The sequence below is a fragment of the Dermacentor albipictus genome, chromosome 1 (genome assembly GCF_038994185.2).
Source record: "Dermacentor albipictus isolate Rhodes 1998 colony chromosome 1, USDA_Dalb.pri_finalv2, whole genome shotgun sequence".
NCBI lineage: Eukaryota > Metazoa > Arthropoda > Arachnida > Ixodida > Ixodidae > Dermacentor > Dermacentor albipictus.
In genome coordinates this window covers 429,955,612-430,013,502 of record NC_091821.1, presented here as the reverse complement: position 1 = coordinate 430,013,502, position 57,891 = coordinate 429,955,612, and the positions used below count along the sequence as shown (strand labels likewise).

Sequence of the window (57,891 nt, the reverse complement as noted above, 5' to 3'; positions counted from 1 at the left end):
GATACGAGAGGCAGTAGAGGCTACTACGAAGTTTCAATGGGTTGCAGTGTTTGCAACAAGACGCTTATAAAATGTGTCTTGGTACCATACAGTATTGTGGTTGGCAGCAAGATCGCCACTAAGTGTGTCTGCGGATGGTATTCATCAGGCTGCATAAGAAGGCTATCACTGACTCTAACAATCATCTTTGATGGTTTCTGCCTCAATTTTTATTACTAAGAGGGTCACGATGCGGTCGTTCAGCATTTCGCCTTATATCATTTTAACTGAGAACCGAGATTAAACGGAGGGCCAATATGGCTGCACACAAAATACGAAAGAATAAGATCTAGGGTCTCAGCGTGCATCCTACCTGGAAATTTTAATTTGAAGTCGCTGCCGCTACTGCCCCTCCCCCTCTGCACGTCTCCCACCATAAGCAACCCCCATTCTGGCTTGATTTATGTAACGTCAGGAACAGCAGGGCCACCGCTGTGTCGTCTGCTCCGAATCAGTCCGAAATCGGGTCTTGCTCCCCACACTTTGGCACCGAACGGCGCAGGAAGGGCATCGCCGTTGAATAGGGTCCGCACTTCTATCACTCGCGCGACAGAATCAGCACAGAAAGAAGGCCCGCAGAAGATGTAGCCGGCTAACCTTCGCAATGTGTATGCTAAATCTAGACGATGCATAGCTACCATGACGCATTTCATGCTCCTGCCATCACTTCCGGTGCGTGCAGTATATCAAAGAATGGCCTTCAAGATCAGCTTTCCTCACTGCAAGGGAGCGTTTTGGCATGCATTCATTGTTTCCTACAATTACTAGGTGAAACTCTCGCGCTGCCATCGTTCAGCCACAATGGGATTGATGGGCAGTACATATATGTACTGCCCATCAACACAAAAAGCGTCTGAACTCACGGACGCCATATATGGTGTTTGGGAGATCAGACGTTTTTGTGGCATCGTTTATTATGCTTTATCTCGGAGTAAATTGGCCTGAATTTCAAAGCAGTTTACATTTTTCTTAATGCAGAGGGTAATAAGACTCTGCAAGCACGCATTATCGCGGCTAATTCCAGTAGTTCCACTTGTCCGTGCGTCCGTGGCGCAATGGTCCAATATCGGGCACCTGTGCTTGAGAACTGTGGGCGAGACCTGCCGTCTCACTATTTTAATAATGTTTAATTATTTATTACGCAGTACCTTCTTAAAAATGGGCCCTTTGTAAAGTCACGATATCATTTAAAGCCAGAAGGAGAAAGGTAATTTGGGCAAACCCATGTGTTACCGACAATCCCCATGTTGGTTGAACTGCCCTTAAAGGGACACTAAAGGCAAATACAAAGTCAAGCTAAAGTGATAGACTATAGTGGTTGAGAATCTCTAAGGCGTCAATATTATAGCGAACAGAGCTTTAATAATCGAGAAAGCGAGGTAAATGCCGGACATGATATGAGACTTTCCCGGGACATTCAAGCACTTGCCCGATGACGAAAGCACACCTCAGTTAAATACTGTCACTAGTACTCAACTACTCGTTGCAAAAAAACATCCTCTTATTGTATTATAAGATGAAATAAAATGCTGCTTGTCCAGTTCCATTGCATGCTAAAAAAAATTGGAGGACGCTTAAGCTTCGCCTTCAAGAGTGGGACGCGACAGCGTTCCCGTCGACCCGCCAAGGGGTATAAGACAATGCGCTACGGCACAGCGATCACTTACGATGCGCCCCGCATCGGACTTAGCGCCCACCTATCACGCGGTGAGCGTCGAGCAACGCAGCGTTCGGCGCGGCAACGAAACGTGCGCCTGAGCGAACGAAACGAACCAAAGAACTCGGTGTCTCGGAGGGGAAACGATCTACGCCAGCCAAACGTCGTGATCGGCACGGGCAGAGAGATAGATAGTAATCTAAACCGGGAGCACGGCGAAGCGTCGTCAGGGGAGAGGGAGTCCCGCGACGCGCCTGGCAGCGGTCCCAATGCGCGCGCGGCGCGCCTCCTGTCGGGGCAGCGCCGTACATTGAGAGGAGGGGGTCTTCTGTGTTTGCCGCAAGATGGCTCTGCGTGTGCGGAAAGCGCAGAAGAAATGCAGCGGAAACGCACTTCGCAACTCGTGTAATTGGGACTTCTGTACGTTACATGTTCATAATTACCGATATACACCGCAGTATAACTTTCCACGGCTCGTTTCGAAGGCAACACCGCATTCACTAGAGGCGCGTTTGCACCGCTTGGAAGCATCGAACTCGTGGCTGAGTGGTAGCGTCTCCGTCTCACACTCCGGAGACCCTGGTTCGATTCCCACCGGGCCAATCTTGGAAGTTGCTTTTTATTTATCAAGCGCCTGCCGCGATTTATCGCTCACGGTCAACGCCGCCGACGCCGACACCCGACGCCGACGACACCGGCTTTTCTGCGACACGAGCTCCTTAACGCTATCGCGTTAAAAAAGAACTCATTGAAATTACCGTTGACAACGACGCGGGCGGTCGAAAGCTTTCGTTTTTGCTCGACTCTGCGCCGCCCACGCTTTCGCATTTCAGTACTTCCCTGATCGCGTAGTGCTGCGCTGGCTTTACTGGCTCGCGAAACTCGCACAAACTGCAAGCAGCACAAAATTAAACTTCCATGTGATGTCGCGGGATGCCCGAACGGTCTTCGCCAGTTGACTAAAAAGCAGCTGCACCGGCAACTCCACCGCTCTGTCTTGGCTCGGTGCCGCCGCCTGTCGGGGGCCGTTTTACTCACCGTCGGCAGCAAAGGGCGGTAATGGCGTATGCAACCTCATCACTCCCCCGGTTGGGTGGCGGGAGATCCGAATTTCGAAAAAGGTATTCGGACCCTTAACATACAATTTTGTCGTAAACTAAGTCTCTTCTTGGAACTAAACAAGCGTTTGGAGGTTTCTGGAATGGTATTTAAACAGTCTACGTCGACTTAGTATTTGCCTTTAGTGTCCCTTTAACACTAGCGCCACGTTTCCCTCTAGGAATTGTGTGAAACTCTATGAGTGCAATTTTATTTTGTCATCAGTTAGTGTTGCCAGACGGCTGTGTGGAACATTTGCTACACAGAACAATTCCAATGCAATTTTTATAATCCACCGAATGCGTTCAAATTTGGCCAGTTTTCTGTAAGGTGCGTATGCATTAGCATTTGATGCATATTGAAGATTCAAAAATCTGCTGTCATACGGCCGCTTTAAGCTCGTCTTTGGCTGAGGAAGACGTGTGTTTCCTTCAGAGGTCCGTGCCACAGTTAACGTTGCTGCCAGTTCCTGTCAGTGTCATTGAAACAAACCTGTTATCCACAGAGAAAGTAGACAAAAACATGAAATATAGCCGTAGTAATCGCGTTTTGAAACTATGAAATGACAAACATTATTGAAAGCAAGTAGTTGACACCGCTTTAAAGAAAGAGCTCTGCCGGAAAATCTCAAGGTATAAATTTCCACGTAACTATTCTACTCAGCGTGGTGTTAGAATTTCCAAACCTTTCAAATTTGTGCAGAATTTTTTTTTTCAGAACGCCGTCAATAACTTGCTCGCAAGGAATTATTGCGGCTTTGTAGTGGGCAAAAAAAATTGCCAAATCTTTGATTGATGCTTTCGGCGTCTACATTCCTTAAGGCAATTTAAAAACAAGTGCTTGCGAGATTGCAGACATTTAATAGCGGTAGTTACCGCGGTTTTCGAGTTACTATGTTCTCAATAGAGCTTATACTGCCGCGCTGTTGAGACTCGCGAGCGAGTGGCAAATGCTTTAGGAGCCTCTCCAAACATAATTTTACGGGAACGCCCTGAAATATCGGCCTTCTCTCTCTTTCGCCGTGTGTTTGCGCGTAAGAGGGTCGATGACAACAAAGTCGGTTTGTCAGTCTTGTTGAAATAGGCGACGTAAGGCGCGCGTTGTGTCACTGCCGGTTTTACCGAGTTCAACCATGCACTCGCTGCTGTTTGTGGTGAACCTCGTGTAACGTTCAGCTCGTGCGGCCACTTATCGTTGATGTGGGTCGGATGTGGAGCAGGCTTAATATGAGCTGCAGGCTCGCCTGGCAGCGACGGTGGTACTGCGGTGGTGTTATTCAGGCGCTGCTTTGGCATCCGCGATGTCCCACGGACGCCGGAACGTATGTCGGGAGCACTATGGAAAACCACTGTCTTGATCATCGCCTTCCTCGGTCGCGTGACGGGGTGGTAACGGCGGAAGGCCGGATCTCTGTAGCGCTTTTCGGACGCTCCGCTGATGTAAGCAACGCCTTCCTTCGTCCTCACCTCGTCTCTTCCTCTCGACGCGTTATTACTCGGAACCAGGGATGGCGAAGACCAGGTTCTCAATCGGCTCTCTTCAACTGGCACCCCTAGCACGAGCACGGCCTTCGTTTCGTTCATCGAGTCTATTGCAACGGTGGCGTCGGCTTCTCGGAGCGTGGACAGCTTGTACAGTACGAGTCTTGATGCCAGGACGCAGCAGACGACGGCCAGGACCGAGGTGCAGATCAGCTTGGCCGCCCGACCACCGGGCAGCACATCGCGCCGTCGCGTCGACTCACTGCTCACGTCGAAGTACGTCAGATACGCTTCCTCGTCCCGCTTGCGGCTGCTTTGAGCTGAACTGGTGCAGCTGCGATGCTCCGTCGAGGTTTCGGACAGCACGTGCGAGTTCGTCGGTAACGGCTGCGATGCGTGCGTGGAGTCGTAGAACGTGCTGTCGTCGACGTCGCTGAGATTGACCGAGCAGCTCGAAGACGGCGAGGACGCCAGATAAACCGTGCTCGTTGTTGCGTTGACAGCGGAAGAGAGCTGCGGTGCAGAGAAACTGTAATGTGCCGGGCGCGGCCCATCCATCACGACACCGTTGGCGCTCTTTCTTCTTTTTCTTTGACTGCTTGTTTGTTGTCGGTTTGCCAGTTTCTTTTTCTCTCACCTCGTGGCTGATACCCACCACAGAGAGTGGCCAGGAATCGGGTGCGCATAGCAGTATGACCATAAAAGCAATATACATCTTGCAAATTTGTGAGAAATGATGAATTTCGCGTTACAAATATAAGGTAATGAATCCATTGACAATAACTGCAATGTCTCGAATAAATAATTGACGATATAAAAATTTACCAAGGTAACCACATGCATTCAATAATGCAAGTGTGGGTTACGGCGCCACAGAGTTTCTCGCAATATTACCTATAGATGGAAATCTGGCGCCACCGTCTGTGGGAGCTTTCTAAAGAGCACTGCGCCCTTATGTTAATGATGGTATATGGGCATGCGAGGCTTGTGTTTGTTGGTGTTGTGCGAGACTTCGCCTGAAAAGTGGCTATGGCTACACAGATAATGCGTTCTTAAAATAAGATACTCATAAAAGGTCTTCATTCATCCACGTTACATCTTTCAACAAAGTTTATACTCACCTACTGTGTATAATCAAGTGAAGGCAAGCGAGAACAGACGACCAACTCTTAGAAAGCGAGGGCGAATGTTGTCGTCTGACCTCCAACTTTAGTGGCCTGCTGATAGTTTTTACAGCGAAGCTCTTTATGCCTATAGGTTCTGGCGATTCTCGTCTCCGTGGGGGTCCCCACGTGTAGGGTAGCAGACTGGACTCAGTCTGGTTAACCTCCCTGCATTTCCTTCTTCGTCTTCTTCTCCTTCTTCTTCTTCTTCTTCTTCTTCTTCTTCTTCTTCTTCTTCTTCTTCTTCTTCTCTCTCTCTCTATCGTCTCTGTGGGCATAAACGAACAATTTCTCATACGTGGGCCAATCTCGAAGATAGTGCAATGCAGGGGCCGACCCGCCGCGGAGGTAAAGCAGGCGTTAAATATAAACTCCGGTGATTTTTTCATGTCAACAGATGTCGACGAAATTCGCTCGGTACGTTATTCTGAACACTTCCGTGATGTCCTCAAAAAAGCAAGCTTGAGAGTTACGCAGATTTTTTTACAAATTAATTTAATCAATTGCCTCGAACACCCTACCTTGCCTCTTCCTCAGTTACATGCCACATTGTGCATGACGTCAGGAATCTTGCATGCAGAGCATGCCGGGATCATGCAAACGACAGTGACGAGAGCGTCGAGGAGTCGACGATCGTGAGCTAGTGCATGGCGTGAGAAGTTGCTGCCGCGAAAAGTTGCGTTCCCTGGAGATGTGCAAGAGATGGGAGGAAAGTGATGTTGCGCGGTTAGCTGCAAGACCTTCAGGCCTCGTCATCCGCACACACAGTTTGAGCCGATGCCGATCGCGTTCAGCCGAGGTTAAGCCTATATGTCGCAGTCGCGTAGTTCATGCGTCTGCTGCTGGCGGACCTGAGCTACTGACCTGAATCTAATTAAGCCATCAGGATGAAGGCAACTCGTTCTGTAGTTCAATTTTTACCATACGGATTTGAAATAAATCTTCAAACAACAAATGCATGTGCACTTTGCAATGATTTAGCGAGTTTACCTCACATGCTCTGGCGATGTCCCGCGTTACAGAGCGATAAAAACAACACTTCTTCACGTTGGGATGCGGTCCTACACAGCCCCAACCTCGAAGAACAGTTATGGGCTGTCCAACGGGCCCGCGACGCGGCGGAGAGACTCGGCCTCTCTGTCCCGACGTGGGAGCGGCCCGCTGCGCGCTAGTGCGCGCCCTAAAGGACCCTAATAAAGTTTTTCATCCATCCATCCATCCATTTCCTCGTTTCGTGCAGCGCACACACAAAAAGCGAGAAGCGACAACATGAAGCAGTATCGACATCGGTGCGTTGCCGTCTTCGATGGAAAGCTGCCCACCGCACTCACCGGCACTTCTTTAAATGCGACTACGAAGATGGTTTTATGTCCACTTATTGTCATGCCGACTAATTATTTAGCTTCCGAATCGCACTGCTTGCCTCGTATCCCAAATGGGCAGCAAGCGTAGGCCCCTTCGGTACAGCAGCGTAAACAACCGACTCGTTCAGCCGTCAGCGGTGTCTATATTGGCATCGGCGTTCTCTGCGCGTTTGGTTTGGTTTGTTTTGGTGCCTGTAGTTGTCCACTTTACGGAACATATTGTGTACATTAAGAAAATACGAAGAATGATAAGTAGAGGGCATAACGCTCCTATACTATATACAGTCTCCCGCTCGGTATTCAGAGTTCTGACAGGAGCCGCCTGTGCTCTTGTGAGCTATTGGGGTTTTGGCTAAGTGTCGGGTGGAGTTCGTCCAGTATTGTAGATACGAAACAGGGCTTTAAGATACATTTATATTGTCTGATACGGAGATAGTGCCACAAATGTCGAAAAATTCTCCAGGGGACGGCACGGGGCGATCTCCGCCTTGGTTGGCCTCGCTGCCACCTGATCAAATTCCTCTTGAAGCTTTCTTTCGTAGTGGGGTGAGCAGCATTCCTGTGGCGCTGGTGCCTTTGCATGGAGGAGCCATCCGGCTCAACAACCCGAAGGCAGTGCAGGTGGAACTTCAGGCGGCAACGCATCACTACTTGCACATCACTGATGTGCGACAGTTTGGCAGAGGTGGGATTGTTTGCCGTTCGCCAGACCAGGCGTGTGTGTACGACTTACTTAAGTGCTCATCATTTGGATCGATGCAAGTGAGTGCCTTCATTCCCCCGCATCTTGCCTGCACTAACGGAATAGTTCGTGGTGTAGACTCCTCTTTAACTCCGGCAGAGACCCTAGAAACGCTCTCCGCGGCTGGAGTAATTGCTGTTTACCGGTGCAACAGAATGGTGGACAATACACGTGTCCCTACTGAGTCAGTAATTGCCACGTTTGCAGGTACGACTTGCCCTACTGAGATAAAAGTCTGGCCTCTTAATATTCAGAGTGGACCCGCTTGCCTCGCGTCCATTACAATGTCGCATTTGTTGCCGCTATGGTGGCAGCATGGGTGGCTGCTAATCCAGCCTTCGTTGCTGCGTCTGCGGTGGGAGCCATTCCGCTTGTGATTGCTCGGCCGAGTCGGACTCTTGCTGCCTCTGTGCGGAGCCCGCAAAGCTGATTGCTCAAACTGCCCTGCTAGATGTCAAGAAGCCCAAATAATGAAAGTTATGGACAAAAGGCGCTGCTCACGCCAATAGGCAATAGCGGCAGTAAAAGAAAGAGCCCATGGTTATGCGAGTGTGACAGCACGACACCAAGTTGTCGTTGATGGAAGCTTATCAGAGGTAATCGCACAAACTATTGAAAAGTCTGTGGCTAAAATTATGGAGCGCATAGTATAAAGCGTCACGGAATGCTTTAATGGACTGGTATCCTCAAGATTAAAAAAATTATTACCGAGTGCTACTGCCCTGCCATCATGCTCTGACACGAATGCTTGTTGAACCCACTCTCAGGAAAATGGGGCAATTGCGGCCGCAACCCATAGAGAGCAAGTCAGGCCTGTTCCAGGTTCCTCAAACAAGGCAACGAATAGCCCAGACAACTCTGATTATCAAGATACCTCAAACATGGAAATTGACGTGAGGGCACATAAAAGAAGATGTTCTCCCCTTGAGGCTATCACTTCACACTCAGTTAGTAAATCCAAGAAAATCCTCCGTGAAGTCAACCCGAAAGGTAATATATTGGAGGAGGCTGTGGCCTCTGCGGTGCTCTCATCACTGGAAGGTAGATGAGGGTGTTGCAGTGGAACTGCAGATCAGTATTCGCTGCTTCTACTGATTTAAACGTTCTATCTTCTCAAATTTCTCCAAATGTAATTTTACTGCAAGAAACCTGGTTATCCCCTGAAAAACAATTTTCTCTGCGCAATTTTAGGTCCTTTCACCTAGATCGCCCATCTAGAGGTGGGGGACTGTTGATTATGGTCTCAAGCAAGTTTTGCCACAGGGCAAGTATATCATTCCAGCTGATGTCTCCAGAATGTGAAATTCTAGCCGTAGAAATTACTCTCCCTGGCAGTAGGCCTTTCTCGTTAGTCAATATATACTTTCGCTCGGGTGTGCAGGATACACACCCACTAGACTCGGTTATGGCAAAATGCGGTAAAGATATAGTTTTGGCAGGTGACTTCAACTCTCATCATGAATCATGGGGATCCAGGACAGACCTGTGCGGAAAGCGTCTATGGGACTGAGCAATCACACATAACTTTTCGTGTCAAAATTCGGGATCAGTTACGTTTCTTCGTGGATAGTTTAGATCTGTGCTGGATCTTACATTTTCAGGTCCAGGTCTTCCCACATCCGCATGGGAAACGGTGAATTTCGGGGCAACCAGCGATCATTTTCCTGTTGTGTTTGAAGTGGTAGGTCCGCAGTCCACCGTAGAGGCTCGAATCCACTCTTTTGTGGATTACCGTACATTTAAAAAATGCTTGCAGACCACTTTCAAATCAATGGAAAATTCTCCATTGAAAGCTGAGGATATTTGCTCAATCATTGATACTTCGCGCAAAAGATTAGAGTTCCAGTTAAAGGCACGCAAAAACACTGTTTCTACAAATTGGTGGAATGAAGATTGCTCGTGGGACTACAAGAGACGTAAGGCTGCATGGAAACAACTCATGCAGAACCATTCTCCGGCAGACATTGCCAGCTTTTTACTGGAAGTTTACCATTATCATTGAAAAGGAAGGTGTACAATCAGTGCATTTTACCCGTGCTGACATATGGGGCAGAGACTTGGAGACTGACAAAGAAGCTTGAGAACAAGCTAAGGACCGCGCAAAGAGCGATGGAACGAAGATTGCTAGCCATAACGTTAAGAGATAGAAAGATAGCGGTTTGGATCAGAGAGCAAACGGGTATAGACGATATCCTAATTGACATCAAGAGGAAAAAATGGAGCTGGGCAGGTCATGGTTAGATAACCGTTGCACCATTAGTGTTACAGAATTGCTACCAAGGAAAGAAAAACGCAACCGAGGACGACAAAAGACTAGGTGGAGTCATGAAATTAGGAAATTCGCGGGCGCTAGTTGGAATCGGTTGGCAAAGAACAGGGGTAATTGGAGATCGCAGGCCTTTGTCCTGCAGTGTACATAAAACAGGCTGAATATGATTATGATTATGCTGGTGGTGGTGGTGGTGGTGGTAATGATGATGATGATGATGATTATGATGATGATTACACCGGTGGTTGTGACCTTAACCAGAGTTAGCGCGGCTCGATGCTATCAGCCTCAATAAATGTCCGGGCAGGGCGAATGCTCGCAGCACACTGCCAAGCATGCATCCTTAAGACCACCACTGCCACCGATACAAGAGCCCCGGATTTATTTGGACCCCCTGCGATTCTTAATCACGTATCCCAACATATATATACGAGAGAAGATCATGCATTTGAGTCACAATGTAAAGTGACCACCCCTGGTACGAATTGATCACGCGGTCTCACTCTACGAATGGATGTGCAATGCTAAGAAACTGCCGCGGACTTGTTTAAGAGGAAGGTCTATCTCAGGGTCAACTCAGATTGAAAGAATTCAAACATACACGTAAAACGCAGAAATGCTCTCACGAGACAACCGCTTGGCCGATTTCAATAAAGTGCATTGGATTTGAAAGAAAAAGCCTTAACTTTTAGCATCTGTATGAATAATTTCGATTAAGGGACGTGTTACGATCGGCCAGCAGGGATAGGGATCTTGTAGCCTCTCCTGCGACGAATCGCTTCGTGAAGCCAACAATACGTCTTCCTCGGACAGACTACCGGCGCCAGTAAGGCGAGGCATTTTTGGCGGACCCAATATAGCTTGTTGGTTCACTGTCACATTTACGGACCAATGGGAGAAACTCCTGGAAAAGGATGTTCTAAGGCGTTCCCTGACGGACTCCGGTAATAGTCACGGTAGTTTCCCAGACGCTGCAGCTAACCGCGGGGTTATCCCAAGAACGACGACGCGCCAGCTTAAGTCATGCATGACAACTGCTGTCTACGAAGCCCCCTTCTGTGTGTTGTTACGAACGGCCTGCAAAGCTACCGACCTACAAAATTTTCGCAGCCAGCCGCAGCTGCGAGGGTGGCGAGCTTCCAAGAAGCGACCATGAAAGCCTTCCCCACCTGCCGCGGCGACTTTTTATATAGGGGCGACGGTGTGCCGCATGAACACGCCCTCGGCGCCGCTACGACTAAACGCGGTCGGCGGACTAAGTATTGTTCGTGGATTCGCCATGGCCGCCACGGGTTGTTTCAAGCGGTGGAAAGCAGGGGAGCCCGTGGAAGATATCTTGCGTGGCCGTCTCACGCAGCTTAGAAGTCATAGACAGATGCGGCGGCCATTGTCTGCGGAGTTAACACTGGGTGAAGAGGCGCCTGTTCGGGTTAAGCACCATGTCTGCGAGAACCCACTCACCTCAGCGTGGTCAGTGAAACCTGTGCGGAAGTGTGCGTGTAAACGCCCCCCCCCCCCCTTCAAAGGCGGGTCGGCTACGATGTCTTTGAACGCTCCGTATTGGTAGAAGGTTGAGCGGCCGTTTTTCTCTCATCTAGGGATCTAGGGAGGACAGAGTGTTTATAAGCAGCTGTAGTGCGGCTGCTGAGAGTGCCTTCCTCTTTCAGTCATGTTAGACTGATGAACTGTAACGTTCTCATGTAAATACTGTAAATAAACACATATTCCTCGTTCTCGATGAGAAACAGTCCTTTCCTTCAACAAAGTCCTCAGGGTGTATACGTTGGATGACGGCATGGGCCAGCTACCATCTATTTCATGCCCGACCTCAAATATCACAGTGTGCAGTGAAAAAAGGTGTGGGAGTGAGTTTCTGAACCCTCGCTCGCAACACGGGTCCTTCGGCGGCTGTCGACGCTCCGATTGGACGCAGGTGCGGCGGCAGATTTCCCTGGCCCTAGGAATCTAGGGAGGACAGAGGATGAGGAGGAGGTTTAAGCAGTCGTTTTCGGCTCCTGTGTGTGCTTTACTTGAGTCATGTTAGACTGATGAGATGTAACGCTCTCCACTTTTCATGTAGATATTGTAAATAAACCCAGCACTCCTCATTCTCGATAAGAACAAGCCCATCCCTTCAACAATGTCTTTAGCAAGGAAGAGTCGGACGACGGCATGGGCCAGCTACACCTTGTTACATGCCCGACCCCAACTCTTACATGGGGCACGGGGAGGGGTAGATCCTCGTGGTGGGTGGTGTCTTCAGTGTTGGGCCCCAGCGGCGGTGGCAGCACTTTCGACTCTGGCGATCAGCTTTTGCAGATCCTCCAATGCTGAGATGGTCAGCACCATCTCCCACTACTCGTGCGTTGCGTTTCGGTTGGAGGAGTTATTAGAAACTTTTTGGTAGGACCACGTTGTTTGGTAAAGGGTAGCTTGTTCTGTGCGGAAAAGACAAAGGGGAGGATTTAAATAATGTATCAACGTATCTTAAGATTCAAGTGCTAGGCATCGTATAGGATACCATAGGATACCAACCAACCAACCAACCGACCGTTTACCCGTTTGCCTGCCTGGGTGCTTGCCTTGTGCCTCTTATTTTAGTGTTTCTAACGTACTTTTTTAATCCGTCCAAATCACGGCATGCAATGCAAACGTCCCATCGCACTGAAGAGGTATGCTTTCTTCCCAAAGTTGTCTGTCAGCTGAACATGTTCTCGCTTTATGCACCTATGTACAAAGGTACTAGGCTGATCCAGTTACGCGCAATGAATAACAATACTTCGTGCAATGAATAGCACCATTACATCAACGCATTGCACCAGTGCGACGAGCTTAAGAGGTGGCATGAGTGAGAAGTGCTCAAATGAGGAGTTTTATGCGTCTTAGCAACCAAGGCGACGATTGTGTACACGCTGCAAATGCGCTCGTAAAACGACGCGTGGTGCCGCGCCCAGGCAGGCGCCATTTGACGTCTGGTGATTAAGGTGACGCAGGCAAGCCGCGTGTTTTCCGCCTATCTCTCTCTCTCTCTCTTTATGAAACTTTTCTTCCTTCTCTCCTTTTTCGTTTTCTAATGCATCTGTGAGGTCGCTCGCCTGCAAATATTTTATTGTCAAACTGCTTTCTGCAAAAGGCCACTCTATGCCCTCTCGGTCGCTGATGGCACGTGCAACCAAATAAAACTACAGCAAGGACAAGAACATTCAGAAAAACAGTGTGTATTTCTTTTCCTCTCCGAAACAGGAGGCAGGAATTTCCTCTTGAACTCTCTCTCTCTCTTTTTCTCTCTCTCTCTTTCTACGGGTTGCAAAGATGCTTTAAAGGTAATCGCCTTCTTCTCTAGCAAGCCATCATCACCGGTGGCAAAACACGCGTGCCTCATCGTGACTATCGCTGGGAGCGTCACAAGCATCTAGGCACGAGCAGGTGTTTCTACCGCCTTAAGTTTCCTCCATCAACCATACGCTCGTCACTCGCGGAAGTCTTACGTGCGACTGCAGAGACAGCAGCAACGGCTCCACTGAGGCTCCACGACGTGAGTTCCCGATATCTCCACCTACCATGGAATTCGGACGGTGCGCTAAGGGGGCTAACTGCGCACTGTATGCGTTTAATTTGGTAACGTCTCTTAGTGCTTCAACCGTGAAGCCACCATCTGCCTAATTCAGGGGTGTTCGCGAGCTAATCGTCGTGCCGAACGTCGCGTAGCGCACTTGCGACTGTAGCATGGTGGAGACAATCGAAACTGTTTTCGTTGACGGAGCGGCGAATTGAGAGGACCTGCTTTCTGTGGATTGCAACTTACCCGTTGGCGAGAATCGTTCATTGCACGCACGCGGTACGTGCATCAACAAGTCTTCCGCGCAGGCAGGTCTTTTTGTAGCGCACGCACATCCGTTCACTACGTACGGTAATCCGGAGTGCGCAGTCACTACTTTTCATCCGCAAGAGATCATCCTTACGCAGCGATTTTTTAGACAGAGTGATTATTTTGCTTCTACTGTCCACCTGAAGCAGATAGTGATGTCGTAAATCAAAGCTATGGGCTTCCTGCGGTTTTCCTGACATTGCCTTTGAAGCTGCAGTTGTGCTTTCGTCATTTTACACTGCATGTTTTCTGCATGCATGTTTGCCCTTACCGAAGAGTTCTTTTTTTTATCATCTCGCCGGAACAAATCCTCACTGGAACGCGCTTTCCCCATCTTGTTTTTATAACTGTGTGGCAAAATTTTATCGTCTCTCGAGTCGAGTACCAAGAAGAAAGAACACAAATTCACTCTGCAGACTCGAGGAGAAGCTCTTGCTTTGCGCAGTTTTTCACTGCTCTGTGCAGCCTGAGCAAAGAAAGGCAAAATCAATTTGGTCGAATATTGCAGTCGGCAAGAGAGGGGTAAAAAAGGAAGACGGGGAGGTTAGCCAGTGTGAGTACCTGCAGGCTATCCTGCAGGGCTGAGGAAAGGGATAAAGTGAATAAAAATTGGTAGCCACCAAATACAAACATCGTAAGCCATTGCGACTAGAAGGGAAGCGGAATTACAAATTTCCAAGGAGTAAAATGTATGCTAACATCAGCATAAAGTGACGAAGTGCAAGACAGGCAGAAAAAATGTTTTCACTTCCTATTTACACATGCCAAATGAACGTGCAGCTTAAATCCCAAATCCAGCAGCCCCCCCCCCCCAAAAAAAAAATACAATTCCCGCAAAATCTCATTAGTGTAGTGAGAACCCTCTCAGGGCATGGCATTCCGCTAGCTGGAAAGCTAGCACGTCCTGTTCTCTCGCCTCCCGTCCCTCCCCAAACATACTATTTTTTTGGTGCTCACTTCATAGTGCCCTGCAGAAGTGTAGAAATCGTTAAATCTGTTTTCCGATCCCGAACAGCGGCTGAGGATACCACCATACTGAGACTGAGCAGTTTGCGAGCAAGAATGACTGTCGCTGCATTCACTATGATGATAGCCGCTAGCGGGCTCCTGGCGACTGCTTCTGGTGAATACGACCAGTCCTGCTGCGACGCGCCGCTCGCTGTTTTCAACCTGAAACAGGTACTGCTTGATGTAATTCCTTCTTATTTCTCTCTCTCTCTCTCTCTCTCTCTCTCTCTCTGTTTACATTTATTGTATGTATAAGCTTCGCAGAGTACGATTTACAATGCTTTGATTTTTCTATACAGTCATAGGTAAGTATCGTCAAGAGCAGAGCCAGATCGATGGAGAGGTCGGTGGCCGCGCGTGCCTAGGTGCTCTACATTTCTCCTCGGGAATGACAGACTAACGCTACTTCCATTCCATTCCGCGCACTGGTAACATAAAAGCTTTTCCAGAAACCATAGACGATGATAGTCAACTTAGGTGAAAAGCCGACCGCTTGTAGAACGCTACTCGCTTCACTAAAAGGAATGACGCGTTCGCAGGCGTATATGTGGCGGGGATGAAATTTCGGTAGCTCTGCTGTTTCATTGCGTATATCCGTATTGAACAGTGCCATGGCTATGCATATAAGCCGATCACTCATACGTGTGTTGTGTCCCAGCGGCGCGAGCGTCAGCGTTGAAGGCGAACATGGGCATCCTTCTCTCCCGCAGCCGCCACATGTGGTAGAGGACGTCGGGATAAATGAAGGAACGTCTTTCCTATAGTGTATTAGCATATACTTCTTTCCACGTCTTTCCCAAGTGCTCCACGACAGCACGTAGACCGTCAGACGTACCTAGAGTTCCTCGTTGTCCGCCTCGCCCACCGCTCCGCACAGGGTGGAGACAACCGCGGCGTACGCCACGGCGTTGGGCACACGAACTCGTGTGTATCCACCAGCAACACGTCCCTACGGCGTCCGCCATTCGCGTGCCCAACGCCGTAGTAGACGCCGCGGTTGTCTCCACTCTGCACGGAGCGACGGGCGAGGAGGGCATCGAGGCGATCTAGATATGCCAAAGACATAGCACTACTGAACCTGCGCGTCTCAAAGAGCTATAATTGTTGCAACGCGCCCCCCAGCTCGGTTGCGTGAGAGCGCGCGCCCTGTGCATCAGCGCCTTATAACGCGATGACGTCAAGGGCCCCACGTCCAGCGTCGACCGTCTTTTCGGAACGGATCATTCCGAACCACGCATACCCAACGGCACAGGCCCTATGTGCAGCGCATTGTCACTGAACTGAACCTCTAAAGTGCGTCAGAAAAATCGTAAAGTACTACTTACACACAACCTACAGACATGGTAGCGTTGGATTCTAATTTGAATGTACGCGAAAACTGAATTCTATTACGCGGAAACGCAAACACAAAACCCTTTTCCAGCGTTTCTACAATTCATACAGTGGCGTGCCCGGTTCCTTGCAACGCCTCCATGACGCTTTTCGCTAGATGACGCTTTTCGCCCACGCTAGAGGTCGCGCCTCTACCAGAAAGCCCGCCTTCGTGCATAGCGTTCGCCGCCCGCGTTTCCCGGTAAAAATAGCGGTTACATAAGCAGCAGTTGCCGGGAAGCGTGAAAAGCAGTCGGGGATCTTTGAATGCTATCGCGTTATGCTCTTAAAGGCGAAGCTTAAGTGTCCTCAAAATCTTGCATTGGCGTTAAAAGGGACTTGATAACAATGAAAGCAGTCTTTCTGTGGCCAGGTCATAGTCTACAAGCGAAGAGCAAAATAACTGTTTCGCAGCCCTCAGTTTTTCTACGTTTGTTCACGTTCGCCGCCTTTGGTGGTGTCTGTAGTTCACACACAACGTAGCATTCTTAACGCATGTGGAGGCTGAAAAAAATGAGCCACAGAACCAACTGCCTGCTCAATGACAGGAATCGACCGTGGTGAAAAAAGTGTGGCCCCGTGGGACGATTCGTGATTTCCCGGCGCCCTAGGTATTTGATATGGCGTAGCTTCCGGCATCCCAGGGCTTTTTATGTCTAAACGTAGATCACCGCACCTCAGCGTGATAAGAATTCGTAGGTTTTGCCTACGGTTTCGAGTTTGAAGCAAAAATTATGCCGATTCAGCCCTCATGCTGGACTCTGAGAAGTGAAGCTTTCGTGAAGCAGGTATATAAATTGTCAGGCAGCTAAATATATTCTACACAGCGCGTTTAGTACCATAGCGATTACCTGCCTGCCAATGAATACGGCAAGTCGCGGAGACACTGTGATGAGAAAGTTCGTTTATGAGATCAAATAAACGCATCCGACGTGCGTGTTGCGCCTCAGTGTTTCCAGTAAAAGAGGAGGCTGGCTGCAAAGCACAGGCAACAACAACTTTATGAACAAAAAATGACATGCACACTTAGAAACCCAGACTAGAAATTATTTTAATTATGGGGTTTTATGTGCCAAAACCACTTTCTGATTATGAGGCACGCCGTAGTGGAGGACTCCGGAAATTTTGACCACCTGGGGTTCTTTAACGTGCACTTAAATCTACGCACACGGGCGTTTTCGCATTTCGCCTCCATCGAAATGCGGCCGCCGTAGCCGGGACTCGGTCCCGCGACCTCGTGCTCAGCAGCCCAACACCAAAGCCACTGAGCAACCACGGCGAGTGACTAGAAATTACAACGACCCACAAAATTTGGAGCACACTTAGGCGTTTTTTTTTATTTACACAGTAGCACAGAAGCACATGAAAGTATTCCGCGAGAGCATATATATATATATATATATATATATATATATATATATATATATATATATATATATATATATATATATATATATATATATATATATATATATATATATCACCAATCAGATGGAAAGAACGAAGACACAGACAAATCAGCCTAGCAAGTTCAACTGACATAGGCTGCAAAAAGAAAATTTCTTTCTCCAATAAGGAGATTGACGGGAAATAACACAATGCATCTTCCTAATCTCTGCAGCTTCTGCTGTTTATCTAGTGAGCTGGTCAGGGTTTCTGGCCAGCGAGAGCGCGATTAAAGAAGTGCGCGGCAAGGTGGCCTGATAAGACTAGCTTTCCAACGTGACCTGTGTTTGCGTAATCGCTTGTTGATACACGTGCCCGTCTGCCCCATGTACTCTTTGCCCCAGTCAAACAGGGTGCAGTAAACCACGCCTTCAACACAAGAAACAAACGGTTTGCGGTACGTCTTCTCGCAACCACGAGGCTTGCGCGTATCCGCGTTTACCCTCGCGCACAAACTAGACAACTTCAAAGCGGTAGAGAAAACACGATATCAACGCCGACACGTTTCCCGATATTTTTCAGGTTGTGACTTATCTTGTGCAGTTAGGGCAAGACAATTACTTTCTTGCGTCACCTGGTCAGTGGCATTGCAAATTTCGTTATTTTTCTTTATATTGCTGCCTGCCACAGCGGACAGTACATGCACCAAGTAACCGGCGTCTAACAGACGTGAGACTTATTACTGAAAACTTCTGTGAACTATGTGTGAGCAAGACTTAAAAAGGGCGTTTTTGAAGCAGAAATTGATGACACCTCGCTTGACACGCTTCGTCTGTTTTCTTTCGTTGTCCATGAGCTTCTGAGCTACTGTGTGAATAACGTCATACCAACTAGCCCACCAGTCTGTCCTTTGAGCTAAAGCTTCTCCTTAAGGCGAAGCTTTAGGACACGCTTCCGGGCAACTGCAACTTATGTAACCATGATGTTTACCGGGAAACGCTGGTGGCGAAATCTATGCACGAAGAGAGCTTTCTAGTATAAACGTGGCCTTATGCGTAGGCCGATTCGCTGTTATTGTTTCGCACTTCTCATATTTCAGTCCGAGAAGAAGGTGTTTTGTTTCATGACACTTGTTTGTGGACTGCCATTCTCAAAATTTCGAGGAATAATTTTGTAGATAACGTAAGACAAAGTATGAGCAACTTTAGTGCCCTATAGAATATGCGTGATATGGAATAATTTTCGCGAGAAGCTGGTCGACGCTAGACGCCGACGCAGGATTTTATGTGACACAGGGCACTTTACGCTATCGCTTTAAAAAGTCGCAACGATCGTTACGCCATGGGACGCAGTACCAAGCCGCTGAGTCAATAGGGAGTTCAATAAGTTGTCAAGGAATAACAAAAGTCTTAGGCCTGCGCGGCGCATCCAGCACAGTGACAGCAACCACTGGAGGAGCGGCTCGATAGGAGCTCCGTTTTAGGGAGCACGCACTAGAAGCTCTTCGCAGCGACGTCTCTTGGCGTCGTTTTCACGAGAACGATGTGAACTGCCCGCCCAGCGTCGACGGCGAGCTACGGCTTGTGCTGCTCTCTGCAGAGCGACCTGCTGAGGCTTTGTAGACGTTCTGTGGCAAAATCACGTCATACTTTTGAAGAACAGTACGTAACGCTTGGGGAATAGTTTTTACTGGCTTTCTGCGAAAGCGAAAGCTTCCTTGGGAGACGTGTGTTTCCATTTCTGCGCGAAATTTTCTGTATTTCTCAAAACGGGTGGGACGTAAACCTGTGGAAATATTTTCGCGAACTATACGTGCTGCATCTCGATGCATAAAGTATGATGCCACTGCGCACAGTAAATTGAAGTTATGGGTTTTGTCACATCTTAAAATGTTAAATACGATACAAAGCGAACACAAGTGCATTAGAAATTTTTTTTCTTGACCACTACAGCCTATGTATATATGGCTGCAGCAAATAATAATTTTTCAGTGAATAAGGCTTGATAAGTAAATAGTTTTTCCAACCCGACATTTGCAGAGCACGACATACTTTTGAACCTGCATTACACGTGACCCAGGAAAGCATACACGATTGCCTTTGAGGATCTTCTATACTGTCCCTACACATGGGCAAGCCAAAATAGCGGATGTAAACGTGACAGCGGAATTTATTTATTTATTTATTTATTTATTTATTTATTTATTTTTTTATTTATTTATTTATTTATTTCAACACAGCCTATAGTTTCTGATGACACTGAAAGAATGGGCGACCGAAATGTTTCAATAACAGCTAATGCGTACCACAGTAGATAAGTGAGTGAGTGAGTGAGTGAGTGAGTGAGTGAGTGAGTGAGTGAGTGAGTGAGTGAGTGAGTGAGTGAGTGAGTGAGTGAGTGAGTGAGTGAGTGAGTGAGTGAGTGAGTGAGTGAGTGAGTGAGTGAGTGAGTGAGTGAGTGAGTGAGTGAGTGAGTGAGTGAGTGAGTGAGTGAGTGAGTGAGTGAGTGAGTGAGTGAGTGAGTGAGTGAGTGAGTGAGTGAGTGAGTGAGTGAGTGAGTGAGTGAGTGAGTGAGTGAGTGAGTGAGTGAGTGAGTGAGTGAGTGAGTGAGTGAGTGAGTGAGTGAGTGAGTGAGTGAGTGAGTGAGTGAGTGAGTGAGTGGGTTGGTGGGTGGGCGGGCGGGCGGGCGAGCGAGCGAGCGAGCGAGTGAGTGAGTGAGTGAGTGAGTGAGTGAGTGAGTGAGTGAGTGAGTGAGATAACGTTATTAGGTCCAGAGAAGACACAGGGAAGACCCCGCGCCACCCGGCTAGCCCCACGTAGGGACCGCCAAGCCGAGCTTGACGGCCCAATCGCGGGCACTCTGAACTGCCAGGGTTTGGTCGTTGAGTCCGGGGCTGCCCAAGAGCGCAGCCCACCTATCCTCGCTGAAGGAGGAGCCGATGACTTCACACTCCCACAACACATGATTCAATGTTGCCCTTAGTCCACAGGCAGGGCAGTCCGCACTGGGATATCTTTCAGGGTATAGTGCACCAAGAACCGCAAGGTTAGGATACGTATGGGTTTGTAAACGTCGAAGGCTCACTGCCCGCGCCCTGAATAAGGCAGGGTGCGGTAGGGGGAATACCAGTCTTGACAGATAGTAGTGTTTGGTGATCTCATTGAACGTGAGCAAGGGTTCCCCGCGGGGCAGGGGGACTGCGTAGGCGGCGTGGTCAGTGAGTCCTCGCGCGGTCTCGTGCGCGGCCTCGTTAGTGTTAGAGGGAAAGCCTTCAGTCGACCTCAAGTGAGCGGGAAACCAAGTGAGAGAATGCCGAGAGATATTTTGGGCGCTTTGTAGAAGGCGGTGGCCTGAGGGGAGACCATCCCGGTTTGGTAGGCTTTGATGGCTGCCTTTGAGTCGCTATATGTTGCCTCTCTGCGACCATCGAGCACAGCCAGCGCGATTGCAACCTGTTCGGCTACCACGGGCCTCAAAGTGCGTACCATAGCGCAGCGAGTGAGCCTGCAATCGGAGTCGACAATGGAGATGGCGAATGGCTCTTGTTGGACATATGCCGCGGCATCCACGAAGCTTGCCTCAATGTGATTGTTGCGGACATGCTCGAGTGGAGCTGTACCCCTGGTCCGATCGACGTCTGCCGTCGTTGTTTGCGGGGTGCATATTGCTGGGAATGGGCGCGATGTGCAGTTGTGACCTGATGTCGCTGGGAATCCGCACTGCGTCGGGGCACTGGTCGACAGGGTTGAGGCCCATCTCGTCGAGTACGTTGGGGCCCGCCGGGGCGCCAGATAGCCTGAGCAGCTGTGAGCGCTCTTACAGCATATCAGTCGCATGTTTGCAAACAAAGGGGAGTGGCTGCACAAGAAAAACAAAAGGCAAGTGAACGACGTTTGCACTTGCGCATTCTTCTTCGCTAATTGTCGCAGTGAACACAGAAACTCTCACATATATTTGAACACTCATCTCAAGTATGTGTCCGAAAAAAATTCCGGCTTCTATATAGTTTGCCAACATCTTCATTGTCTATACGGTAAGAGTGAAGGCAGCGTCAGCCCATCTTCTATGACATAAAGCTACACGCCTTTGTGGAAAGGGAGTGCTACCAATGAGAGTACAAGCAAAATTCTCTGTGTATGGGCACACAAAGCAGGGACGTCCAACAGCATTCCGTTCTTCGTAATGTAACGCTTTAGTTTTTTTTTTTTTGCACATAAGTGTTTATACATGCGCGTACTTTTCTAACGCCCACGCTGGAGGCAAGTCGAAGTGAGTGCCTGATGCTAAGATTTCATTTGACATATGGACCCCTAAAATAATGACATCACCGTTCTCGGGAAGTATGGGAGTCCTTCATGTGACGTTAGCTATTCAGGCTTGCCTCTGGCATTTGAACCGCTAGTTCTGGTTTTCGTTTCTCGACACCCTAATTCCAAGTGCGAACTTCATACGTACACAGCGGAACATTTGTATGTTAGTATGCCAACCGAATTCAGTTTACACGGACAATTCGGTCTTGGAAATTTCGGTGGGCGCCATTGTTATAGCAACTCGATCGGTTGTCAACAAGTTTAGGACTTCAATCTTCACGATATCTACAGCTTCCGAATTGGCCGCTCTTCACATAGCTGTGGAGTACACTGGAAAAGAGACACCTAGCAAATGGTCAATATGTTGCGACTCGAAAGAAGCCCTCCAAAGTGCGCCAAGTTTATGACGTTGAAATTATTCGCCCAACTTGTGTCTGAAAGCAACGAAATTTGTCGTTGCGCTTCTGAACGAGGACATGCTGTAATCTTTCTGTGGTTGCCGGGACATGGTGATATCGTTGGTTATCACTTCGCCGATGACGCTGCCGGACGTGCACAGGCAGGAGCACCGACATTCCTTATACCTTTATCGAGAGTAGACGCAGCAAGAGAGCTTCGCAATCTATAGGTCTTACCTGGCGCGTACCTTCATGTTGAGTTTCTGGCATACTCCGCCGATCTATAACTATCGATTATACAGCCTCGATCTATCACTGAAACTGCAATTACCTACAAACCTTTTGACGACGTGAGGCAACACTGCTGTGCCGGTTGTGGGTATGAGTAGCATTCTCTAACTCTGCCAACTATCGTATGGGAATGGCAGACTCACCCGTGTGCTCTAAGTGCATATCTGAAGAGACCATAGATCATCTTCAGTGCCCCTGTTCTCGCTTCAACAAACAACGCCATACTCCCCAGTGTGCCTTAAATATACTGGACGATAGGCCATTTACAGAAGCGAATATCTTGGTAGCCTCGCCTCACAGCCCATAAGCCCACACAGCGATTCGAGCTCTTCTACAGTAGCTGAAGGCGACAGACTTGAGTATCCGACTTTAGATCCGCTGCACGTGGCTTAGTGCAGCGGATCTACCGTTTTCTACCGTTTGCTACCGTTTTCATGTGAAAATGTGACCAAGACTAATGTATTATCTCTCTCTCTCTTTTGTTCACTTCCCCATCCCCTACCTCACGATGTACGGTAGCAAACTGGACAAAGTCTGGTTAACCTCCCTGCCTTTCGTTCCTCCCTTCTTTTCTCTCTCTCTCTCTCTGTTTCTCTCTCTCTCTTCGTACATACTGCGTTCCTTAGTGGGCCACTGTCCACAACCTGCAGCTTAAATATTGAACGTGGTTAATTAACCTCTCAAAATCTCTACCTTTGTCCCTGAAACACAATCCGTACTCTCCTGACAATGCCAAAGCTAAATTATTCGTCGCCTTCCGATTCTCTGGAGTGCTCGCGACGCGGTATAGCATTACTGCGCGGCTCCGAACCAGCGTCAGCCACACGTTGGTTCCGAGCGTGCAGACGGCGGACTCACACCAAATACGGCACAGTAGCAGTGAATGAAAAGCCATAATTCAAGAGTGAGGTAAACCATGCCTTGTGAAGTCAAACCATGCCTTGTGAAGTTCACTTTGCTTAATTTGTATAACAGCTGTGGCACGTTTGGCTGCGCGCTGTTTTTTCCAAACATGCAGACCCTGGACTGCGGCTTCAATGCTGTCGCTTGGACCCTGTGGATCCCTCCTTCTGGGCCGGTTTACTGTAACCGCGACAGCTTCGACAAGTCCGACAGAAATGACTTTGTCTGCTACTCAGAGAACTCGACGCGTCGCTGCGGCACGAAACAGTGAGTGCCTCCCTGATGATTTGGACCTTCTTGACCATCTTGCTGCTGTCCTATACGCTGTGCTCTAGAAAACGTATCCCAGTTCCGGACGTCGCGGTCCGTATTCAAAAAGCAATTTGTAAGCTGCGTGTTTTCATTAGAACCAGCGCAAATACCAGCGCTGAACAAGCATAAATACAGAAAACATAATATCAACTCATATGACCAGCCAGTCACAAGCAACTCTCACGCCAGAAAGACGTAACGAAACAACTAAAATTTGGAGTCTGATGCACTGTCTTATGCAAATGCTCGTTACTCTCTGATGTTCGCCGCGACCCGGGCCTCATGTCACAAGCAATGGGCTGCTGTGCGCTATCACAGCTTCGTCTGCGCGCCGCGCGCCAATTTTAGGACGTGGAGTGATGACCGCCGCGGAGTGGCCTCCCGCATTTATTGACCTTTAACTTCTTTTTAACGCGATTAGCATTCTTTGCCTACTTCAGCCGTTTTAAGCCCACCCGACCGCCCTTCCGTCCATCCGTCCGTCTGCCCATGCACCCATCCATCCATCCATCCATCCATCCATCCATCCATCCATCCATCCATCCATCCATCCATCCATCCATCTCCCATCCATCCACCTATCCATTCATCTACGCATCCATCCATCCATCTCCCATCCATCCATCTCCCATCCATCCATCCATGCATCCATGCATCCATCCATCCATCTTCATACATTCATCTCAATCTATCCATCTCAATCCATCCATCCATCCTCTTACGCCGGCCCAACGACCCAAGTTGCCTACCAGTTTTGGCCACTAAGCATACGCTTGTGATCAAAATGCCGTCGTGTTCGTTCCATCGTCGTCATTCCAGCAACGTGATTTGACCCTCGACATGCCGTCATCGTCACGCCTTTTACCCCGACCCAGCAGCCCAAGTTATCTAATAGTTACCGGCGTCGTTACACAGACGTCCTCGCTGCGTTGGCATCTTGCAGTTATCGTCGTGCCAACGTACTTATGGGCCGCCTTCGTAAGTGAGCGCCGTACCAAACTAGGACGATACCAAAGTAGGCTGGCCACCCAGATTTTAATTAAACGTGACTTCATGAATACGGTGTGACTACATGGCTCTAATGCTAATCGCATTGCCATTGACACTGATCGTGCGATGATTTCCGCCGTAATTCTTTTTATGCGAAGCATATTACGAGGGCTCAACCCAGCTCCTCAGGCGCGGCGGTGTCGCCTTGAATACCACGTGACACCGTGACGTCACGACAGAGGAGAAGTGGCTTTCGCTCAACTCTTGCAAGATGGGCTGGGTGGGAATCGAACCAGGGTCTCCGGAGTGTGAGACGGAGACGCTACCACTGAGCCACGAGTACCTTTTTTTTTCTTTATTGTACTGAGCCACGAGTACGATGCTTCAAAGCGGTACAAAAGCGCCTCTAGTGAATGCGGTGTTGCCTTAGAAACGAGCTGTTTCTAAGGCTCAGGCGTGCGTCGCTTGCTCAGGCGCACATTTCGTTGCCGCGCCGAACGCTGCGTTGCTCGACGCTCATCGCGTCCAATGCGGGGCGTCCAAGGCGAAGCAGAGTAACGCATGAGTTGTTTCTTCGTCTAGCCGAACCAAATATAGCCAAGCAACAGCAGTTCACCAAGCTAAACAGTGGTTCAACAACTAAAATAAAGGCTAGTATGCTTCGCATCCTGGGCTTAACCTTACCTAAGCCACAGCCATTTTTTTTTCTTTTGCATGCATCTCCATATGTGCGAGGCTTCAATAAAAAAAAAACAAAACTCGCGTAGAATCCTAAAATACGCGTTATGAGTACATGCTTGCATGTTATCGGCGCATCACACGAACGTAAAGACGCACCACTAATATCCGGTTAGCGCGATGCGAACTAATGTGCCTTGGTATGTGAATCTCTTGCATAGAACTGCGGCTGCTTTAAGAAACATTTGGAGGAAGGAGAGAGGGAGAGAAGAGGGAAGGGTGATGTGTGCAAACACTGAAGACGATGACGTTTACTCTGGACATATTCCATCCCGTTAAAACCGCTATCACTGCACAACAAATAATAATAATAAATAAATAAACGTAAATTACCGACTTGTTTGGCAGCACCTTCACTGTGTAGTGTAGTGAAATCATGCTTCGACGTGAGATATCTCTATATAAGTGTTTGTACCTCCACATATCGTGCTATACTATAATAACTTCAAGCGTCAACACTGCAATGAATGAATATTTAATTTTATACAGGGTGGCTTTAGTGGGGAGAAGGTCTAAACAAACGTCAATGAGTCGGAATATGTAGATAATATTTGCTAAATGTAAAGCACCTTAAATTATCTGGTTTTACGTGCCAAAACCACTTTCTGATTATGAGGCGCGGCGTAGTGGGGGACCCCGGAAATTTGGACCACCTGGGGTTCTTTAACGTGCACCTAAATCTAAGTACACGGGTATTTTCGAATTTCGTCCCCATCGAAATGCAGCCGCCGTTGCCAGGATTTGATCCCGCAACCTCGTGCATAGCAGCCCAACACCACAGCCACTAAGTAGCCACGGCGGGTAATGTAAAGCACCTTGCACGTTTGCACGTGAATGTTGTCCTTGGGCAATACGTTAACCTGGCACACCGACGTTTATGAAGAACAGCTAAAACTGAGGATTAATATGTTAACACTTAACAGCACTTAAGACCTTAGAGGGCCCCTAAACCACCTCCGATGTTCTTTAAAGGGACGCTAAAGCAAATATAAAGTCAAGCTAAAGTGATAGATTAGTGCTCGAGAATCTCTAAGGCGTCAATATTATCGCGAACAGAGCCTTAATAATCGAGAAATTGAGGTAAATGCAGGCCGTGGTTAGAGACTTCCCCGGAACATTCATGTACTTGCCCGACGACGAAAGCACTCCTTAGTTAAATTCTGTCTCTAGTACTCAACCACTCGTTTAAAAAAACATCCCGGTATCGCATTATAAGACGAAATGAAATGCTACTTGTCCAGTTCTATCTCATTTTTGGCAAAAAGAACTCATTGAAATTACCCTTGACAACGGCGCGAGCGGTCGAAAGGCTTCATTTTCGCTCGACTCCGCGCCGCCCGCGCTTTCGCGTTCCGCTAGTTTCGTTGTCGCGTATATAGTGCTACGCTGGTTTTGCCGACTCGCGAAACTCGTAAAAACTGCAAGTAGCAGAGAACTCAACTTCAATGTGATGTCGCGGGATGTCCGAACGGTGTACGCCATTTGACAAAAAAGCGGCGACGCAGTCGTGCTTAGCGTTCTGACTAGCTGCGCGAACAGAGTCCGACAGTGTTTTGCGAAGAAGGCATCCTCGTGCGGTGCTTGGCTGCAAGAGCGCTGACTGAGAAAAAAAAAACGAAACGACGCGACACCGGTTTGCTCATGATGACGCCCTGCGCCATGCCTGGCTCGAGCGTATTAAAGTTCCGGCAGACTCAAAGCGCAACAGCGATTTACGTGCTTGCTGGCGCCATTTCCCTACCCCGCGCGCACCTGCATTGATGATGTCATTAGCGCGGAACAGCCTGTGGGCGGAAACAGCAGAACGTACCAAGCCAGATAGTCGCCACAATTTGGGCAAGGCTGCCGCGGCGGCGGTTCATCTCCATCGGAGGTGCTTCGGCACGGCGTGTCACCGTACGGATCCATCATACTGGCGAGCCTTTCTCGAAGCGCGCGCAACACGGGGCCCATAGCGGCACGCACGCTTCGCAGGAACACGGGCCGGCACGGCAGCAACAGCGGGTAGCCTAGAAGCGCGGAGTATCGGTAACCGGAAGTTAGCAGTGTTTTGAAAAGCGCGTTGGCGATGACGTATGTCACGTGACACTTGGAGGAGCACTCGGTGAGGAGCAGGCCAGCCAACGGACGGAGAGTAGCGAAGAGTGAAACGAGTGAAGGCCGCGTGTGTAACTCCGCTATTACGCACCATTTCGAAAAATTATGGCGGCTGCGTGTTCATTCCTGACTCGAGCACAACTGCGACACCAGAGGTAAATTTTGACCTCTGGGTGGTTTAGGGGCCCTTTAAGAGTCAGATCTCGAGAAAGTAATAATTACTGCAGATAAGGAGAGCATATATAGCTCTAGTGGAAGTACAGAACTGAAATATACGAGACATAATGATAACCCATTGTTTGCGTTCGTGATAAAGTCAATAGCTGACTACAGAAATAGTTACGCAGAAGCCATCGGAGATGATTATCGAAGTAAGCGAAGCTTCTCGTGGCCCAACTTCCTCAGCCGCTTCTCGTAGCCTTCGACCTTCTCTTTCTTTCTTTTTCTCTTGGCTGAAGCAGCTTTACGTGATGCGTCGCCCTTCACTGATCGAAGGGTCGATTCATTTGGCGTCATCTCTGCAGTGTTACACAGCGCAAAAACCAAGGCCTCGATTTTGTAGCGATGCCTTTTCCGATGCTATTCCCTATCGTGCTTTTCGCGCTTCGTCAACAGCCGGAACGACGCTCCGCCCGCGTTATCAACGTGATCAGCCGGCCGTGTATGGTAAATGTGGCATAGAATCGAGCGTAAGGCATCGCTACACAATCGCGGCCCAGAACGCCGACACGCCGTTGCAACAAACGCCACTGAGGAGCGTCGTCCTGTGACCGAGCACAGGTGTAAGTTCGGCCGCAGCGAGGACGACTTCATCACTGACGCAACCAATCAATCGGTTCCGCGCCCTGCAGAATACAGACGCCATCCTCGTATCCACCTTACGCCTGTCGCAACATCCTCTCCCCAGATGTCTTGCTCTACGCCAGGCACGTACCCAGGGGGGGGGCATGCCCCCCCCCCCTCCTGAAATTAAACGGCATACTCTTCACCCCTCCCCGCTCACGCCACTACTCCTCATGGATGGATGGATGGATAGATGGATGGATGGATGGATGGATGGATGGATGGATGGATGGATGGATGGATGGATGGATGGATGGATGGATGGATGGATGGATGGATGGATGGATGGATGGATGGATGGATGGATGGATGGATGGATGGATGGATGGATGGATGGATGGATGGATGGATGTTATGAGCGTCCCCTTTGGAACCCCTTTGGCTGGGTTGCGCCACCATGCTCTTGGTATTTTATTGCCTAATGTCATACTTAATTTAAAGAAATCAAAGTTTCTGAACCCCAATTGTGAATTTTGCTTTTCTACCACCTCCATTGTTTCTCGTTTCCCCAATTTTCTTCCACCAATCTTCCAAGTGCCTCTTACTAATCTCAACTGCGGACATGTTTACTTTCCCCCCTTCTCTCACTGAAACCAAGTGCTTCAAGGAGGCCAGTGATCCCTAAACCGCCCGCAGAGCAGATATCTTCACATTCTTATAAAACATGCTCCATCGCTTCCCTTGCTTTACCGCAGCCAGGACATGCTTCTTGTTCCTTCTTATATCTCGCTTTATAGGTGCACGTTCTAAGGCATCCTGATCTCGCTTCGAAAATTAATGAGCTTCCCCTTGAGTTATCATAAATTCTTTCTTACCAGATTGCGTTTTTTTCTCTTAGGTAGTTACTCATGGCATGTTCATTTTCCATTGCCGCCACCCATGAGATTATCTCAGCCTCTCTGACTTTCCGCTTGACGTTCTTCGTTGCTTTGCTGATCACCATACAGGCCACATACTTTCTGGTAAGCTTCCTGGTTATTTTCCTCCACTGTGAATCAATGTTATTACTGTTATTACTATTATTACGCGACCAGTCCTCACACACATTCCTAAAGCACCACTGAATCAATCTTGAGACTCGACAGCTATTCGGCCGTCAACATTTTCCTGCCTTTTTGATTCCTTTTGGATAGCGGTAGTTAAAGGCATCTCCTCGGGTGTGAAGGCCAGTTTTCTTATCGATTCGATGCCCGCGCAATTAATTCGAGATGCGTTCAGTTGTCACCATCTATTCAACGGTCACGCGCGTCGCTGTTGCTTCGTTAGTTCAACCTTCTTTGTTTAGACTGATTCAGGGACCGGGAAAGCGATTCGGTTCGTAGTCAGCTGGTATGTATGCTCGTGGAACGAGTTGCAGCCGGTGAAAGCTCCAGTTGCGTTTAACTTTTCCTTTCGCTTCATTATTTCCTCGAGTGACGGCTCGGCGCGACGCTGGCAGATCATCGGAACCCTATACCCACGATATGGGTCAGATAAGGTGGAAAATAAAATAATGCGAAACAGCGTCCATCATGAAACCCTGCAATAATCTTAAATCCATAAGCAATATGACTCACCCGTTAGCTCGTCGTGTTTTTCCCTAATTGTACAGCAATTTTCGTGCACAATTGGCTACTGAAAACAACTGTCGCAAGGAGTTGAGAAATTAAGTGATCTACTTAGGGAGAGAGCCAAGGCGACAGCCAAACAGGAAGGAAAAGCGAAAATTAACAAATTTAGCCGTTGTTTGTGAAGATAGTTATGAATCAACATCTTTTTATTTCAAAAGGAAATAGAGAAAACGCCGCTAGAAGTGGAGAACACTTCCGTGTGTTTTGAATGACGCTTCTACAGTGATCAGTCGAGCCGCCTAACGTAGCCACTGCTCTGCTGTGCTTATGTGGGTGTTTTTCTAACCTTCCGCGGTGGGTGCAGTACGCCTACAGAACCGCAGCGTCCTGCGCTCTACACGGTTGTACGGGACCAGCGGCCACGCGTCGTTACTTCCGAACTTAAAATACGAGTCGGTTTTCGCACTTAACTTGGTAGAGCAGTAAACGAGGGATCCAAAAGAACCTGTGATTGTTCCGCAATTGTTTTTTTTTTTCTTCAATTACTCCAAAGCTAAAAAAAACCTAGTGCAGCGGTGGCGTAGAGGTAGAACACCCGCCTCGCGTGCAAGAGGTCCGTGGTTCGAATCCCGGTGCCGGCAATTTTCCACCGGATTAAAAAAAAAAAATCCGCGTGTTGATAAAACTGCACAAACAGGCCTGGAGTGTGGCCTGATCCCGGTGACCAGAACCGGCAACGCACTCCCTCACCAGAGCAGGATTGGCCACCCTGGTGCAGTACTTGGCCACAGCCTCCTATATGAACACAACAATCAAACCCCGGCCCTCAGTCCCCAACAGCTGCGAAGCAACTGACCACGGCGGCGGTCAGACCTGCGACGCAGCAGAGGGTGCTAAGAATCACTGGCTCCGGACAGGCCGCCATTGGAATATGAACCCGGCAACGTTTAACGCTAGAACGTTATCTAGTGAGGCGAGTCTAGCAGTGCTATTGGAGGAATTAGAGGGCAGTAAATGAGATATAATAGGGCTTAGTGAAGTTAGGACGCCAAAAGAAGCACATACAGTGCTAAAAAGCGGGCACGTCCTGTGCTACCGGGGCTTAGCGGAGAGAAGAGAAATAGGAGTCGGATTCCTGAATAATAAGAATATAGCTGGTAACATACAGGAACTCTATAGCATTAACGAGAGGGTGGCAGGTCGTGTTGTGAAACTTAAGAAGAGGTACAAAATGAAGATTGTGCAGGTCTACGCGCCTACATCCAGTCATGATGACCAGGAAGTCGAAAGCTTCTATGAAGACGTGGAATCGGCGATGGGTAGAGTGAAAATTAAATACACTATATTAATGGGTGACTTTAATGCCAAGGCAGGCAAGAAGCAGGCTGGAGACAAGGCAGTGGGGGAATATGGCATAGGCACTAGGAATAGCAGGGGAGAGTTATTAGTAGAGTTTGCGGAACAGAATAATATGAGGATAATGAATACCTTCTTCTGCAAGCGGGATCGCCGGAAGTGGAGCCCAAGCGGCGAGACTAGAAATGAAATAGACCTCATACTCTGCGCTAACCCCGGCATCATACAATATGCGGACGTGCTCGGCAAGGTGCGCTGCAGTGACCACAGGATGGTAAGAACTCGAATTAGCCTAGACCTGAGGAGGGAACGGAAGAAACTGGTACATAAGAAGCCGATTAATGAGTTAGCGGTAAGAGGGAAAATAGAGGAATTCCAGATCAAGCTACAGAACAGGTATTCAGCTTTAACTCAGGAAGAGGACCGTAGTGTTGAAGCAATGAACGACAATATTGTGGCCATCATTAAGGAGTGTGCAATGGAAGTCGGTGGTAACTCCGTTAGGCAGGATACCAGCAAACTATCGCAGGAGACGAAAGATTTGATCAAGAAACGCCAATGTATGAAAGCCTCTAACCCTACAGCTAGAATAGAACTGGCAGAATTTTCGAAGTTAATCAACAAGCGTAAGACAGCTGACATAAGGAAGTATAATATGGATAGAATTGAACATGCTCTCAGGAACGGAGGAAGCCTAAAAACAGTCAAGAAGAAACTAGGAATTGGCAAGAACCAGTCGTATGCGTTAAGAGACAAAGCCGGCAATATCACTACTAATATGGATGAGATAGTTCAAGTGGCTCAGGAGTTCTATAGAAATTTATACAGTACCAGTGGCACCCACGACGATAATGGAAGAGAAAATAGTCTAGAGGAATTCGAAATCCCACAAGTAGCTCCGGAAGAAGTAAATAAAGCCGTGGGAGCTATGCAAAGGGGGAAGGCAGCTGGGGAGGATCAGGCAACAGCAGATTTGTTGAAGGATGGCGGACAGATTGTTCTAGAGAAACTGGCCACCCTGTATACGCAATGCCTCATGACCTCGAGCGTACCGGAATCTTGGAAGAACGCTAACATAATCCTAATCCATAAGAAAGGGGACGCCTAAGACTTGAAAAATTATAGACCTATCAGCTTACTGTCCGTTGCCTACAAAGTATTTACTAAGGTAATTGCTAATAGAATCAGGAACACCTTAGACTTCTGTCAACCAAAGGACCAGGCAGGATTCCGTAAAGGCTACTCAACAATAGACCATATTCACACTATCAATCAAGTGATAGAGAAATGTGCAGAATATAACCAACCCTTATATATAGCTTTCATTGATGACGAGAAAGCGTTTGATTCAGTCGAAACCTCAGCAGTCATGGAGGCATTACGGAATCAGGGTGTAGACGAGCCGTATGTAAAAATACTGAAAGATATCTATAGCGCCTCCACAGCCACCGTAGTCCTCCATAAAGCAAGCAACAAAATCCCAATAAAGAAAGGCGTCAGGGAGGGAGATACGATTTCTACAATGCTATTCACAGCGTGTTTACAGGAGGTATTCAGAGACCTGGATTGGGAAGAATTGGGGATAAAAGTTAATGGAGAATACCTCAGTAACTTGCGATTCGCTGATGATATCGCCTTGCTTAGTAACTCAGGGGACCAATTGCAATGCATGCTCACTGACCTGAAGAGGCAAAGCAGAAGAGTGGGTCTAAAAATTAATCTGCAGAAACCTAAAGTAATGTTTAACAGCCTCGGAAGAGGGCAGCAATTTACAATAGGCAGCGAGGCACTGGAAGTCATAAGGGGCATCTACTTAGGGCAGGTAGTGACGGCGGATCCGGATCATGAGACTGAAATAACCAGAAGAATAAGAATGGGCTGGGGTGCGTTTGGCAGGCATTCTCAGATCATGAACAGCAGGTTGCCATTATCCCTCAAGAGAAAAGTGTATAATAGCTGTGTCTTACCAGTACTCACCTACGGGGCAGAAACCTGGAGGCTTACAAAAAGGGTTCTACTCAAATTGAGGACGACGCAACGAGCTATGGAAAGAAGAATGATAGGTGTAACGTTAAGGGATAAGAAAAGCGCAGATTGGGTGAGGGAACAAACGCGGGTAAATGACATCTTAGTTGAAATCAAGAAAAAGAAATGGGCATGGGCCGGACATGTAATGAGGAGGGAAGATAACCGATGGTCACTAAGGGTTACGAACTGGATTCCAAGGGAAGGGAAGCGTAGCAGGGGGCGGCAGAAAGTTAGGTGGGCGGATGACATTAAGACGTTTGCAGGGACAACATGGCCACAATTAGTACACGACCGGGGTAGTTGGAGAAGCATGGGAGAGGCCTTTGCCCTGCATTGGGCGTAACCAGGCTGATGATGATGATGATGATGATGATGATGATGATGATGATGATGAGTTCAAAAAAGCGCTACTACAAATCTTTATTTTACACTTTCGCTTGTCCACTTGATCTTGGCAGTGTTCTTCCCGGGCTTCTTTCCTGCGCGAGGCCATTTCATGTGGCTTCTTGTTTCCCAAGTAAAGGAAAGCTGTATCTCACAGGTACGCCTGTGAGATACATTTCATTTCTCTTTTGCGTGTTTACGCGTCTTTACGGCGAATGGTGAGAGTTAATTACATGTGTACCAGTGGGCGTACCCCCCCCCCCTCATTTGCATAGAAAAGTTACTTAAGGTTGCCCCCCCCCCGCCGAAAAAAAATTCTGGGGACGTGCCTGCTCTACACCATACCTCATCTCCGCATTTCCTCCGCCTCTTCACAGTTGAACCACCACAGCGTCAAAAACCGCCCGGCTCCGCAAAGAAAAACAGAAGAAAAAATTGTGCAGAAATCATAGACAATGATTGTCAATGTAAGCTCATAGAACGAACGAACGAACGAACGAACGAACGAACGAACGAACGAACGAACGAACGAACGAACGAACGAACGAACGAACCAACGAACCAACGAACGAACGAACGAACGAACGAACCAACGAACGAACCAACGAACGAACGAACCAACGAACGAACGAGCGAACGAGCGAGCGAACGAACGAACGAACGAACGAGCGAGAGAGCGAGCGAACGAACGAACGAACGAACGAACGAACGAACGAACGAACGAACGAACGAACGAACGAACGAACGAACGAACGAACGTTTTACTTTTCGAGCCCGACCACCGACCATCGACCGACCACTACAACGGCTGAAAGAGTCAAAGAAAACGATTTGCTTCAACGAAAAAAAAGAAAGAAAAGAAAGACGCACCGCTGACGTCTAGTTAACATGCCTGCACAACACCCGCATTACACGGATGATGTACCGCCATTTACGTTACTGCTTTGCTGTAGCATTTACATTCTCATAAACATTAAAAAGAATTACATCAGATTTAGCATCATTTTTCAATAGCGCACTGCTGTGCATTCCTTGTTTGAATTTCCACATCTGTCAGCGCAACAACTAGAGAAAGAAGAAAATTAGGAGATGGCGACAGGCGATGTCTATCAGCTGAAGCTTTAATGCAAACACATGGGCAATATATCTATGTATACAACGCGGATTGCACCAGAGCGGGAAAGACAAAAAACTAAAGCTGACACTTCGTACAACAGCACCACACATATCACGTGTGGTTAAATCTGATTTAAAAAGTTAAATTCAACCTTTGTTAGAGTGAAGAAGGGCTCACTTGGTGAATTATACTTTTATGCGTTGCATATTGCAATCACTCAGTTCAGCCCTTGGGCGCGGCCGGGCAGCCACCACTGAGGGTATGAGCCATTGTTCATTGCTGCGCGTCTCATATGTGGGTCTATTCTCTTTTAAGTTTGCTATGTTTGTTATTAAGTTGCTTCTATTTTTATGCGTTGCATATTGCAATCATTCAGTTCTACCCTTGGGCGCGGCCGGGCAGCCACCATTGACCTTGAGCGCAACCACGTGACATGACGTCACGACAGCCGGAGGAAAAGCTGGGCCACAACTCGCGCAATATGCAACGCATTCTTGGCTTAACCAAGCTAAGCCTGGCCATTCTTTAAATTAGGCTTAATCGCACGTGATGTCGAATAGTTGTAAATTGGGCGTGCTGGCAAACGTTCATGGTTGAAAAGCGCTGCGAAAACGTAGACTAGGGAAGAACCCAGAACAAAGAGCTACTCATGAAGAACACAAGACAAAGCGCTTCTTCGTAAGTGGCGCTTTGTCTTGTGTTCTTCATGAGTAGCGGTTTGTCCTGTGTTCCTCCTAAGAAGTGCTTTGTCCTGTGTTCTTTCTAAGAAGCGGTTTGTCCTGTGTTTTTCCTAAGTCTCAGTTTTTGGAGCGCTTTTCCATCACACATGTGATATATGAGGCGCAGTTGTACAAGGTTTCGGTTCTAGATCTTTCTTTCTTTTCTTCTTCCACTTTGGTGCAATCCGCATAGCATATCTTGGCTATGTATTTGCACTAAAGCCTCAATTTATATACAACGTCTGAGACCATACCTTCACCTGTTGACGTAGCTCTGAAAACATACTTTCATATCCTTGAGAAAAGCCTTGAACCAAGGAATTCAATAGAGCGTGAGAACCATCCTGAATATTTGCGCATAATGTGTCTGAAGTCCGCACTCTTCAAAAAACTTTGCACCCTTTTGGGGCTTAATTATCTCGTCCCACAACAGTAACGGTCATCTACCTTGCTCGCGTTTCCTTTCTTGAAAACTCTACGCTCGCTACTTTGCTGTCAAGAATGCTATGTCACGCTGATTACCCGCCTGTCATTCGTGACCTGGAAGTACCGGCCGCGCAGCGTTAAAGGAAATACAGGCGCGCAAGATGGATGACCCTCATTGTTGTGGGACACGATGAGCCGCAGAGAGCGCTGACTCTTCTTACATAGAGTGCAGCCTTGGGAACGACGAGTTGTTCACAGGCCTACAGCGTGGGGATTAAGACAAATTGGTTGTAAAAGTAACTTCGATTTAGTGCGTTGCGGAGTGCGTGGGTCAGCCATCTCAGAGATCCATGTCATAGCAGCCGTCGCAGTTTTTCTCCTGCTTTGTTCGTGGCAGCTTTTTCCGAAACATATATATTTGACGTATGAGTTATTGAGTACATCTGCATGACAAAAACCATACCGCGGAGCAGAAAAGAACTTCTGAGTCAGACATTTTTCGCAGTATTTCGGAGACACGCAAAATACAAAGGCGGGGCAAGTTTCTTGAACGGCACTTGTTTTTATCTATTAGTAGCGTTTCACAGAGAGTTTTGGTGTGATAGCATACTAGAATGTGCTCAATTGAAATACGTCAATTGCACATACAAGGTTGCTTCAACCAATCATCACTGAAATTCATTTTTACTATAGCCAATGTTGCCATGCAAACGCAACACAACTCTCGTTTTTTTTTTATGAAGGAAGCTGTATTTCGAACTTAGTCTCAATAGTAAGTTATTATTATTAGCAAGAATGACAATAATTTTGCGTGAACTGCACTCGCTTGCGCACGTTCATGTCAACGTTTACTTAAGCTCAGGGAGACTGCTTTAATCTCGTAGCTTTAAACGCAGTGTCTTGCGTTTAAAAAAAATAATTTTTGAGGTCACAGAAACCATCGTGTGATCAAGGAACAAACAGCAATGAGTTGATAAAATGCCAAGGACTGGCGCAGAACAAAACGTGTTCGCTACATAAGGTTGTCCATTTTCGAGGACAACATCCGTACTATAGCGGTAAAAACGTCACGCGTGCTCGGTAGTTCCCCGTAGTTCTTTATGTTCGTTTATCTTTTTCCTTGCGCTATATTTATGCAGACATGCTTTTTATCAACTTCCTTACCAAACTGTCTGTATGCTTTTTTTTGCAGGTACTTATATGTCGCTGTAAACGGAGAAAATTACCTGGAGAGGGACCTCGGCCACGGCGGTAGGAAACATTTGGCCATTATTAAGCAGCTTTTCTTTTTTTAAGAACTGCTCAGTTACAATATAACGAAGATTTCTCAGCTGACGTACCTTTATCGCGTCATCGTGCACGTTCTTCTCTTCCAGTCAAATCGAGGTCCCTGATCTTGGACACGGACAACTGCAAGTACCTCCTTCAGAGAGAGTGCTACGATGACGGCTCCGGTACGAACTGTCCGAAATTCACTTTCGACTATGCCCACCGCGGTGGCTTACATGCCCGAGTTCATGCTGCAAAAAACAGCAAGAAAACTTCGTTGTCGCAACCTGCGTAAAGATAAAGCGATTTCATGCTGTACGCTTCAATGATTAAGCGATCTTAGGGCGCCATAATGTAATCAATCCTTTGCTTGGATTCTGTCGTCGTAAACCACTGACGGCGCACTGATGATGACCCAAAAGACGCGCAGCTCAGTTCAGTGACAAAACGCGAGAATGAAAATAATCAAAGACAGTGTTTACTTGTCCCGGCCTTGATTTGTATTACGAACGACTACGCCTCTGCATTTCGTTGGCTCTGTCTTTAACCAAGCTATAGGCTTATGAAGAAAAACTTTTTACGGAAGTTTGAAGAAGAAGAATTATGGGGTTTTACGTGCCAAAACCACTTTCTGATTATGAGCCACGCCGTAGTGGAGGACTCCGGAGATTTCGACCACCTGGGGTTCTTTAACGTGTTACGGAAGTTTGAGGGCCAGTAATCAATGAATCCTTTCATAGCACTCTACTGCAGTACAATTAACCAATTGCTGTTCGCACTGAGAGCAACAGGATCCTCATTCAAAACATTAAGCCTCTGTTCATTTTACAGCCATCCTGCAAAATCGCTCAGCGAATTTTCACGGCATATCGCTGAAACGAGCAGCGAAAGAAACCGGGCAAAGCAAGGACATGAACAAATTCAAGTTCCCGAAATCAAGTTAATGCGTCTCGACCATGTCGTCGCTCTCTGTTGATGGCATCAGTTAGTGTAAAACAACGACATTAACGCTCCCAACCTCAGTTATTATTATTACGGTAAAATGCCGCACTCATCCTCGATAGAAAAAGCTAGGGCATCTGAGTAAGCTTTTCCATCGTGGCGACGTGTCGCACTACGCAAAAAGCAGTTTATGAGCGCCACGATTCTTACCAATTATTACTTGAATTCGTTCGTTATTATGCTATTCTCCAGACATGTAATCGCCCTTTAAACCAGTTAATATTTATTTATTTTTTTTTATCCACAGCACCTACAGTGGCATTCATTTGGAGGTGAAGACTTGATTCATGAACACAAGCGGATCGAAAGCAATCAAAACAATTTGACAAACAACAAACAGTCGCAAAACACAAAGCAACATCACAGTGATAACACGAATGGCTCGTTAAGCATAATAGGTATAACTTCTATAGGCAATCGGTTTCCCTCATTCCTAGATCTAGAAAAGAAGAAAAGGACTCGTGAATGAAGCTCTTGCGACAAGAATACGATTAAACTACTTGTATCAGTTCGGCATGCGCCTTACTTTACATCCGGGAGGAATATTTGGTGCAATTGCTTCCGAGTTAATTTTGAAGAAAGATCGAAGGTATGGTCATTATAATCTTGCAGGGGTATGGCAAGGTTGTAGTCGCTTTTTTTTCTCGTGCCAAGTAATAACACCTTCTCTCTCCTTTTTCTTTCTGTTTACAATTTTTTAACTAGAGGGGAGCAAATATAATCCTTCATGAAATACAATTCGAACGCGAATAGCAAGTATCGAATATCGAACAGACAAGCGCTGGCGCACGTATGTGCCACAGGAATACGCATTTCGGTATAATTAGGTACCACACTTTTGCTGAATACTGTGACAAAGACCCACTAGCAGAGACAAATTATCAGCTTGAAGCTCATGACCACCAATTATCATTAATACAAAAAAATGAAAAAATGAATGAATAGCCTTTCAAAAACTTTAGAGCTTGGTTGCAAACAAACTCTACAACAAAAAAGGTCTTATGCATGACTAGCCCACCAAAAACGCGAATAAATGGCTGCCAAAAGAGATGGCAAGTTCCGAGGAGAAAAGACTGCTGAACTTGCCTAGCCATAGGCACACGAAAGAAAGCCCGTTCCATGGAAAACACCACTGGCTGTCGCGTAAAAAGAAAAAAAAAAGAAGTCGCAATCTCGCTCGACATGCGAAGCATCGATTGCGACAGCAAATAATAGACAGCTGTACGAAGTAAGGGTAGTAGCTTTATCGGCCGTACAAACTTGGAAGCAATCGTTTACTAACTGAATTAACGAGCATGGTGTTAGCGCGCACGAGCAAACATGAGCACATCACACTCGATAAGCGCGGAGACTTGCTGTCAGAACGCTGACGTAAGCAAGCGCGGCAGCAGCAGCGAGCGAAGTGACCTTTGTCTATAGCTCCAACGCAAGAGTGGTGACAACGCACTGCGCACAAAGGTATCAGCCGTCTGCAGATCCCTTTCATGATACTGCGCACGCGGCCATGCAAAGTGCGCACTTGTTAGCAGATTCGAAGCCAACCCCCCCCCCCCCCAGCCCCTTCCTTCTGCGCTGTACCTCCGCGCGCGATGTTTAGCCGCTATCGTCAGTTCCCCTTGCGTCCGGTCGCGAAATACGCACTTGCTACCAGAGCACTACGCTGCTCCCCCCTCCCTCCCATCCCTCTACGGCCTTTCGCGCGACGGAAGACGGCGCGTTTGCACTCCGCCTTCCTCTCTCGAGTGCGCCAGGTTGAGCTGCGATCATCGGCTAACCTCGCGTGCTTTCCTTCGCACATACAGCGTACGGAGTGCGGTGACGGTGCTATCGCCTTTGGACTTTATACGCAGCCTCACGACGACGGCGTCGCGATGGCAGAAACGCGCCTGGAGTGTCCATACAATTGCTATCGTGACAATGAAACTGCTACAATCTAGACTGCCAGGAGCCCTAAATGACAGAGTACAAGCAAAAATCACAGGTTGGCGGCGCCAAGGAAAACAATGCTTATACTTCCCATTCGAATCCTCCATCGCTTCGGAAACTTTTGTTGTTATCTAAACAGTCGATTAGTGCAAAATATTTGCCTATTTTTTATTATTCCAATAATTCACAGTAACTATTCGCATTCATATTCGAAACGTCAAATATTCGCCCACCCCTAATTTTAAAGACGATCTCTTGATTCTTCTGGCAGAACGTATGATAGCCTCAGTGAAGAAATTTCTTTTTGTAGATTTCAAAGGAGCGGTAGATAGGGCATATAAGGAATGATTAAACACCTGTCATATCACTCAGTGGCGGAGCCAGAAATTTCGTTCGGGAGGGGGGCGGGGCGGGGGCTCACGCTCGAGCTCGGCCTGCTCTTTACAGAATTTGTCGAGGGATCAAATACGTGAATAATAACTGCATTGCCATTACCAAACATGCTGCAAACGAATTCTTGGACGCTACGCACTGTCAAGACAAGTAAAACGTGTATTTTTTCAGTAAGCAATATATTCATATGTCCCAAAAATAGTGTCATTAACTGATATCAATGCTTTCATGTTCTTTATCTACTTAATAAGTGAATAAAACATTACATGAACTTTAGAACTACATCAATTTGAAATCAGTAAAGCAGTGCATGCCACTGATATGATAAATGTAAGGGCCGTGAAATCAACGAGTTGAGGACAAATATTTTGATGAAACTTTGTCATTCAAGTACTTTGTTTACATTTTTGTACATATGCAATGGCCAGAGAAAAATCTAAATGACGCTGTCCTTCGTTTCAATATATTGCGCAGAAGCAGCTGTCACCAGTCGTGCATTGTAATTGCGCCGAAATTATAGTCGCAACAGAGATCAACTATGAAAAGCAGAAGTTCTGCAATATATACATTCGAAATGCGAAGATACAATGGAATACACAAATGCGAAGATAGAGCTTGATAAAGGGTAAAAAAAGTGTCACTGAAAACAAAGTTCACTGCATGTGTCCACAAAACCTCGCAACAAGATATTTAAATATAGGTGTAAGTCTTCAATACATCTACGTACCTAAGCAAAAGTCAACTGTGCACAGGGTGTGTCAGCTAATTTTACCCAGAGTTTAAAAAATATGGCGATGCACTCTAAGACGACGCGACCAAATGCACGTTGCTCGCTTTTGTATGTAGTGTGTCACGGTATATTTTTTTTGCTCAATTGCATTTTTAGTCAAGAATTATTATCCGATTTCTGAAGCAATGAAGCTATGAAAAAAATTATAATTAGCAAGTTGCACAGCGGTTTGCGAAACGTCCGAATAAACAGTTTCTCTCTTTCTATCCGTTAAGGGTTAGTGTATTTCAGCTTACTGATGATGCCCGCGAAATACAGAACACCCCGTGACATGCCCGCTTGCACGTCGTGATTGCACTGCTCCCAAACGTTCCGCGCACGAACAGCAGTAGGCGTGCTGCTGCTCGAAAGGCGACAGGGAAGCGACGTAGTCGTTGGCTGTGCCATTTGTGCTTCCCCGGCGACATTTCGTTTATGTTGAAAAGTTTATGTGCTCTCTATACCCATAAAGTTTCAGAATCGAAATCTATTCTCCCCCTGGATTCCACTGCATCCGCGAGATGCCGCGACGAGCCCGCTCACCATCAAAACGCCCTTGAAACTATGTGCTCGTATGAGGCTCTTTGGGCGTTATGTGACTCCACATGCATGGGCGTTGCCACGAAATCCAGCCCGAGTTCCCGATCATCGCACCGAAATGTCTTTTCGAGCGTGAAAAATACATTCTAGATAGAATCCACAATGATTTCCGGCGCCGGAAGTTGTTTTGGTCGGCGATTCATGACAGCACAAAAAAAAATTTCGGGGGGGGGGGGGGAGGCTGAAGCCCCATAAGACCCCCTCATCACCTGACTACGCCCCTGAGTCACTTTTGGCAACAACATATTCGACAAGGTGCGACAGTTTCCATAAATAATCGGCACTGAGCTGCCCAAGTTGTTTCGTCTTGCCGTTATGAAATACAATCTAGTCGTCGATCTTTATTCGAGAACGGCCCTTCACACCTCACTCGCCGCCTGTTTCTCTCTGCTTGCAGTGTGGCACTACATGACGTACAAGGAGACGTGGACGCAACCCGAAATCGAGAGCTTCAAGAGAAGGGTCCAGATCGAACCAGCGCTTAGCTTTCTTAGACCGTACTCATTTTTGTGCCCACTAGGAATACCGTAGATTGCGCCTCGTATTTTAGTGCAGCGGCAGCGGTATCATCTTTTAGACATCCGTAGCGCTTAGAAGCTCTACGGATATATATATATATATATATATATATATATATATATATATATATATATATATATATATATATATATATATATATATATATATATATGATGAGAGCTCCTTTCAACATACAATAAGACGATTTGCTACCCATTCTTGAAACCGGTGTTGTTGCATCTTGAGCTATCAATTTCTGGAACATTTCTCGTTTTGCTTAAGCAGTTACCTTCGGATACGGTGCGTCATGCGCGACTGAAATAAAATCATTGTTTCTTGCAAACTGCATCACGGTTGCTTCTACTTGTTGAGTTCTTCAACACGTTTACTATCACCTCAAGAGTTCTACGCTTTGACTAATATGAAAAGCTATGTCACTCTGTCGGGCGGGACCCAGCCGAAGTTACTCTCATTACTGCCCTAGAGCAAATACAAAACTGAGTCGCCAGATTCGTCTTGGGGCGGTACGGAAGGAGAAAGAGTTGCACGGCATCACAAAGGTGAGCTCTGTATGAAGTCACTTAACTCACGGCTGAGACTGAGAACTGCAACTAAAGCTTCCACATTTAAGATACCACAAAAAAACTAATTAAACAAAGAACCTACCTAAACGTACATCGCTCTATTTCAAAGCGCAGTGATCGCGACTGCAAAACTCTAGAGTACCAAACCAATACGAAAATCAATGCTAACTTCCGTTCCATCCAAACGGTAAAGCAGAGCAGGTTGACTTAGGAGCCAGTGCATCATGTAAATGGAGCCGTATCCTATTCGTTTCTGTAACCTCTCTGCTGTAAAGCCTTTGGTCACTGCGGGGTATCCTCTGTATAAAGAATAAAGAACACCGAAACTTGCTTGCAAGACGTCGTAGCGGCTAAACGCACGTGCCTTGCGTAAAAGTGGCCAATCAGACTAAACGTTCAACGCGAGATGGACTTGTTACGTATAAGGTTGTGAGGTTTAGATTCGCGCATCGAGAATACTTGTTCAAAAACGAATTTTACCTTCCAGCTCGTACTACTCAGGGATGTACGCATTCCCGAAGTCATGGTTTTTCAAGTACAGCTCGAAAACAGCAGGCACCGGGCAACAAAGATACCAAATGTATACTTGCCGAAGAGGCAGGAGAATGGCAGATACTTGTTGCTGCAAATAAATATATAATGACGGCTACATACGTAAGTGTTGCGTGTATAAATTACATCTAGTGGGTGCACATTAGTTAGCTTAATGTGCACCAGAGCTACGGAGTGGGGACCTCCATTCCCTTCCGATTCCATCCCGGGGAGTCGAGACCCTTAGCAATTTCGCTCCTTTCAACCCCTAGGAATGGTGAAAGGTGGACCATTCCCACTCAAGGTGTCGCTGAGCTTGCCCATTTTATTCCTCCAAACCTAGCAAAGGAAACGCTTGCTCTATAACAGTTCACTGCTTGCCCCCTTGCGTGCCTCATTACAAACAAAAAAAACATGTTTTTGTTTTTTTAACAACGCGACAGATAATATTACGTACTTTTTTTGGCGCAAGAAACATGTTTTGTGGCATGTTATTTCTGCTGCGCGCTACTGCCTTCAACCGCTCTAATATCTATTGTTTTAAACTGAAGCCCTTCAAGAATTTCGGTGTCGCCTAAAATCTGTCTGACTATATGTGCTTTGAAAACGATCATTATGCCACGAAAGAAACATTCCGCGAACCCGCCGTGGTTGCTCAGTGGCTATGGTGTTAGGCTGCTGAGCACGAAATCGCGGGATCGAATCCCGGCCACGGTGGCCGCATTTTGATGGGGGCGAAATGCGAAAACACCCGTGTACATATATTTAGGCCAACGTTTAAGAACTCCAGGTGATCGAAATTTCCGGAGTCCTTCACTTCATACGGCGTGCCTCGTAATCAGAAAGTGGTTTTGGCACGTAAAACCTCATAATTAAATTAAAAGCATTCCGCAAACACTCGGACGATAGCTAGCGCACGTGCCTGACCAGTATTATTGCTTTATTAAGCAGATTATTATTTCACAAGCACATATACAAGCTGAATACTCAAGATAATTACACGTGTGATTTGACTAGAAAAAGAAATGCATGAAACATTATTGCATAAATTTTCTTGCTTTGGTTGTAAAATAACGCCAACAAGAGACAGCAAAGGCTCCCTCTGTAGGCTTCTTCAAGTACATATTTTTAAAAAAACGGAGATGCGAATTCCATGCACTGTGGGGATCGATGTAAGCGAAGCTTTCTGCGCTGTTTGATTTTATTGGTGATAATTAGGGGCGATGTTCATGTCGAACGTTCAATTTCTTCAACGTTGGTTCACCACTCCCGTTTCTTCATCGAGAGCGGTGAGCTCATGTTAAACGTTACCTTTCGGGCACCACTGCCGTTTCTCTGCGTAGTACACAGAACACACTTGGACACGGGCTTCTTCGAGGCGTTGTTGTTCGCCATTGTTCATAACCTATACAAGGTATACCAGTTAACTTGGACCAAGATTTTTTTTTTTAATTCAAGGGCTCCAGAGAAATCGTACCAACTGCATACTACTTACAGTACTTGTACTTACACCAATGTACTAACGTGCTTATGTACTTGTGTACTTACAGCCAATATCTTTTTCATCACGAAGTACTAATTGCTTTTAATTAGTGAACTTCTCAATTATTGCTTGAATTGCAAACATGCCAATTACAAAGTTGTAAGGCGCCTTAAATAACATCCGAATCAAGCATTCTTTTTGTGCTGAAGTGTGCCTAATTGTTTTTCCCAAGAAAAAACAAAAGCCCGCGAAATACGCTAAGTAAAAATAGGTGCGCGCTCGCGAAGGGCTACTCAAGCGCCTTCAAGCAACCTTTGAAAGATACACGACTCTATTCGTTCATCGCTGCGTCGTACAAGGCTCGGTTACGCTTACCAATGCCTCAGCGGCGTGTTCTAATGATGCCGTGACCATCACATGGCGTGAAGCTCTGTATCGAGCTGCCGCCGCTAGTAAAACCGTGTATCTGTGGCTATTCGCTTAGGAGCGCTTGAGTAGCGGCGCGCGAGCGCGTATCTATTTTGTATTTTGTGCTTTTGTTTTTTCTCGGAAAAGCCAAGGAGGCAAAGCTGAGCACGAAACAAATGCTTCATTCGGAGGTGATTTGAGTCGCCCTAGAACTTTGGTATTGATACGTTTGTGATTCAAGCAATAATTAAAAAGTTAGCTATTTAAAAGCACTTAATTAATTAATACTTCATGATGAAGAAACTACTGGCTGTAAGTACACACGACTACGACTACTGTGCCGTCGGTACCATATCTCTAGAGGTCTTGGGTATGTTTAAAATCTTGGTCCAAGTTAACTGGAACACGCAGTATATGAGAGAGTTGAGCACTGTCATTGCCTCACATGGCACATCGTATCGTGACAATAGTGTTGGCGGAATTATGGTGTTGTATCAAAACAACCGTCTGATTGTGAGGCACACCGTAGTGGCATATTCCGGATGAATTTTGACACCCTGCTGTTCTTCGACGTGCACCTAATCTAAGTGCACAAGCGTTTTTGTATTTCGTAACCATCGAAATGCGGTTTCCGCTGTCGGGATCGAACCCACAAAGTCCAGCAATGACATGGCCGTCGAGCTACCGCGGCGGGCCCAGAAATTTCAATTTGATGTGCGACCGCTTCCGTGATTTAATGCGACTTTGCATCTGCACGCCCTGCGTCAGTTTTCCGCTTGACAAATTTGCATGGTGTTTATTTTTCGGAAATAGCAGAAACTTACAGTGCCGTACCTTCAGTTTGCCCGCAACCGCTGTCGTGTCTATGGCAGTAGCGTTTCTTTGCCTTCTCGTGTAATCGTATCCCTCTCCGCCCCCTCCCCCCTGTATGGGAACTGCGAGCGAAGAATGCCAAGGCTGTTATTAACTCCTTTCGCTACTGCGCCGTTTCTACCCAATCCCGGCCTCCTTCTCTCTGTCCCCTCTCTAACGTTATATCTACCTCTCCTCAGGAGTTGTACGTTAGCACATTAGGAGAAGGGTATAAGCGCTGCTGTTTCTGCATTGCTTTTGCGGGCGCGCGAGACGATCCATGACGGCGGAGAGAGAGAGTATCAGAACTGTCGACTGCGCGTTCGTGTAGTAGCATGCCGGGCTTTTTCTTCTCCTTCTCGTAGCACGCAGAGTGTATTCCTGTTTTTCAATTTATTTTCAACGCCTGCGGAATTCCACTGCCTTTTACAAAGCAGCTATCTCTAGGAGAGATTATGGCACTTGAAACCTGAAAAATTACGCAGAAGCTGCACTGGAGTTGTCTAAGTATGCGTAAGCATACTCCCCCCCACCCAATTAATGTTGTGCCAACCCCCAAATTTACGTTGGCCCACCTCCAAATTTAAATTGACACACCCCCAGATTTCAACTTGGTCCATCCCCACATTTCAAGTTGGCCCAGCTCCAAATTTTAGTTTGCCCAGATTGAAATTTCAGTTTGGCCCACCCCTAACTAAATTTAGCCCATGTCCAAATTTCAAGTTGGCGCGCCCGCAAGTTTAAGTTGCCCTACCCACAAATTTAAAATTGGCACACTCCCAAACTTTAATTTCGTCCGCCGCCTAATTTAAGTTGACCAATTTCGAAATTTGAGTAGGCCCACCCCCTAATTTCCGTTGGCCCAACACCAAATTTCAGTTCGCCCATGTTCAAATTTCAATTTAACCCACCCCAAATTTAATTTGGCCTACCCATAAAATTCAAGTTGGCCGACCTCAAATTTTAAGTTGATCCACCCCCTAATTTAAGTTGGCCCACCCCAAAACATCAGTTTGCCCACCCCCAGATTTCAGCTGGCCCATCTCCGAATTTCAATTTGGACCACCCCCAAATTTCAAGTGCCCACTCCCAAATTTCAATTGGCTCACCTAAGAATCTCAGTGAGCCCTATGTATCTGCATGGGCACTTCTCTCTTTGTTTAAATTATTCCTTATCGTTTATAAAGCTACCAATTATCTACATTTACACCATTATAATGATTAAATGTCTTAACTTCCCTAATTACACATTTTTGTACAAGGCATTACAATTTAAACTTATGCAAGGCATTACACTTTTCGTCTGACGGGACTGTGGAACTCGCCAAAGAATGCTTAAGCATAAAAAAGAATTGAATGTATAACCGAAGACCGAAACGTTTTGAGCGCTGGCCATCTAATTTGCTGTGGCATCAAGCCATGCAGAGCTCACGCTATTGCAATTCAAAGACTGCGTGTGCAGACGCCCCACGTTCGAAGGAAGCCTCATGAACGTCAGTTTATTTTTGGTGGAAGCAGTCTTAGTACGTGAATTTTTTGTTGTATATGTTGCAGCCGCAGTGCCCGTACATGTTGCTACGATTTGCGCGCTCCGTGAATATAAATTATCCTTCAATGAAAATGAGCCAACTGAAATTTTATGGTGGCCCAATTTGAAATTTGGGATGGCGGTTGGGCCAACTTGAAATTTTTACATGGGCAAACTACATTTGGGGTAGGCCAATTGAAAGGGAATACATCTACTTAGGGCAGGTAGTGACTGCGGATCCGGATCATGAGACAGAAATAATCAGACGAATAAGAATGGGCTGGGGTGCGTTTGGCAGGCATTCTCAGATCATGAACAGCAGGTTGCCATTATCCCTCAAGAGAAAAGTGTATAATAGCTGTGTCTTACCAGTACTCACCTACGGGGCAGAAACCTGGAGGCTTACGAAAAGGGTTCCACTCAAATTGAGGACGACGCAACGAGCTATGGAAATAAGAATGATAGGTGTAACGTTAAGGGATAAGAAAAGAGCAGATTGGGTCAGGGAACAAACGCGAGTTAATGACATCTTTGTTGAAATCAAGAAAAAGAAATGGGCATGGGCAGGACATGTAATGAGGAGGGAAGATAACCGACGGTCATTAAGGGTTACGGACTGGAGTCCAAGGGAAGGGAAGCGTAGCAGGGGACGACAGAAAGTTAGGTGGGCGGATGAGATTAAGAAGTTTGCAGGGACGGCATGGCCACAATTAGTACATGACCGGGGTTGTTGGAGAAATATGGGAGAGGCCTTTGCCCTGCAGTGGGCGTAACCAGGCTGGTGATGATGATGATGATGATGATGATGATGATGATGATGAATTGAAAACTTGGCGTGGGGGGGGGGGCAAATTGAAATTTGTGGGTGGGCTACGTTCAAATATGGGGGTGGGCCAACTACGAATTTGCAAGTGGGCTAACTTGAAATTTGCGGGTGAATCCCGGTTAATGTGAAAGTTTTTAACCTCGGCGACGGCGGGCGTATCTCGATGGGGCGAAATTCGAAAACACCCCTGTATTTAGATTTAGGTGCAGATGAAAGAACCCCGGGTAGTCCAAATTTCCAGAGTCCCCCACTACGGCGTGCCTCATAATCAGATCGTGGTTTTGCCATGCAAAATCCCATAATTTGATTTTTTTCCCACCTAACTGTGGGGATGGGCCAACTTCAAATTTGGGGGTGGACCAAATTTGGGACGGGCCAACTTGCAGTTTGTTGAGGGCCAACTTAAATTCGGGAGTAGGCCAAGTTGAAATTTGCATTCGGTATAACATAAATTTAGGGGTGGGTCAATTTGAAGTTTGGGGCTGGGGGTGGCCCAACAGAAGTCTGGGGGAGGACCTACTTGAAATTTAGGTAGGCACAAATGAAATGTGCAGTTGGGCCAACTTGAAGTTTGGGGGCGCACTTTCCCAAATTTGGGCTAACTTGAAATTTGGCTGTGGGCAAACTTGAGATATTAGAGTGACCCAATGTCCACTTCAACGCTGCTGAGCCTTCTCCGAGTTATGAACACCTCGCGGGTAACTGAGCACGTTGAGACGCTTGGTGCGTTTTTTGGGCCTTGCCGAGGCGCAGTCAGAACACAGGCGAGAGCTTTTGTGGACAAGGAACGCGCCCCTAACACAGGTGTGCGACAGCGACAGCAGGCGTAACATGGCATCACGGCGATGCACTCTCCCCTCACGCAACGCCTCACGCGATACTGTGGCACTTGGTGCACCCTTTCTACCGCTCTGCTCCATCGAGGCGCGCTCGTGCCCAGTGTTCCGGCTCAGTTGGTACGATTGCATTGAAGGAGACGGATGCGGCCAGAAAATCTGACAATTGCCTACTAAAGCCTAAACATTATTTGCCACTGGAAAGCCATGCGCAAAGGCGCATAAGCTGGAAAAAGCAAGTAAGCAAAACTAAGCAGAAACGAAGTCACAACTGAGCCAAATGATGCTCACGGATTAGTAGACAATTCTGAGAATCTCTGCGGCTTTTCTTTTTCGGAGAAGTCACAGCAAGGCATAGGCACAGTCAAAAATGGCAAGAAAGGGTCATCAAATGATGACCCTTTTTACCGTTACTGACCCGTTACTGTAGCAATGAGCTTGCGCATTTGTTGCTCGTTACATAACGGGCACATATTCCTTGGAGGATTAGGCTTGAGCTAGGCCTTCCTGAGCACTTGTACCTAATATCTGAGTGCCAGAACGCAGCCGAAGAAGGTGGTGCTTAGTCAGGGTCCACCGTACACACTGAACCCAGGCATTTGCGTAGAACCAGGGTATCGAACAGCAACTTACCGGAAAACCGGAAACAAAAAAAGACATTTTTTTCTAAGACCGGAACTGAACCGAAAAGCTACGATTTTTTCACTCCAGAGCGAAACCTAAGAGAGAAATTCATTTACAGAAAGGCAGAGAGGTCGGTCTGAGCTCTGACCTGCTACTCTACACTGAGACAAAGGGACGGGGAGGAAAAGGGCTGATTATTATTATTATTATTATTATTATTATTATTATTATTATTATTGTTGTGAAGATTATGATGATGATGTGAGAAGGAGGTGCGGATATACAAGTTCACAACGCTGTGGCATCTCTAGTCATGCGTAGTAGCTTGCACAAAGGCTATAACGGCACTTGTTATCAGGCCTGCGCTGTTTCCATTAGGCCAAAGACTCGCAAGAAACTCGTCGGATATCGGCCTCTTATCGACGTTTGCAACCGAAGAAAGGAAGAAATGACGGTTTTCGATTCAGGCTGGCCACCTATTCTGGAATCTTTCGTCCATGCATAGCCTGCACCCGTGGCTGAACTATGCTACCTCATTTGTAAGTACACACCATTGTTCAATGATTTCGGAAGTATCAACACAATTAGTGCGGTTTTCAACATGCCGCGTCGGTGGGCATGTTTGTAATGCACTGCTAATATTTAGTAGGCCTTTATATCACTGTTGAAATAAAAAAGCGCTTCCTAGCAGGACGGTGACCTTTAATCTTACAAGTTGAAGTGCAATAAAAATTACGCAGTGCTTCAACATGAGCTTCCCCAATGTAATCTTTAAATTAAAGCTTTCTTCGCCGGCTATGCCGGTTGTTGCTAATGATTTATTTGTTATAAACGGGTATGATTTGCTCTTTTGGGGGTGACGTTCTGGGGAGAAAAAGGAAAGCGAATCTGAACTAGCACAAGACAAGTTAAATTGGGAGGACAAAGACGCCTCGCGGAAGTATTCTTACGACAGTCCAGGATCCCCTTTCTGCACTGTGGCTTCCCTCTTCCATCACTCAAAACTTGCTGGATGGAGAGTTGCGGGTAGGCTGCTTACAACCTTGCGCCTGTGCTGCATAAAACTTGTGCACTACGCAACGAGGGGGAACATATGGTCTCGGTTTCCGACGTTGTTTGTCAAACAGCGATCTGTAGATGTGTCTGGCCCGCTGTGGCAAGAAGTTTTCCCTTTGGAAAAGGGAACGTGTTCCTGCCGAACAGGGTCCGGGGGCCTAATTCACAAAGCGTTCTTTACTATTGGCTGGCTGCATTCGATAATTATATGTCCGGCATCATGTATGGCTGAAATATTACTTTACAAAGAATTACAACGTAACCCTTTTTTTGTGAGCCCGTGTGTGTGTGAAAACATCTATTGGAATGAGGTCCGGAGGCTCGACTTCTTAGGTCAAGGCGAGCCGCTCCCACGTTGGCACTGTCAGGCCAAGCCTTTCAGCGACATCATGGGCCCTCTGGACGGCCCTTAGTTGGTCCTGAAACAATGGGCTTTGATTCCTTTTCTCCCACTGTGTCCATTCTTCAACGAGGTTGGGGAGAGTCGCGGGGCACCCCGCCACCATATGTCTGATTCCAATGATGCCCTTACAATCGTTGCAGTCCATCTTAATCTCCCTCTCTGGATATATTAATGGTGTACGGTGTGGGATATGTACCTGTTCGCAATAAGCGCACTGAGACTACCTGAGCCCTGTTCAGTTTTGAATGTGGCAATGGGAATTGCCTGCGTCCTAAATAGTAGTGTTTGGTAATGTCATTGTATGTTATTAAATGACCTCTAGATTCACTGGCTTGATGGGGAACGGCTCGGTTGTGACTGTCACGGTTAGCAAGTCCGCGTGCCAAGTCATGAGCCACCTCATTGAGGTTTATCCGAGTCTCGTCCACTTTTCCCATATGCGCACGAAACCATCGAATTTCAGTTCTCATAATCCCAATGTTTTCAAAAAGTTTAGCTGCAACACCAGCTACGTCGCTTTCATCAAAACACTTTATAGCGGATTTCGAATCACTGTAGATGCAGGCCCACTTATTATTCCTGATGGCTGGAGCAATTTCCACTTGTTCCGCCGCCATGGGGTCTTTGGTAAAAATAGTGATAGCATCTTCCACGTTCCCTTGATAATTTGAGACAATGGCCGTATATGCTTCTTTACCTTTAACCCAGGCTGCATCAACTATAGCTGCCAATTGGTTCTGCTGTTCTATTTCCTGCAAGAGTGTTTTAGCTCTTGCCTTTCTCCTTTCGACATTATGTTCTGGATGCATGTTTCTGGGGAGAGGGTTGGTGCTGATCTTGCTCCTAACGTCAGTCCTTAATTCTACTTCATCCTCTATTCGGCTCCTTGATGCATTCAGTTCTGCACCTATTGCCTGTATTGTATTCCTGCCAGCTCGTGATTTTGTCAATCGTTCGTGTTGCGCTAGCTGTTGGGCCTCCGCGATTGCTTCCATTGTGTTGTGCACCCCTAGACTCATGAGTTTGTCAGTTGCAGCGTTACTGCGTATCCCTAGGGCTGCTTTAACGAGCTTCCTGAGCATCACATTAGGTTGTTAAGTTCTGCCTGCTTCCATTTGAATAATCCAGCCACATAAGTGAAGTGAAAGAGAGCAAAGGCGTGTATTAGCCTCAAAGCGCTGTCCTCTCCTAAGCCTCTGTGTCTATTGGTAATTCTCCTTAGTAACCTAATGACTTTATCTGTTTTATTCGAGATATCTTGTATTGTTCTATAGTTAGCATTGTTTCCGTCTATGTGATACCGAAGAACCTTGATTGTTTCAACTAGCCAGACTGCGGATCCTTCATGAGTGTATAAGCACACTCTTGGCTCATCTTGCGGAATGTAACCTCTTGGTTTGCGACCTTTTCTGCGATGTTTAATGACCAAGAGTTCTGATTTGGCTGCCGAGCATTTCAACCCCATGTCTTTCAGTAAGTTCTCTACAACATATAAGCTTTCCTGTAATCTGGTCTCTGTCTATCCTACATTACCCTTGGCACTCCATATGGCTATGTCGTCGGCATATACCACATAATGTATACCCTCAATTTTCTCCAGATTTCTTGCAACCTTGGACATTGCTAAATTCAATAGCATAGATGAGAGCACAGCCCCTTGTGGAGTGCCCCCATTTCCCAAATTCTTAGCTTCTGATTTGAGCTCACCCAGCATGAGTTGTGCAGTTCGATTTCTAAGAAACTCTTATGCCTTATGCTTTATACGATCAAAAGCTTTTTCCACATCCAATCCCAAAAGAGCTTTCGTATGCTCTGGGCGGTCTGTATAAGTTGGTGTTTGATCAGCAGCATAGCATCCTGAGTTGACAGCCCGAGACGAAAGTCGATCAAGTTGTATGGGAGGATGTCGTTCTGCTCAACGTATTTAGTAAGCCGATTTAGGATGACATGTTCCATAGCTTTGCCTAGACAGGACGTTAAGGAAATAGGATGGAGGTTGTCCTGAGTAAGTTGTTTTCCTGGCTTTAGTATGAGGATAGTATTGGCCACCCTCCATTCCTCTGAGTATATCCCTTTTCTCCAACATTCATTGAAATGTTCAGTTAGAAAAGAAATTGATTCATCATCCAGATTTCATAATATCTTGTTAGTTATTCCGTCAGGTCCAGCCGCCGATCTACTATTAGGTCTGTGAAGAGCCGCCCTCACTTCACATACGCCTCCCATATATTCGGGGCTCTCGTCTTTGTTTGGTTGTTTAAGTGGGAGATATTTGGCTGCGAGACTATCCATGATATTCTTCTGTGTTTTATCTTGGCTTTCCTGGTGAACTAACTTAGATATAGCTGTTCTCTTGCTTGTCCTTGTTTCATTCTCGTTGAGCAAGTGCTTGAGGAGATTCCAGCTAAGTCCATGCTTGAGTCTACCATCAGCCGAATTACAGATCTCATCCCACTGTTGCTTCACGAGGGTCTTCGAGTGATCATCAATTTCTCAGTTTAATCATCAGTTTAATTGCGAAATTCTTTTTCCTTAGCTTTCTGTTAAGGTGTGGAGTCCCTACTTGTCGACGTGCCACAACGGGTGGGATACGCCGGATCAGTAATCAAGCATAACGCCAGATCCATGGCAAGTCTCCATAGCTCCATCCCGTTTCATTTTTTTTTCTGTAGAGCAGGCTAGCGGCCAATTCTCCACGTTTCCGCAAATCACGTCTCTCTCCATCGCTCACTAAAGCTTCGCTTGAGGCATATTTCAGCATTGCCTGTTAGATATGCTTAATTCTTTTCTACCTACAAGTCCTTCACAGTGGAGTTCGTTTAGAACAACTAAAGGCCGTCCAGAAGGCCCACGATAAGGCGGTAAGATTAAAACTTACTGTCGCGACGTGGGAGCCGCCTGCGTCAACCTAAGGGTTGATGTTCAGGACCTGAATAAAGTTCATCATACCATATCATACCATACCAACTACATGCAGCTTAAACAACGCGCGTAATCTTTTTGTGCAGCTTAGCAGCGGCATCGACTTTTTCTATGAAATAAATTTGGGCTGTTTTCCTGTAATTATGCTTTCGTTATGCAAACGACCTCCAACCTGTTCGAACTAGTTCGACCTGCGTTTTTTGTGCTCCGCATAGGAACAGAAATTGAACCCCTTTCGCTTAACCGGAACGAAAACCAGAACGTAAAATGTTTCGGTTCGACACTGCGTTTATAGGACACGTTTTTGCGTCTACAACTGACACTCGCAATGCTGGCCTGCGGCAGAAAACATATTCCTTATGGTGAAGGTCATTTTGAAAGCAAAACTGAATTAAGCAGATATAAACTCTACGCGTGCACCAAATTTTAAGAAAGTTGTTTCTGTATAGTACTAAGAAGCTTTCGCGTTTTCGCCATCTCAAACATCGAGTGATGGGTCCCTACGAGAAGCATGGTGGGAAATGCTAAATAAGTGCTTCCGATGCCTGCGCCGTAAAATTCGTAACGCTTTTTCACCTTTAGGAGTGCTTCATTGCAGAACAAGAAATGCGTTGAAAATTAAAATATGTTCCACCGGTGGGAGAATATCCCTTCGTGTGGGACATTTAGCATGCAAATATTCCCCGTGAAGGGAACGACTACACCCACCACTCTTATGGCGTTCAGTAATGCACAAGCAGTTCCGTGCACTCCATAGATCATTTTTTTAAGTGTATGAATGTGTGTGGGTCTGAATCGATTTATATCTTAGAGGAGTTCGAGAACTATAAAAGGCAAAAACTGCTACCGACTGGAATACCTTTGCGCGCGCGTTCGTGCGGGTGCGCGTGCGGGCATTTGAGTTGGCGTTACAAAAAGTCTTAAGAGAAAAAAGGCATCTTTTCCCGTTCAAGTGCACAAGTAGGATACTTATAAAAGCTGCGAGCTCCAACTAGGTGCGTAGTTCTCCGCCACAAATAAGCTTTAAAGCATTTCTAGAGAGTAGTTTCTCACTTCCAGTGATTCCACAACACATTTTTTTTCTTGCGTTTAGTATATATTTGGCATATTAGACGTGCTGGTTATCTTCAGGTCATCAAAGATAAGCAGCATGGGCTCTCTAAGGGATTCGGTGTCATGCATTCTACGTAGATGGCTCGTTCCTGCAGCGAAACAGTTCAATTTTTGTGATTGAGACAGCAATGCCGTCTGCTTTAGCAAATACTAACTCTCGTCGCTAGAAAAATATTAAAAAATATATGAAATATTCAGCACGTGTGAAATACATATCCCAGGTCGCGGCAGCTGTATTAAAGAAAAGCCTTCAACTGCAGCGTGTTCAAGGTTCAAAGACTCGAAAAGGCAAAAACAAGGTTGAGCGATTGGCGTATGCGCAGGAAACTGTTTTTGAAAGTGCACAAGTATACTTTGACCTTAATGAGCGCGAGCGCACCCTCAATTAAACATAGTGTGACCCGCCTGTGCACCGTTAAAAATAAGCTTTAATTCGACTTTTCTATTATTGACATAACCTTCTGTGGTTGTTCTTGCTTTTCGTTACAATATAGATTTCCTCGTCAAGAATTCCTAGACCTGAAAAAAGGTGCTAACAGATCGGATGAATGTGAAGTGCTGTGTAAAATGGCAAGCTGTCAACAATACTTCTGCGATGCAGAACGGTCATTTCTGAGGAAACGTACTCACGCGGCGTCTTAACGCACAAAAATTCACAGACTTTTGAAAGTTGTGAGCATCAGTTCACGAGTTTACGAGGATATGTAGACAGGTGAGAGCAAAGTGTGTGTATATATATATATATATATATATATATATATATATATATATATATAAAGGATGATGGACAATCTTCTACGAGGCCTCAAATGGAAGACGTGCTTGTGTTATTTAGACGACGTGGTAGTTTTCTCCCCTGATTTCACCACTCACCTCTCTCGTTTACGCGAAGTTCTTACTTGCCTTACCACCGCCGGCCTTCAACTTAACTTGAAAAAGTGCCGCTTCGGAGCCCGCCAGCTGACCATACTTGGCCATGTCGTGTCCAAAGACGGCGTCCTTCCCGACCCTGACAAACTTCGTGCTGTCGCAGAATTTCCGCGGCCGACTACAGTGAAAGAGCTCCGCAGTTTCGTCGGTCTTTGCTCTTATTTTCGCCGCTTTGTGCGCAATTTTGCCTGCATCATCGCTCCCCTGACGAAGCTCCTGGCTGGCTCTGGTGCCCTTCGCGACTGGACTCCGGCGTGTGACCAAGCCTTCACCACTTTGCGTCGTCGGCTTACCTCACCGCCTGTTCTACGCCACTACGACCCGAGTGCACCGACTGAAGTTCATACCGACGCCAGCGGCGTTGGTCTTGGGGCCGTCTTTGCACAACGGAAGCCTGACTTTCCAGAATATGTGGTTGCATATGCCAGTCGTGCTCTCACGAAGGCAGAATCCAATTATTCTGTCACGGAAAAAGAATGTTTAGCTATAGTTTGGGCCTTAAACAAATTTCGTCCTTACTTGTATGGCCGTCCGTTCGACGTTGTGACAGACCACCACGCGCTCTGCTGGCTTGCGTCACTGAAAGACCCGTCGGGGCGTCTTGGACGTTGGGCTCTTCGGATCCAAGAATTTGACATTCGCGTCATTTATCGATCCGGGCGCCAACATTCTGATGCAGATGCGCTCTCCCGTGCGCCCATCCGATCCGACGCAAGGCCACCTTCATCCATAGAGTGCCCGGTTGCTACGCTTGCTGTTACTGACATGCCGTCTGAACAGAGAAAAGATCCGTGGATTGTGTCTCTCATTGACATTCTTAGCAGTTCTTCAACATCTACATGCCCTCGAGCCATTCGTCGCCAAGCCACCCACTTCGTGCTACGGGACGCCATCTTGTACCGCCGAAACTATCAGCCCGACGGTCGCAAATGGCTACTAGTCATCCCTCGCCATTTGCGTTCCGACGTATGCACGTATTTCCATGCAGACCCACAACAAGCTCATGCTGGCGTCCTGAAAACCTACGAGCGGCTCCGCCAGCGGTACTACTGGCGCGGCATGTATTCTTATGTCCGCAAATACATTCGGTCATGTGCAGCCTGTCAGCGACGCAAGCCATCTTCTCATACGACAGGCCCTCTGTAACCTTTACCGTGTCCTGCACGTCCTTTTGATCGGGTTGGCATCGACCTTTATGGGCCTCTTCCATGCAGTGCTACCGGAAATCGTTGGATAATTGTCGCAGTAGACCACCTGACAAGATATGCTGAAACTGCTGCACTTGCTTCGGCTACTGCTCGCGCCGTCGCCGCATTCATCTTACGGCATTTCGTCTTACGGCACGGCGCACCGCGAGAACTGCTCAGTGACCGAGGCCGTGTCTTCTTGTCCGAAGTTATTAATGAGCT

At 47.0% G+C, this 57,891-nt stretch overlaps 1 protein-coding gene across 1 annotated transcript; it reads left to right on the top strand.

Annotated features, from left to right (window-relative positions):
* The first annotated feature begins 13,185 nt into the window (after positions 1-13,185).
* LOC139059046 (uncharacterized) lies at positions 13,186-42,442 on the top strand. The gene is made up of 6 exons (XM_070536863.1): positions 13,186-13,348; positions 14,697-14,860; positions 23,464-23,615; positions 37,101-37,159; positions 37,285-37,362; positions 42,265-42,442. The coding sequence occupies exons 2-6, from the start codon at positions 14,744-14,746 to the stop codon at positions 42,396-42,398; spliced, it is 540 nt and encodes a 179-aa protein (XP_070392964.1). The 5' UTR covers positions 13,186-13,348; positions 14,697-14,743; the 3' UTR covers positions 42,399-42,442.
* Positions 42,443-57,891: the final 15,449 nt, after the last annotated feature.

What these genes read in the sequence shown, in the direction of transcription:
- LOC139059046 (XM_070536863.1), top strand. Translation starts at nt 14,744, where the DNA reads ATGACTGTCGCTGCATTCACTATGATGATAGCCGCTAGCGGGCTCCTG. An exon ending in GAGGGACCTCGGCCACGGCG is followed by an intron (nt 37,160 to 37,284) that starts GTAGGAAACATT and finishes CTTCTCTTCCAG; the next exon opens with TCAAATCGAGGTCCCTGATC. An exon ending in GTGCTACGATGACGGCTCCG is followed by an intron (nt 37,363 to 42,264) that starts GTACGAACTGTC and finishes CTCTGCTTGCAG; the next exon opens with TGTGGCACTACATGACGTAC.